The sequence below is a fragment of the Coregonus lavaretus genome (genome assembly GCF_964263955.1).
Source record: "Coregonus lavaretus genome assembly, chromosome: 15".
Classification (NCBI taxonomy): domain Eukaryota; kingdom Metazoa; phylum Chordata; class Actinopteri; order Salmoniformes; family Salmonidae; genus Coregonus; species Coregonus lavaretus.
The window spans coordinates 3,481,975-3,545,432 of record NC_140002.1 but is presented as its reverse complement, the minus strand read 5'-3'; the positions used below and the strand labels follow the sequence as shown (position 1 = coordinate 3,545,432).

Below are 63,458 nucleotides of genomic sequence, written 5' to 3'. Positions count from 1 at the left end.
ATCATGCACCTTGGTTGGAAAGGGAATTAGCTAGACATCAGACATTTTCCTCTGATAGGATCAGTGGGACCCGTCATTCAGGGCCCCACCTGTTTTGAGCCCCACCTGCTTAGCTAAAACAAAAACAAAAACAAAGCAAAAATATGCTATTTGGGCATTAATATGTGTCAAATATCAGTTTGCAAACAATGTAAAAAATAATAATAATATGTATTGAGTTAATAAAGCCGCATAGTCTCTTTTTTTCTTTCTTGAGTAAGGCAGCTCTGCCTAGCTGTTTCAGACTAGCTCAGTGCTTTCTGTTGTGGTGGCGCAGCCAGAGGGAGTGTAGGGGTTGGTCATCTTCTCTAGTTGCTCCGTGATTGGCTCAGTGTTCTGTCACTCATGGGGACACTACGTCACAGCAAACTCTACAGGGAGAGCTAGAAAGTTCAAGCCCCTTGGGTGCTGCCATAGATTTACATTAGAAGTGCCCATCCAAGAAGGCACAAGGTCATTGGCCACAGATAAAATGACATCAAATCGCGTTATATCTACCGTAGCTTTGATTGGACTGATCATGTCAACGTCATACTTTCAAAATCTTAGCTAGCAAGCTAGACAAGCAGTCATCATCATGAATCATGTCGACAATCTACATTTACATTTACATTTACATCATTTAGCAGACGCTCTTATCCAGAGCGACTTACAAATTGGTGCATTGAACTTATTAATTTTTTATGGGGGGGTGGGGGAGGGGGGGGGGGGGGGGTAGAAGGATTGCGTTATACTATTCCAGGTATTCCTTAAAGAGGTAGGGTTTCAAGTGTCTCCGGGAGGTGGTGAGTGACTCCGCTGTCCTGGCGTCGTGAGGGAGCTTGTTCCACCATTGGGGTGCCAGAGCAGCGAACAGTTTTGACTGGGCTGAGCGGGAACTGTGCTTCCGCAGAGGTAGGGGGGCCAGCAGGCCAGAGGTGGATGAACGCAATGCCCTCGTTTGGGTGTAGGGACTGATCAGAGCCTGAAGGTACGGAGGTGCCATTCCCCTCACAGCTCCGTAGGCAAGCACCATGGTCTTGTAGCAGATTTAAGCTTAAACTGGAAGCCAGTGGAGTGTGCGGAGGAGCGGGGTGACGTGAGAGAACTTGGGAAGGTTGAACACCAGACGGGCTGCGACGTTCTGGATGAGTTGTAGGGGTTTAATGACACAGGCAGGGAGCCCAGCCAACAGCGAGTTGCAGTAATCCAGATGGGAGATGACAAGTGCCTGGATTTGGACCTGTGCCGCTTCCTGTGTAAGGCAGGGTCGTACTCTGCGAATGTTGTAGAGCATGAACCTACAGGATCGGGTCACCGCCTTGATGTTAGCGGAGAATGACAGGGTGTTGTCCAGGGTCACGCCAAGGCTCTTCACACTCTAGGAGGAGGACACAATGGAGTTGTCAACCGTGATGGCGAGATCATGGAGCGGGCAGTCCTTCCCCGGGAGGAAGAGCAGCTCCGTCTTGCCGAGGTTCAGCTTGAGGTGGTGATCCGACATCCACACTGATATGTCTGCCAGACATGCAGAGATGTGATTCGCCACCTGGTTATCAGAAGGGGGAAAGGAGAAAATTAATTGTGTGTCGTCTGCGTAGCAATGATAGGAGAGACCATGTGAGGATATGACAGAGCCAAGTGACTTGGTGTATAGAGAGAATAGGAGAGGGCCTAGAACTGAGCCCTGGGGGACACCAGTGGTGAGAGCACGTGGTGCGGAGACAGATTCTCGCCACGCCACCTGGTAGGAGCGACCTGTCAGGTAGGACGCAATCCAAGAGTGAGCAGCGCCGGAGATGCCCAACTCGGAGAGGGTGGAGAGGAGGATCTGATGGTTCACAGTATCAAAGGCAGCAGATAGGTCAAGAAGGATAAGAGCAGAGGAGAGAGAGTTAGCTTTAGCAGTGCAGAGAGCCTCCGTGACACAGAGAAGAGCAGTCTCAGTTGAATGACCAGTCTTGAAATCTGACTGGTTTGGATCAAGAAGGTCATTCTGAGAGAGATAGTAGGAGAGTTGGCTAGAGACGGCACGCTCAAGAGTTTTGGAGAGAAAAGAAAGAAGGGATACTGGTCTGTAGTTGTTGACATCGGAGGGATCGAGTGTAGGTTTTTTGAGGTGGGGTGCAACTCTCGCTCTCTTGAAGACGGAAGGGACATGGCCAGCGGCCAAGGATGAGTTGATGAGCGAGGTGAGGTAAGGGAGAAGGTCTCTGGAAATGGTCTGGAGAAGAGAGGAGGGGATAGGGTCAAGCGGGCAGGTTGTTGGGCGGCAAGCCATCACAAGTCGCAAGATTTCATCTGGAGAGAGAGGGGAGAAAGAAGTCAAAGCATATGGTAGGGCAGTGTGAGCAGGTCATTTGACTTAATAAATGAGGATCGGATGTCGTCAACCTTCTTTTCAAAATGGTTGACGAAGTCATCCACAGAGAGGGAGGAGGGAGGGGGAGGAGGAGGAGGATTCAGCAGGGAGGAGAAGGTTGCAAAGAGCTTCCTAGGGTTAGAGGCAGAGGCTTGAAATTTAGAGTGGTAGAAAGTGGCTTTAGCAGCGGAAACAGAGGAAGAGAATGTAGAGAGGAGGGAGTGAAAAGATGACAGGTCCGCAGGGAGTCTAGTTTTCCTCCATTTCCGCTCGGCTGCCCGGAGCCCTCTTCTGTGAGCTCGCAATGAGTCGTCAAGCCACGGAGCAGGAGGGGAGGACCGAGCCGGCCGGGAGTATAGGGGACATAGAGAGTCAAAATATGCAGAAAGGGAGGAGAGGAGGGTTGAGGTCAAAAGCGGAAAGGAATGGAAAGAAGGAGGCAGAGAGAAATGAGTCAAAGGCAGACGTAGGGAGGTTAAAGTCACCCAGAACTGTGAGGGGTGAGCCATCCTCAGGAAAGGAACTCATCAAGGCGTCAAGCTCATTGATGAACTCTCCAAGGGAACCTGGAGGGCGATAAATGACAAGGATGTTAAGCTTGAATGGGCTAGTGACTGTGACAGCATGGAATTCAAATGAGGAGATAGACAGATGGGTCAAGGGGAAAAGAGAGAATGTCCACTTTGGAGAGATGAGGATTCCTGTGCCACCGCCGCGCTGACCAGATGCTCTCAGGGTATGCGAGGACACATGGTTAGACGAGAAAAGAGCAGTAGGAGTAGCAGTGTTTTCTGTGGTAATCCATGTTTCCGTCAGCACCAAGAAGTCGAGGGACTGGAGGGTAGCATAGGCTGAGATGAACTCTGCCTTGTTGGCCGCAGAACGGCAGTTCCAGAGGCTGCCAGAGACCTGGAACTCCACGTGGGTCGTGCGCGCAGGGACCACCAGATTAGAGTGGCAACAGCCACGTGGTGTGAATCGTTTGAATGGCCTGTGCAGAGAGGAGAGAACAGGGATAGACAGACACATAGTTGACAGGCTACAGAGAAAGGCTACAATAATGCAAAGGAGCTCGGAATGAAATGAACGAAACATCTGGGAAAGCGAGAGAGCGGGGCCTCCCTCACTTACGTTTCACTGAAACACTCAAATATAAAAACACTCTCCCAACTTCCACTTTAGAAATTATACTTGTTGTAAACCACAGCGGTTCAATGTTTCTAGGAATAGACTCTAACTTAGTTTATTCAGCTAGCTAACTTGGTACACCGAATCATATGACGTCAAAGCCAACTAGCATGCCAGCCTCCAATAACACAGTTTGCACCAATACTCGGTTACAACAAACCACCAGTGTGTTAACACGCCAAGCAGATCATTTGTGTCCGTGTCTAACGTTGTGTAAAGTTTTGGGGTAGTTTTGACAGTTTGAGTGAGTACGTCGTCAACTTATTCAGCCAGTTAGTTAGCTAGAATAGTTAGCATACTAGCTAGCCATTGCTCTCTGCCAACGAACTAACCCCTCCTCCCACGGCACGAACACACAGAGAGCCAAGCTAACGTTAGCTAGTCCCCCATGTCCCGAATTCCCTTGAACGACTCTGGTTACCAGTATGTAAAAACAAAAACTAAATAAATGTAGGTTATAGCTTACCCTTAGTAGCTACTGTTAGCCAGTTAAGTGCAAAGCTAGCCACTGAATCGATTCAGCCAGTTCGCGTCTGTCCCAACGGAGAGAAAGCGTCTCCAAATATTAACGCTAGGTCGTTCCAGCTATTGTTTAGTTAGCTATCCAGGTAGCTACATTTCGAGTACAGTAGCTACTAACTACCTAACGTTAACGCTTCAGATAATGAGGTTAGAAAAACAGCTGAATGGTAGGTAGCTAGCTGGCATAATTACAGGTACTCTTAAGCGTGGAATAACATTGGAAACAACTATCCACAGCTGCTAATAGTTACCAGTAGCTACCCGCTAGCTAGCTAGCTTTATTGGTCCAGGTAGTGAGTTAGCTAGCCTCGTACTTCACCGGGCTCAGTCGAATACCGAAAAATGAATACAATACTTACCTACAATAATTACCTACAATACCCTACAATAACTACCTAGATAAACTACCTACAATAACTAACTACAATACCTACCTACCTACAATCTAAATATATGGTTTAATCTTTACTCAACACCATATGAGCCAAGTGTCACGGTTTCGGCCGAGGCTGCCTCTCTTCCTTGCTCGGGCAGGCTTCGGCGTTTGTCGTCTCCGGAATACTAGCTGCCACCGTTGCATGTTTCTATGTTCGTTTGCTTTTGTCTGATTGTTGTTACACCTGTTAGCGTTTAGTGTAATTAGTGTCCTATAAGTTCTCGTTGTGTTTGTCTAGTGTTGTGTGTGATTGTTTTACTGTCGTGCCGGTAGGCTGTATTTCTACTGTTTGCTCGGTTGAGCTATATCTCCATATTGTTTGGAGTGTTTTTGTCGCACCTGTTAGTGCGCCCGTTATTTTCGCCTACGTGCGGAGTTTCGCCTCAGGGCGTTTGTTTGTGATTGTTTTTCGTGTGCATCAACTAAAGTCTGTTGGACTAACGTTCTGCGTCCTGCGCCTGATTCCACCACCACACCCACCTACATCTACCTTGACAGAATCACACACCTTTACTCGATGGAATCAGCAGGAGCCGCAGCAGCACCGGCGACGTTGGAGGACAGGGTCCGCGAACAAAATGACCAGATCCTGCGGATGGGGTCCGCACTACAGGAGGTGATCACCACCATCCGAGGCTGGGAGACCCGAGGGACTCCTCCACCGCCATCCTCCCTGCCCGCACCATCGGCAAGTCAGCCCATTCCCGCTCCGGAACCCAGAGGAGTTCGACTCTCGCTCCCGAGGGCCTACGATGGGACCGCGGCCGGGTGTCAGGGATTCATTCTCCAGGTGGAGCTTTACCTGGCCACCGTGCACCCGGCGCCCTCGGGACACGAGAGCGTGTCCGCCCTGATCTCCTGCCTTTCCGGGAAGGCGTTGGAATGGGCCAACGCAGAGTGGAGGAGAATCGACGCTAACACCATCACCTACGACGAGTTCTCCCGCCGCTTCAGGGCGGTGTTTGACCATCCCCCGGAGGGGAAAGCGGCGGGGGAGCGTCTGGTCTGCCTCCGGCAGGGGAAGAGGAGTGCCCAGGAGTTTGCCTTGGAATTCCGTACTCTAGCGGCGGATGCAGGGTGGCATGAGCGGGCTCTCATCGATCACTACCGATGTAGTCTACGCGAGGACGTCCGTAGGGAGCTGGCCTGTAGGGACACCAGCCTCTCGTTCGACCAGTTGGTCGACATGTCCATCAGGCTGGATACCCTGCTAGCTACTCGCGGACGTCCCGAGGGGGGTCCGTCCATTTCACCCTCCAGCGCCTCCGAGCCGTGCCCCATGGAGCTCGGGGGCGCTGGCGCTAGAGAGAGGAGGGGTCGGCTTACGAGGGGGTCCATCTCCTGCACCAACTGTGGTCGGGGAGGACACACCGCGGCTAGGTGCTGGGGATGGCCTCCTAGGGGAGAGGACGACAGGTCCCGCACTGGGGAGTCCTTCCAGGTGAGTAGGCGCCCCACTCACCCAGAGCTCTCTGTTGCACATTTCTGTATACCTGTGCATTTTCCACAGGTAGCACCTCATTCCCAGCATAAGGCGCTGGTAGATTCAGGCGCGGCTGGGAATTTTGTTGATAAGAAGTTTTGTTTAGCCTTAGGGATTCCCCTTCTCCCTGTTGACGTTCCCTTCCCCGTTCATGCCCTAGATAGCCGTCCGTTGGGTGCGGGCTTGATCAGGGAGGTCACTGCGCCACTTAGGATGTGTGCACAGGGGGGTCATCAGGAGATGATCCAGCTATTTCTGATCGACTCGCCTGCGTATCCGGTGGTGCTGGGCATGCCCTGGTTGAGTACCCATAACCCATCTATTTCGTGGCAGGAGAGGGCTCTGATGGAGTGGTCTGCCCAGTGTGTGGGTCGATGTTTAGGCGTTTCCGTAGGGGCTACCTCGGTGGAGAGTCCAAACCAGGTGCCCGCATTGCACGTTCCCCCTGAGTATGGGGATTTGGCGATTGTGTTCAGTAAGTCGAGAGCGATGCAGTTGCCTCCCCATAGGCAGGGAGATTGTGCGATAGACCTCCAGGCAGGAGCTGCGCTCCCACGGAGCCATGTGTATCCTCTGTCTCAGGAGGAGAAGAGAGCTATGGAGACGTACATAGACGAATCTCTGAGACAAGGATACATACGGCCCTCCACTTCCCCTGCGTCCTCGAGTTTCTTTTTTGTGAAGAAAAAGGATGGAGGATTACGCCCGTGCATTGATTACCGTGGTCTCAATCAGATCACGGTGAAGTACAGTTATCCACTCCCGCTGATTGCGACCATGACGGAGTCATTGCACGGGGCGCGTTTCTTCACTAAATTAGATCTCAGGAGCGCGTACAACTTGGTGCGCATTAGGGGGGGCGATGAATGGAAGACAGCCTTTAGTACCACCTCGGGCCATTACGAGTATCTTGTCATGCCATACGGGTTGATGAACGCTCCTTCAGTTTTCCAATAATTCGTGGATGAGATCTTCAGGGACATGCAGGGACAGGGGGTGGTCATGTACATCGATGACATTCTCGTGTACTCGCCTACCCGAGTCGAGCATGTGGCCCTGGTGCGCCGAGTGTTGCGGAGGCTGTTGGAGCACGACCTGTATGTCAAGGCAGAGAAGTGTCTGTTCTTCCAGGAGTCGGTCTCCTTTTTGGGTTATCAGTTGTCTGCGTCAGGGGTGAAGATGGAGGTAGACCGGGTGTCAGCCGTGCGTAATTGGCAAACGCCAACCACTGTGAAGGAGGTGCAGCAGTTTTTGGGGTTTGCGAATTATTACCGGAGGTTTATCCGGGGTTTTGGACAGGTAGCAGCTCCCATAACGTCTCTTTTGAAGGGGGGTCCGGTGCGTCTGCAGTGGTCAGCCGAGGCGGACAGGGCGTTTGGGAGGCTGAAGGACCTGTTTACCTCGGCTCCGGTGCTGGCGCATCCGGATCCCTCTTTGCCATTTCAGGAAGAGGTGGACGCGTCAGAGGCCGGTATAGGAGCCGTGCTGTCGCAACGGTCCGGCGCGCCACCTAAACTCCGCCCCTGTGCTTTTTATTCCAAGAAGCTCAGTCCGGCGGAGCGAAACTATGACGTGGGGGACAGGGAGCTGTTAGCCGTGGTACAGGCCCTAAAGGTGTGGAGGCACTGGCTTGAGGGGGCTCAACACCCTTTCCTCATTTTGACGGACCACCGTAACCTGGAGTACATCCGGGCAGCGAGGAGGCTGAACCCTCGCCAGGCGAGGTGGAATATGTTTTTGACCCGGTTCACATTTAAGATCACGTACATCCCTGGGTCACAGAACGGTAAGGCAGACGCACTGTCTCGGCGGTATGACACGGAGGAGAGGTCCGTGGAGCCCACTCCCATACTGCCGGAGTCGTGTCTGGTGGCACCGGTAGTGTGGGAGGTCGATGCTGAACTCGAGCGGGCATTACGCACCGACCCTAGTCCACCTCAATGCCCGGAGGGTCGGAAGTACGTTCCGCTCGAGGTTCGGGATCGATTGATCTATTGGGCTCACACGTCACCCTCCTCTGGACACCCTGGTATCGGCCGGACAGTGCACTGTCTTAGTGCCAAGTACTGGTGGCCCACGTTGGCGAGGGATGTGAGGGTTTATGTTTCCTCCTGCTCGGTGTGCGCCCAGTGTAAGGCGCCTAGACATCTGCCTAGGGGTAAGTTACTACCCCTGCCCGTTCCACAACGACCATGGTCTCACCTCTCGGTGGATTTCCTCACTGACCTTCCTCCTTCACAGGGGAATACCACTATACTGGTCGTTGTGGACCGGTTTTCTAAGGCCTGTCGTTTGCTCCCTATGCCGGGCCTTCCTACTGCCCTGCAAACCGCCGAAGCATTATTCACCCATGTGTTCCGGCACTACGGGGTACCCGAGGATATTGTGTCTGATCGAGGTCCCCAATTTACCTCCAGAGTCTGGAGAGCTTTTATGGAGCGGTTGGGGGTCTCGGTGAGCCTCACCTCGGGTTACCACCCGGAGAGTAATGGGCAGGTGGAACGCGTGAACCAGGATGTGGGTAGGTTTCTTAGAACATACTGCCAGGACCGGCCGGAGGAGTGGGCAAGGTACGTTCCCTGGGCCGAAATGGCCCAGAATTCCCTACGCCATTCCTCCACTAACCTAACCCCTTTCCAATGTGTGTTGGGTTACCAGCCGGTTCTGGCACCTTGGCAGCAGAGCCAGATCGAGGCTCCTGCGGTGAATGAGTGGGCGCGGCGCTCGGAGGAGACATGGAACGCTGCACACGTCCACCTGCAGTGGGCCCTCCGTCGTCATAAGGCGAGCGCCGATCTCCACCGCAGTGAGGGACCGGTGTACGCACCTGGTGATCGAGTCTGGCTCTCTACCAGAAACCTGCCCCTCCGCCTGCCCTGTCGGAAACTGGGTCGGCGGTTTGTAGGGCCATTTAAAGTCCTGAGAAGGTTGAACGAGGTGTGTTACAAATTACAACTACCTGGTGAGTATAAAAGTATTAACCCCTCGTTCCATGTGTCTCTTCTCAGGCCGGTGGTAGCTGGCCCACTCCAAGAAAGTGAGATCAGGGAGACTCCTCCGCCCCCATTGGACATCGAGGGGGCACCGGCGTACTCCGTGCGGTCCATCTTGGATTCGAGACGTCGGATGGGGGGTCTCCAATATCTAGTGGAGTGGGAGGGGTACGGTCCGGAGGAACGGTGCTGGGTGCCGAGGAGAGACATTTTGGACCCGTCTCTCCTGACGGAATTCCATCGTGGGCACCCGACGCACCCTGCTCCGCGTCCTCCTGGTCGTCCCCGAGGCCGGAGTCGGCGCACGTCTGGAGCCGCGCGTCAAGGGGGGGGTACTGTCACGGTTTCGGCCGAGGCTGCCTCTCTTCCTTGCTCGGGCAGGCTTCGGCGTTCGTCGTCTCCGGAATACTAGCTGCCACCGTTGCATGTTTCTATGTTCGTTTGCTTTTGTCTGATTGTTGTTACACCTGTTAGCGTTTAGTGTAATTAGTGTCCTATAAGTTCTCGTTGTGTTTGTCTAGTGTTGTGTGTGATTGTTTTACTGTCGTGCCGGTAGGCTGTATTTCTACTGTTATCTCGGTTGAGCTATATCTCCATATTGTTTGGAGTGTTTTTGTCGCACCTGTTAGTGCGCCCGTTATTTTCGCCTACGTGCGGAGTTTTGCCTCAGGGCGTTTGTTTGTGATTGTTTTTCGTGTGCATCAACTAAAGTCTGTTGGACTAACGTTCTGCGTCCTGCGCCTGATTCCACCACCACACCCACCTACATCTACCTTGACACCAAGCTTACCTCCCGCCAGAGAGTGACACAACCTCACCCGTCGCTTATCAGATGTAGACTGACTGGCAAACCCTATTCAATCCTTGTCATATGAAGAGAAATTATAGATAAAACGTATCGGTGCTCATCGGCCATGGGACATAAACATTACACAACAAGTTGGAAATCGCAAATTCAACAGTGAGTGGTTTGGAAGGAATCAAAACAAATCAAGACAATGCAAATAGTCCGGGTAGCCATGATTAGCTGTTCAGGAGTCTTATGGCTTGGGGGTAGATCCTGTAAAGAAGCCTTTTGGACCTAGACTTGGCGCTCCGGTACCACTTTCCGTGCGGTAGCAGAGAGAACAATCTATGACTAGGGTGGCTGGAGTCTTTGACAATTCTTAGGGCCTTCCTCTGACTCTGCCTGGTATAGAGGTCCTGGATTGCAGGAAGCTTGGCCCCAGTGATGTACTGGGCCGTACGCACTACCCTCTGTAGTGCCTTGCGGTCGGAGGCCGAGCAGTTGCCATACCATGCAGTGATGCAACCAGTCAGGATGCTCTCGATTGTGCAGCTGTAGAACTTTTTGAGGATCTGAGGACCCATGCCAAATCTTTTCAGTCTCCTGAGGGGGAATAGGCTTTGTCGTGCCCTCTTCATGACTGTCTTGGTGTGTTTGGACCATGATAGTTTGTTGGTGATGTGGACACCAAGGAACTTGAAGCTCTCAACCTGTTCCACTACAGCCCCATCGATGAGAATGGGGGCGTGCTCAGTCCTCTTTTTCTTCCTGTAGTCCACAATTATATTCTTTGTCTTGATCACGTTGAGGGAGAGGTTGTTATCCTGGCACCACATGGCCAGGTCTCTGACCTCCTCCCTATAGGCTGTCTCATAATTGTCGGTGATCAGAACTACCACTGTTGTGTCGTCGGAAAACTAAATGATGGTGTTGGAGTCGTGCCTGGCCATGCAGTCATGGGTGAACAGGGAGTACAGGGAGGGGACTGAGAACACACCCCTGAGGGGCCCCCGTGTTGAGGATCAGCGTGGCAGATGTGTTGTTACCTACCCTTACCACCTGTGGGGCGGCCCGTCAGGAAGTCCAGGATCCAGTTGCAGAGGGAGGTGTTTAGTCCCAGGGACCTTAGCTTAGTGATGAGCTTTGAGGGCACTATGGTGTTGAACGGTGAGAATCAGTGGCTAACTGCAATCACTTTTTTGCTTCCCCTGCTATTCAGTGGAGAGGGTGTGTGGTCCAAGTCTGGGATTAAGGGTCTCTTTTCCAAGCTTAAAAGCATAAACATTCACACACAACACCATGGGCCAGAAAAGGTTGAATACATTGGCCAGGCTGTCAATCCAGCATGACTTCTGCCGCGTTCAAAACAACTGGAAACTGGAAACTGGGAAATCTCAAACTTCAGGGAGTTCAAGACAACTGGGAACTCTGAAAAAAACTAGGTATGACTGGGAAAATACGTTTTGAACGGTCGTCCAACTCAAAATTCCAAGTCGGGAACTCGGGCCTCTTTCTGGAGCTCCGACCTTAAGATCATTGATGTCATGATTCAACCTTGTGATTTTCCGAGTTCCCAGTTGTCTTGGAAGCACCATAAATCCAGAGAAAATTTGCCCACAAGAAGGACCGCCACGCCACCTTCCTGTTCAAGTGAGCACAGCACAACGGTGATTCCAAAAATGTATTGTTTGCTGCTGCATAAATGATGTAATATGCCAGGGAGTATATGGATACTGTAGCTAAGAAAGTCATACTAAGTGTATGTTGTGTAGTAAGCTGTTAGTAGCCCATGTGCCTCGCCCTAATAATTTGGTCCCTTTCCCTCTCATAACTTAGCCTACTGTTCTGACTTGGTGGTGCACATGTAGCCTATAGCCTGTTTTAGAGAAATGTCATCATCAAATATTGTAAGAGCTTTCATTGTCTGCTTATATATATGCCCCCTTTATTTATCCTACAGTTCTGACTTGGTGTACAGGGAGAATGCTGTAAGAACGGCCCATGTTCTGAATGATGTCACTGTACATTTCAAAAGTGCTGAACAAATAGTTACATTGACTACGTCCGTCTTAGCTTGCTCATTAAAGTCTTAATCGAAATTACAGATTGCCTCTTATCCGCTCATCGTTCCCTTATACCATAGTTTGTACATCTCAATTGTCAATAGAAACCACATTTGTTTAAGCAAGTCAGCCATATCAGCTATGTTTTTTAAAAGGCAGTAAATGAGGCTGAATTAACTGTTTCACTGCCAGACAAGGCTCCGGTGATAGCTAGGTGTAGCGGTGGTAAGGATTCACTCCATGGTGCTGAAAGGTAAGCTCTGCTGTTGGCACAGCTTTATGTAGGCTCTAACAGTTTGTGGGCACCGTTATAGTGCAATTAATGTATTGTTTAGTGTTGTGTTCTGTAGTGTAGTGGCATTGCTGGCACGCATCAAAATAAAAAAAATGGAGTTTGCTACACCAAGATTTCCATGCTAAAATCGACACTGGATAGGAAGCACAAGCCAGCACGTTTTGAGGGTACAAGGTGAGGACGTTTTGAGGGTTAGAATTAGTGTTATGGTTAGAATTAGGTTTAGGGTTAGGGATAGGGATAGGAAATAGGGTTAGTTTTAGGGTTAGGGTTAGGAGCTAGGTTTAGGTTTAGGGTTAGGGTTAGGTTTTTGGAATAAGGTTAGGGTTAGGGTTAAGGTTAGGATTAGGTTTAGGGTAAGGGTACAGGTTAGGGTTAGGGGTAGGTTTATGGTTAGGGGTTAGGGAAAAATTATTTTGAATGGGACTGAATTGTATGAACATGGTTAGCTGTACAAGACTGTGTGTGTGTGTCTGTGTGCATGCGTGGGTGCATGGGTCACTCAGTGTTTTCCCCGAGCGACAGCAGCAGCAGCACAGTCACATGAGTACAGGGATGAAAGGAGAGACTGATAAAGGCCCACCCTGGGCCCACCCTGGGCCCACCCTGGGCCCACCCTTATCTATAACCCTCTCCCCTTCTCTCCCCTAACCAGAGAGCTTCTCCACATGAGCTCTGTCAATATGTTTTTAACACTACTTCTCTGACCTTGTGGTGAAAGTCTGATGTTATCATTCTACAGCACTGTATGTGGGGATACAGCTATTTGTTTCCTGCCTATAAGAATGCTAGCAAGCTAGCAAGCTAGTTAACTAGTGTGTTTTGATATTAATACAGCAACCTATTTTTTTGGTTGTTTCTTCGGTCTCCTGACCCATGAGGAGGACCGCAATGGATGGCAAGCTGGCAGTGATGAACTCATCACTCAATCTGAGGAATCCTCCGAAGTTTTGTGCCCGGGTTTTATAATTGAGTTAGTGAGAACATAACAACGAACTTAATCTCGTACAAGACCGAGTCAACGGCTACGGAAAGTTGCAGTCAGACGGAGGGGACAGCGAGACGCCGGTGATAGAGAGTGAACTGTGCTGCCTGCCATCTCCACCCTGTTGACAAACCCCTCTCTCTGCTCCAGCTATGTGGATCCTTGTCGACTGTCGCTCCATCTGTTGGAGGCTTGAAGCACTGATAGGAAAATGTGTATGTTTAGGGTAATGACAAAAATTGTTCCACCCCGAAACTGTGTATAACTGTGTTAGAGTTATAAAGACAATGAAACCACTAACAGGGAATATGGGTAGAAACTGTTGGAGGCCAACATACCATAGTAAGGGGGGACTTAGAAACTGCTGAAAACTATACTGTGGAAAGTCACAGGCCGCCTAAAGGTGGGCGGAGCAAAGTTCCTTTGTGTGAAGACATGTAAAAAGCCTGTGTGTGTTTTGAGCGCCAGAGCTCTCATGAATAAAAATGGCTGATTTCTTACACACTGGAGAAGCTGTTTAATTCTTAATTAACTAGAGTCTTACAACCTCTGGGAATTATTCAAAGCTTAGTATTAGAGATAGAAATTCTCATGACAAGCACCCAAAACGTTCAACTCTAGCTGGCAATTGTCATAGTCCAGGTGATGACTGGAGCGGTATTAAATACATCAAACACATGGTTTCCAGGTGTTTGATGCCATTCCATATGCTCTGTTCCGGACATTATTATGAGCCGTTCTCCCCTCAGAGCCTCCTATGGTCCAGACCTACTCTCTGTTATGTAGCTACATACACTGAGTGTACAAAACATTAGGAACACCTTCCTAATGTTGAGGTGCACCCCCATTTGCCCTCAGAACAGCCTCAATTCGTCAGGGCATGGACTCTACAAGGTGTCAAAAGCGTTCCACAGAGATGCTGGCCCATGTTGACTCCAATTCTTCCAACAGTTGTGTCATGTTGGATGGATGTTCTTTGGGTGGTGGACCATTCTTGATACACACAGGAAACTGTTGAGCGTGAAAAACCCAGCAGCGTTGCAGTTCTTGACACAAACCGGTGCGCCTGGCACCTAATGTACTACCATACCCCGTTCAAAGGCTCTTAAATATGTTCTCTTGCCCATTCACACTCTGAATGGCACACATACACAATCCATGTCTCAATTGTCTCAAGGCTTAAAATTCCTTCCTTAACCTGTCTCCACCCCTTCATCTACACGGTTGACAACTCCGTTGTGTCCTCCTCCCAGAGTGCGAAGAGCCTTGGCGTGACCCTGGACAACACCCTGTCGTTCTCCGCTAACATCAAGGCGGTGACCCGATCCTGTAGGTTCATGCTCTACAACATTCGGAGAGTACGACCCTGCTTTACACAGGAAGCGGCACAGGTCCTAATCCAGGCACTTGTCATCTCCCGTCTGGATTACTGCAACTCGCTGTTGGCTGGGCTCCCTGCCTGTGCCATTAAACCCCTACAACTCATCCAGAATGCCGCAGCCCGTCTGGTGTTCAACCTTCCCAAGTTCTCTCACGTCACCCCGCTCCTCCGCACACTACACTGGCTTCCAGTTGAAGCTTGCATCTGCTACAAGACCATGGTGCTTGCCTACGGAGCTGTGAGGGGAACGGCACCTCCGTACCTTCAGGCTCTGGTCAGTCCCTACACCCAAACGAGGGCATTGCGTTCATCCACCTCTGGCCTGCTGGCTCCCCTACCTCTGCTGAAGCACAGTTCCCGCTCAGCCCAGTCAAAACTGTTCGCTGCTCTGGCACCCCAATGGTGGAACAAGCTCCCTCACGATGCCAGGACAGCGGAGTCACTCACCACAATTTCCTGTCATTCTAAAATAAGAAATTCATGGTTTATGAAGTGCTCATATGCTATCTGGGAGGCCCGACCTCCGGGAGGACCCCAACCCCCGGGGTTAGGGGTCCCTAAAGCTCATGGGCTCCCACTTCTTGCGGGGGCCCCTAACCCTCGGTGGGATGTATGCTACACCAGTGAATACTGTGAGGATGAATGTGCATATACTGACCATGCATTTATATAATATATGTATTTTTAGAGGATATCCTTGAGTTCCACACAGTTTTCTGCACACCGTTTTTGGGCGCACGTGTCCTGCTTTCAGTAGGTTTGTGTGTAGGTTATAGGAGCCTGTGTGTTTGTACATCTTCAGTCAGTCAGTCAGTTTGGGTGTGCAGCCAGTTACAGTATGTACACAGCAGTGTTTGTGTTATTAGGACTAGGAGTGAGTGGGTTGTCTGCCTGCCTGCCTCCACCCTGTAAAGCAGGAAAACAGGTTATGTGCTGTGCGACTGACTGGAATCCCCTCCCTCCTTATAGCCTTTGGGATTGGTCAGAGCTGCGGTGGGAGTGGTTACACAGCTCTCCTTGTAAGACCTAATTGATTGAGACAGATAACTTCCAGTAATTCAGCTGATTAAGCCTTTCACTCTCAAGGCTGGCAAGAGATAAACGACCTAGCAGGGCGGGAGGAGCCTGTTCATTGGCCAGCCAGGGACAGCCTGAGGGGGAGAGATGCATACTGTTTTGTTTGAGCCCCTTTTTTCTAGAGCCGAGAAGCAAAGTGCTGATACTTGCTTTTCACATTCCATCGCAGAGCACGCGGTTCAGTGGAGCCATAAAACTATGTGTCAGTTCAGTTCCACACAACCCTCCAGCTGCTATGTATTCAATCTGCCAATGTTACCTTTGATAAAAGAGGTTTTACCATAAGTAGTTATAGAATAAGAGAGTCCATTAATGTACAGTACAATGCTACCTCACCAGGATTCACTTTGATCATAAACCTAAGTATCAAACATCCAGAAATTGCTTTTTGAATCAACAAAAGCAGACTACACATGATCTAGTTCAGAGGGTGTGTAAATGCACACTTTTACAGGAAAGTGCCAGCCAGGAAGCCTCCGTCTTAACGTATTCACACATACAGTAAGTAGTACAGGGACAGGGAGGGTCTGGAATAGGCTGCATGGATTATGCTGTGGAGTCTTTCAAGTGCATAAGGAGTGGTGCAGACCCCACCTCACCTAACACCACCCTACCTCACCCCACCTCACCTCACCCTACCTAACCCCATCCCATCCCACCCCACCTCACCCCATCCCACCATTTCCAAGCCCAGCCCCACCCTACCTAACCCCATCCCATCCCACCCTTTCCAAGCCCAGCCCAGCCCCACCTAACCCCACCCCACCTCACCCCAACCCACCCTTTCCAAGCCCAGCCCAGCCCCACCCCACCTAACCCCACCCCACCCCACCCCACATCACCCCATCCCATCCCACCCTACCTAACCCCACCCCACCTCACCCCATCCCACCCTTTCCAAGCCCAGCCCAGCCCAGCCCAGCCCCACCCTACCTAACTCCATCCCATCCCACCCTTTCCAAGCCCAGCCCACGATCTCACGATACATGGCCCCATTCATTCTTTCCTTTACACGGATCAGTCGTCCTGGTCCCTTTGCAGAAAAACAGCCCCAAAGCATGATGTTTCCACCCCCATGCTTCACAGTAGGTATGGTGTTCTTTGGATGCAACTCAGTATTCTTTGTCCTCCAAACACGACGAGTTGAGTTTTTACCAAAAAGTTATATTTTGGTTTCATCTGACCATATGACATTCTCCCAATCCTCTTCTGGATCATCCAAATGCACTCTAGCAAACTTCAGACAGGCCTGGACATGTACTGGCTTAAGCAGGGGGACACGTCTGGCACTGCAGGATTTGAATCCCTGGCGGCGTAGTGTGTTACTGATGGTAGGCTTTGTTACTTTGGTCCCAGCTCTCTGCAGGTCATTCACTAGGTCCCCCCGTGTGGTTCTGGGATTTTTGCTCACCGTTCTTGTGATCATTTTGACCCCACGGGGTGAGATCTTGCGTGGAGCCCCAGATCGAGGGAGATTATCAGTGGTCTTGTATGTCTTCCATTTCCTAATAATTGCTCCCACAGTTGATTTCTTCAAACCAAGCTGCTTACCTATTGCAGATTCAGTCTTCCCAGCCTGGTGCAGGTCTACAATTTTGTGAAGTTTGGAGTGTGACTGTTTGAGGTTGTGGACAGGTGTCTTTTATACTGATAACAAGTTCAAACAGGTGCCATTAATACAGGTAACGAGTGGAGGACAGAGGAGCCTCTTAAAGAAGAAGTTACAGGTCTGTGAGAGCCAGAAATCTTGTTTGTTTGTAGGTGACCAAATACTTATTTTCCACCATAATTTGCAAATAAATTCATTAAAAATCCTACAATGTGATTTTCTGGATTTTCTGGATTCTCTGTCATAGTTGAAGTGTACCTATGATGAAAATTACAGGCCTCTCTCATCTTTTTAAGTGGGAGAACTTGCACAATTGGTGGCTGACTAAATACTTTTTTTCCCCACTGTATATACTACCAGTCAAAAGTTTGGACACACCTACTCATTCAAGGGTTTTTCTTAATTTTTTACATTGTAGAATAATAGTGAAGACATCAAAACTATGACATAACACATATGGAATCATGTAGTAAACAAAAAACTGTTAAACAAATCAAAATATATTTTATATTTGAGATTCTTCAAATAGCCATCCTTTGCCTTGATGACAGCTTTGCACACTCTTGGCATTCTCTCAACCAGCTTCATGAGGTAGTCACCTGGAATGCATTTCAATTAACAAGTGTGCCTTCTTAAAAGTAAATTTGTGGAATTTATTTCCTTTTTAATGCGTTTGAACCAATCAGTTGTGTTGTGACAAGGTAGGGGGGTACACAGAAGATAGCCCTATTTGTTAAAAGACCAAGTCCATGTTATGGCAAGAACAGCTCAAATAAGCAAAGAGAAAGGAAAGTCCATCATTACTTTAAGACATGAAGGTCAGTCAACACGGAAAATGTCAAGAACTTTTCAAGTTTCTTCAAGTGCAGTCGCAAAAAACATTAAGCGCTATGATTAAACTAGCTCTCATGAGGAATGCCACAAGAATGGAAGACCCAGAGTTACCTCTGATACAGAGGATAAGTTCATTAGAGTTACCAGCCTCAGAAATTGCAGCCCAAATAAATGCTTCACAGAGTTCAAGTCACAGACACATCTCAACATCAACTGTTCAGAGGGGATTGTTTGAATCAGGCCTTAATGGTCGAATTGCTGCAAAGAAACCACTACTAAAGGACACCAATAATAAGAAGAGACCTGCTTGGGCCAAGAAACACGAGCAATGGACATTAAACCGGTGGAAATGTGTCCTTTGGTCTGGTCTCCAAATTGGAAATTTTTGGTTCAAACCGCCGTATCTTTGTGAGACGCGGTGTAGGTGAACGGATGATCTCTGCATGCGTAGTTCCCACCGTAAAGCATGGAGGAGGAGGTGTTATGTTGTGGGGGTGCTTTGCTGGTGACACTGTCTGTGATTTATTTAGAATTCAAGACACACTTAACCAGCATGGCTACCACAGCATTCTGCAGTGATGCGCCATCCCATCTGGTTTGGGCTTAGTGTGACTATCATTTGTTTTTCAACAGGACAATGACCCAACACACCTCCAGGCTGTGTAAAGGCTATTTGACCAAGAAGGAGAGTGATGGAGTGCTGCATCAGATGACCTGGCCTCCACAATCCCCCGACCTCAACCAAATTGAGATGGTTTGGGATGAGTCGGACCGCAGAGTGAAGGAAAAGCAGCCAACAAGTGCTCAACATATGTGGGAACTCCTTCAAGACTGTTGGAAAAGTCCAACAGTCTTGAAGGAGTTCCCACATATGCTGAGCATTTGTTGGCTGCTTTTCCTTCACTCTGCGGTCCTCTGTAGCTCAATTGGTAGAGCATGGCGCTTGTAACGCCAGGGTAGTGGGTTCGATCCCCGGGACCACCCATACGTAAAAATGTATGCACACATGACTGTAAGTCGTTTTGGATAAAAGCATCTGCTAAATGGCATATTATTATTATTAAAAGCTTTCCAGGTGAAGCCTGTTGAGAGAATGCCAAGAATGTGCAAAGCTGTCATCAAGGCAAAGCGTGGCTATTTGAAGAATCTCAGATATAAAATATATTTTGATTTGTTTAACACTTTTTCGGTTACTACATGATTCCATATGTGTTATTTCAAAGTTTTGATGTCTTCACTATTATTCTACAATGTAGAAAATAGTACAAACAAAGAAAAACCCTTGAATGAGTAGGTGTGTCCAAACTTTTGACTGGTACTGTAAAAAAAGTAAACAAGAAAACACAAAGCAATAATACTGATACATTTTCTTGACAGTCTGAAAAGATAGATTGGTTCAGTCATCTACCATAGTCATTTACGACATAACAAGTGCTCCTAAAGTATTGCTTGAATTTATTTATTGAAAGATTTCTGGTTTGCTCAGATAAATTATTTCATTTTTTTATTGATCTGAATCTAAATGTTATTTTGCCAAATTATCTTCTCTGCTGGGGTAAGACATCGATGGTGGAGATCCTATTCCTAGTATGGACTGAATGTCTATCTCTTACCAATTGAATCCTGTTGTGAATGGAGATGAGAGGAGAAGAGAGGAGAGATTTCTACCCTCTTCATAATAGTCTCTTCCCGTTTCTCTCTTGTGATTAGACCATTAGATCTGCCATATTGAGGATATCCTGTACTGGGTACAAACCACATCCTGATCTATAATGTTTCTGTTAGACATGGCAAGTTTAACATGTAATTTAGACCATCATCGTGGGTTTCTCCAGCTCCTCTCTGTGTGATAGAGTGATACTTCATCAGCGCTCTATCACACAGAGGAAAGATGAATGTGATATAGCATGAGAGTTTTATCCTGAGAAAGACGGCGATATTACAGGAACAAAGGAAATGAGAAAGAAAGATACGTCCTCTCTCTTTAACCTTTAGCCTTTAGCCATGTGTCGTTCGTTACACACACACACACACACACACACACACACACACACACACACACACACACACACACACACACACACACACACACACACACACACACACACACACACTGAAGGAAGTGCTTACTCACCAGCTGCATGACTGTAGAGATTAACGTAAAGCCATCTATCAGGGACAATGTGCCAACCCACTTCCTGAATGCCAGTCCACACACACACACACTCACACACACACACCGGTAAGGCACGACAACATAGCCGGGGATGAAATATCTCTATGCCTGCCTCTATCACAATCAAAGACCAGAAAGGAACAGGAGAACAGGGGAACAGGAGAACAGGGGAACAGGGGAACAGGGGAACAGGGGAACAGGGGAACAGGGGAACAGGAGAACAGAGGAACAGGAGAACAGGGGAACAGGAGAACAGGGGAACAGGGGGAGGAACAGGAAGTGTGTTTTTTTGGAGATTGGTTGCCATGGTCTGTGATGGTAATATTAAGTTATTTAAAGCCCTGCTCTCTATAACAGTGATGCAGACTACAGTCTAACTGCACACTGTCAATATGATGGGAGCCTGATAGTGACACAGTGCCATTCTACCAGCCATGACTGGAGGGGAAGGTGGAGACTGGGTGGAGTAGAGACTGGAGACTGGGTGGAGGGGAGAGTGGAGACTGGGTGGAGTAGAGAGTGGAGACTGGGTGGAGGGGAGAGTGGAGACTGGGTGGAGTAGAGACTGGAGACTGGGTGGAGGGGAGAGTGGAGACTTGGTGGAGTAGAGAGTGGAGACTGGGTGGAGTAGAGAGTGGAGACTGGGTGGAGGGGAGAGTGGAGACTGGGTGGAGGGGAGAGTGGAGACTGGGTGGAGGGGAGAGTGGAGACTGGGTGGAGGGGAGAGTGGAGACTGGGTGGAGTAGAGAGTGGAGACTGGGTGGAGAGAGTGGAGACTGGGTAGAGTAGAGAATTGAGACAGGGTGGAGGGGAGGGTGGAGATTTCGGGAGGTGAGAGTGGAGACTGGGTGGAGGGGAGGGTTGAGATTTTGGGAGGTGAGAGTGGAGACTGGGTGGAGGGGAGGGTGGAGACTGGGGGAGGGGTGAGTGGAGACTGGGTGGAGGGGAGGGTGGAGACTGGATGGAGGGGAGAGTGGAGACTGGGGGAGGGGAGAGTGGAGACTGGGTGGAGGGGAGGGTGGAGACTGGATGGAGGGGAGGGTGGCGACTGGGGGAGGGGAGAGTGGAGACTGGGTGGAGGGGAGAGTGGAGACTGGGTGGAGGGGAGAGTGGAGACTGGATGGAGGGGAGGGTGGCAACTGGGTGGAGGGGAGAGTGGAGACTGGGGGAGGGGAGAGTGGAGACTGGGTGGAGGGGAGGGTGGAGACTGGATGGAGGGGAGGGTGGCGACTGGGTGGAGGGGAGAGTGGAGACTGGGTGGAGGGGAGAGTGGAGACTGGGTGGAGGGGAGAGTGGAGACTGGGGGAGGGGAGAGTGGAGACTGGGTGGAGGGGAGGGTGGAGACTGGATGGAGGGGAGGGTGGCGACTGGGTGGAGGGGAGAGTGGAGACTGGGTGGAGGGGAGGGTGGAGACTGGATGGAGGGGAGGGTGGCGACTGGGTGGAGGGGAGAGTGGAGACTGGGTGGAGACTGCAGGAGGGGAGAGTGGAGACTGGGTGGTTTTGGTGGGGAATCGGATGTTTGTTTCCATTTGGCCTGGAGGAGGAAGAGGAGGAGGAGGAGGAGGAGGAGGAGGAGGAGGCGGAGGAGGAGGAGGACATGCCTCCAGTGTTGGAGAAAGCTGGGCCTGGCATTGGTAAGATTGGTGACCATTGACCCCCCCAGGTTGTATTGACATGTCATCTCTTCCTGCCTCCACAGGCCTCTCAATAATGAATCCCCTGCCCCTGATCATTTATTTATTGGACACAGAGGAAAGAGACAGTCTCAAGTTGCCCCTACTGAAGAAAACACAATCACATTTCACGGCCGGCCTGTAATGTCAACCCCCACACTAGCATAGAAACACACAAACACACAGTAACAAAGACAAACACACACACAGACACTACAAACACACCTGCCCGCACTTTGTAAATCCTATCGGCCTCGGCTCGCCGGCTGAATTGAATTACTGTTATGGTACACCACTAGCTGGGAGTGAGGCCTGCCTAACATTAACCACGCCCCATATGTCAGCCCTTCACTAGAGCACAACCACACAACCAAACACACACACACACACACAAGACCAAACACACACACAAGACCAAACACACACACAAGACCAAACACACACACAAGACCAAACACACGCACACAGACACACGCAGGACCAAACACACACACACTCACACACTCACCCATCGACACACAACCAAAACACAGACACACACACACGTGCATAAGCTCGTGCACACACACACACACACACACACACACACACCCACTGCCTCCCATTAAAGGCAAGCCTCCCATTATGGCAAACACTTACAGGCCGTATTGATTCCCCTCAGGCTCTGACTCATACTGTTTGGCTGGAGAGATGTTAGATCCCATGCTATTGATTTTCACTGTGGAGATTGCTGCCCTGCGTTATACTGTTCTTTTGCTCGTGTTGTGTTTGTGTGCTAGGTAAATAGAAGAGGAGGTGAATGGACCAGCCAGGCTCCTGTGTTGAAAACAGAAATGCCAGTCCACTGCATTACAGAGGCAGGCAGAGAGGGCTGGAAGCAGAGGAAAAGGCCAACTGAATAATGAATCAACACACATAGACGTACGAGGCTGAAGGAGACGAGAGCGTACTGAAATACTGTAGCTAGTTAAACACATCCTATTCTCCCAGACTCATAGGCCATTTTACATGACAACAACCTGATTCAAATTGGAACTAGTGACACGTTTCCGAACTCACAATTATGTAAATGTGGAGCCTGAGTCAGTTTAGCAGATTTATTGAGGCAGATGTGCACAGTGGTAGCAGCAGTTCTGAGAGGAGAGGAGAGGAGAGGAGAGGAGAGGAGAGGAGAGGAGAGGAGAGGAGAGGAGAGGAGAGGAGAGGAGAGGAGAGGAGAGGAGAGGAGAGGAGAGGAGAGGGAGGAGAGGAGAGGAGAGGAGAGGAGAGGAGAGGAGAGGAGAGGAGAGGAGAGGAGAGGAGAGGAGAGGAGAGGAGAGGAGAGGAGAGGAGACACTTGGTCTTTCCCCAGAGCCACTCTACTGTTCTGTTCTGATCCCAAGGTGAAGGGGTTTCCATGGTAGCTACATCCACTCCCTCTCACACTACATCCCACACCGCCCTCACCACGCTCCGCATGGGGGCACAGCCTTCACTACGTCAGCCTGGAGAACGCTGAACACATGCCCCCCATGACCATGCCAGCCACAGAGAGTTTACTCATAGAAACAATTTCACGCTCTTTCACACTTCACATACGCTGCTGCTATTCTGTTTATTATCTATCCTGATTGCCTAGACACCTTAATCACCTCAACTACCTCGTACCCCCACACATAGACTCGTTATTGTTATTTTACAGTGTTACTATTTCCATTTTTATATTTTTTGCTATTTTTTCTTACTTTTTAACTCTGCATTGTTGAGAAAGGGCTCGTAAGTAAGCATTTCACGGTAAAGTCTAGACCTGTTGTATTCGGTACATGTGACAAATAAAATTTGATTTGATTTGATACTAGCCGACGATGGTTAATTAATATCACCATGCAACTGAGATATATAATGTATGACTGCCTCTCTCTTCTATTGAAGGGTCTGCCTTGTGCCTCTCATTTTCCAGGGTCCTATCCACAAACTCTGCCATACGCTTCTTTACCTTTCCTCTCCTGTTGTTAGAGGATTCTGTAAATCATGAAGAGAGATGGGAGGGATTGGAGAGCCCATTCCCCCTCTGACTGGTTCTAATGTACGTATATCATGAATATTTTGTAATTTGATCTCCCCACCCTTTTTATGAGCTGCAAATTAGACAGTTGATGAGCTCTGCATGCTTGGTGACGTCTACCAGACAGAGATAGACTTCTGGCTGATAATGTTCACAATGCCAGGGCTTTTTTTCATAATGATGCATAACGCATGTCTTCTAATGTTCTACATTAAACAACTACTAAATGAGTCATTTGACAAATAGTCGCCTTATGTCAGAGCTAAATCCAAGAGGTATACATAATGAACAGGATTCAATCCATGTTGATACATACCAGTACTTGCAACCAGCTAATACTGTAGTGCACAGATGGTGATACTGAGTCACCATAAGCCTAAGATATGTCTACAAGTCGATGGCTGTTGATGTGACTGAGAATTCCTCAGCTGTTACCTACAACTAGAGCCACAGATCTAGAACACATACCTTGCTGCAGTGAAATGTTAGGAGTTGTCTCCACCCTCCTGTCTCCTGAGTGGCTGAAGCTGCATTAAGGGGGAAGGGCCACGAGACACCTAGAAGAAGGGATCATGGTTAGGGACCAATCACATTGGTCTGACAGACCGGTTGCACACACAAGCATGGAGTGTGGCCCTAGTGTTAAAGAGATAGACAAGCGACACCCTGATAGCTTCCCATTTCAATCTCCCATTTGAATATGAAAGCCTTTTCGCATGATACAATGCTAAAGCATTTATCATTCTCTCTCTCTTTCTCCCCCCTCTCTCTCTTTCTCTCTGCTCGCTCTCTCTCTTTCTCTCTGCTCTCTCTCTCTCTCTCTCTCTCTCTCTCTCTCTCTCTCTCTCTCTCTCTCTCTCTCTCTTCTCCTCTCTCTCTCTCTCTTTCTCCACTCTCTCGCTCCTCTCTCTCCCCCCTCTCTCTCTCTCTCCTCTCTCTCTCTCTCTCTCTCTCTCTCTTTCTCGCTCTCTCTTTCTCTCCTCTCTCTCTCTTTTTCCCCACTCTCTCTCTTTCTCTCCCCTCTCTCTCTTTCTCTCCCCTCTCTCTCTTTCTCTCCCCTCTCTCTCTTTCTCTCCCCTCTCTCTCTTTCTCTCCCCTCTCTCTCTTTCACTTACCCTCTATATCATCCATCTACCTTTCTTTCTCATTCTAAGAAAGTCAATGCATGCATGTTTAGTTGAACAAGACTCTGTTGTAGGTAATGCATCTGAGGAGTAGGAAGGTAGAACAGGCTTGCTAGAGAAAGCAGCAGGAGGAGGGAGGAGGAGGAGGAAGAGGAGAGGAGGAGGAAGAGGAGGAGGAGGAGGGGAGTGGAGGTCAACAGAAGGAGAGGCAGATGCTTGTGCCTAAAATGCCTCTGAGCTAATAATTATCTTGACGATATTTGCAGATAGCGGCACGACGCAAGGGGAGGGCATCAGGATTTGGAGAATACGTCACAGCAAAGAGAGAGATAGATCGAAAGAAGGAGAGAGAGAGACTTTTAATTGCAGAGGGATATGCTGCCTGCCTCCCACGCACTATCTCTCTCTCCCTCTTAATCTCTCCCCTGCTCTCTCTCTCTCTCTCCCTCGCTCTCCCTCTTCGTCATACATGGCGTGAGAAAGTGGAGCCTCCCTCCCATGGTTAAATATGCATGAGGCAAGAATCTATGCTGCTTCTAGTGCAACCATGTCCTCCATTTTTTTTTTTATCCATCGCATCACACTAACGCATTCTTTTTTGGTGTTTTTGTGTCAATACAATTTTCGGGGAAGCTAGCTAGCATGAACAGGGAAAGTGCATGAAATGCTGACAAGGAAACTGCTTGGGATTCTCCAGCTTGATTCCCCCTTCCTTTTATCTAGATTGGAAGTACAGTGGCAGAGGCTGTATGTGTGTCAGTGAGTATCAGGCTATTTATAGCCCATAGTGTGTGTGTCCCTGATCGTGAAGGGCTTATTCACCCCAGCCCCCATCTGCAGGCTTTACACACAGACTGGAGTGGACAGAGATGCTACACAGAGAAACAATAGAAGATGGGCAGCACAGAGAGAGAGACACCTCTTTTTAAATATTTCATACAGCGCTGAATTCACGTTAAAATAAGCCTCAAGATGCTAGCGTGCTGATGGCAGCAGATCAAACAACAAAAGCCAGCTCTTTGTTCGAGGGGGCTTGATCTCGCTCCAGAATATTGCAAGATGAAAAAAGATTTGGGAACTTTTGCTTTGGTACAAGAACCTTCCTGCCTCCTTTGTGTGTCATCCTGCACACCCATCTATGTCCTCAAATGGAACTGATTCTCATTACAGAGGACAAGACATGTCACATTGTCACAGTGCTCTAGTCTATCTATTGAGGTGTTATAAATGTAAGGAAGCTGACGATACTTTGGGAAGATCTGACCTGGTTTTCATGAATTCCTGAGATTTCATTATTGACTGAGAGCATCAAACTCCACAGGCATAATATTTACTACAATTATTTTGACTAACCTATTTCTATTAAGAGGCTATAGGTCATACCTCAGGAAGTCCCATTAGAACATGACTCTTTATACCTGAAAGAGATTTCTCTGTCCTCTCTGCATTATCTGAGCAGTGAGTGATGAGTAAAGTTGAGCAGGCAGTGAGACACATGCCCTCTAGTGGCCGATGGCCTCCAGCTCCTGTCAATGACGTTTCCTCCCTGCAGTGGCTCATCCTCTCATCCTGTCTCCTCAGCCTGCTCCAACCCCAGCAGCCAGCCCAGCCACATCACAAATACACACAATACTAAACTCACAAATTAGGCATCTGGTGAGGAGAGCAGCCTCAGGCAAGCATATGGCCCAGGCCAGCTAACCAGCCAGGCAGACCTGCACATCTGGGTTTTGGGTTTGGTTTTCTCAATGTCACACACAACCTCCATTTTAGTGAGATTCACCATTTTGTTTGGGTTTCACACTTTGCAAAGGGAAGAAGGAGCTCGAGTTAATTCCAGCTAGAAGGAGACTGGCAACCTGGTGGAATAAGACAATGACATGTTAGTATTATGAAGACACACCAGCCTATCAGGCCCCAGCGTTTCAGACTGACTGTCCCTCCTGTGACTGAGTGACAACTTTAATGTCTAATTGGATCAGCATGCATTTGCAAACATGGTAAGCAGATGTGAATCAAGGTTGGCAGCAGACAAATCTGGATCATCTCTGTCCCCATGATCATTAGCATAAATGGAGGCTAACGGGCATCTAATTAAATGACTTGGCTGCCAGGCAACAGAGGAACCCCTGCAGAAGTTTAAGAGACAGCTGTGCATTGTCTTGAGGAATACACACAGTCATGCATGCATGCACACACAAATACTGCATAAATAAACACACATGTTTAATGAATTCACAGAGGAGGGAAGATTCCATAGTTGGTTATTCACATTCAGTGAGAAAAGTCTAGTTAAAGTGACAGGATGCACCATCCCTGAGTAGAGAACAGAATTTCCTCAAAATAGCCTTTTTTGATGTTGGTTTCGTGTCACCTCCATTTTGTTGTTCGATTAGAACGGAAGGAGATCTCTGGCGTCTAAAGTACCAACGACGCAACTGATATAAAAGAAAGATGAGGGACATATTTCCTCTCTCTTCAGTGGCTTGCCTTGAGACGACAGTGACCTATTATTTCGCCGTCTCCTGTGTGCATGACACACACACACACCTTCTTTAAGCAGCGCATAACACACACACCCCTGCTTTAAGCAGCACACCTCGTCTGTGAGGAAAACAAATGGGAGCGATTCTCTGGAGGCGTGAATAAAACAACGCACAGAATTCAATCTAGCACTTCAGCGGGATGCAGCGCGCATTTTTCATATCAAACAACGCCATTCACAGCTGGGTCCAGGAGGGGTGGGCAGTCTGCAAATTAGATATTCATGAAAAACCCTTGATATTTACTTAATATCTCCATAATGTCTGACAGAAAGGCCATGACTAGATGATGTCCCACTCTCATCCACTGCGGTTGCCATGACAGAGAGCTGTTCTATCTGTGGTAGCCATTTACATTTTAGTCATTTTAGCAGACGCTCTTATCCGGAGCGACTTACAGTTAGTGAGTGCATACATTTTTTCATACTGGTCCCCCGTGGGAATTGACGAATCTACCAACTGAGCTACACAGGACATTTACCTCCAGTTGCTGTGTGTGTGTGTGTGTGTGTGTGTGTGTGTGTGTGTGTGTGTGTGTGTGTGTGTGTGTGTGTGTGTGTGTGTGTGTGTGTGTGTGTGTGTGTGTGTGTGTGTGTGTTGTCAGGGATAGAGACTGGAATCTGCTGCCATTCATTCCCCATTCACTCCTCCTCCTTCGCCTTGCCTTGCCTGTGGATCTGTGGGTGTCGACTCATTTCTAAAGGCAACAATTTTATACTTTAAGGCTGTTAGCCCTCATTATTGCCCATGGATCTGCTTTATAATGACAGACACACACTCATCCATCAAACTAAAAATGTAATTGTGCTTTTGTGAACTCACTGCTTAAAATATACCCCCCACCCCCACCCTTCCCAACCCCATTACAGTGTCAGTAAAGGAAAAAGGATGGACAGGACTATCATTGCAGTTACATCTTGCTCTTGGGATGGGATGGGACAGTAGCAGTCCTGGCTAAATTCCCAATCTGGCCCTCATACCATCATGGCCACCTAATCATCCCCAGCTTCCAATTGGCTCATTCATCCCCCCTCCTCTCCCCTGTAACTATTCCCCAGGTCGTTGCTGTAAATGAAAATGTGTTCTCAGTCAACTTACCTGGTAAAATAAAGGTAAAATAAAAGCAGGGTGTCTCTCAGGATGAATACTGTACAAGCCCTACCATGTTGACCTGCCATTTTCAGTTAGTAATGTACATGTGGTCACTGCACATAGTAGTATGTTTGGTGGTTTAGTAGAGACAGTCAGCAGGCCCCAATCAAGACCACACAGCTGGCTAGTGATGGGCCAGTGCTGTTAGTTGCTGGATGATACAGCTTTAAGACAGGGACATATTGAGTCAGCTACTACCCCCACCCCACCCCACCCCACCCCACCCCACCCCACCCCACCCCACCCCACCCCACCCCACCCCGCCCCACCCCACCCCACCCCACCCCACCCCACCCCACCCCACCCCACCCCACCCCACCCCGCCCCACCCCACCCCACCCCACCCCACCCCACCCCACCCCACCCCACCCCACCCCGCCCCACCCCACCCCACCCCGCCCCACCCCACCCCACCCCACCCCACCCCACCCCACCCCACCCCGCAACCACAAGATGGCTTCCCTCCAACTGTTTCCAACTGAGCAGAAAGAGAAGGAGCCCTAACTCATTTCTGTCCCGAAGCCTGCCTCATCCTATTAACCATGTGCCTCCGATCCGGCAGGAATCCTCTGTTACTCCAGGGCAATGCAAACAAAAAAGAAAATATATGAAAGGAAAGCTGTGGAGAATGTTGCATTTTGTGTGCTTTGGGCTGGCGTTGGTTAGGGAGGCTATGTGATTCAAGTTAATCTTTTGGTTGTCTGGTTGGAGAATCAACAAAATGAGGCTTCTCTGCTCAGCCCTGTAGTACCCAAACCTCACTTCACATCAAACCTCACTTTTCTTTTTTTAACAGCAAAATACTTACTTATGCTTTTACCTGTTTCCATGGAGATGGGACCTAGATGCAGCCTAACCTACATCTGCCATCTTCCCTCCCTGACGGCAGACAGCTCAGCAGTTGGTGCTCGCTCCTCTTGACCTGAGGATGGTGGGGGGGAGGTCGTTCACACCATGCACTAAAGACCAGCATTATGAAAGTTAATCATCTGTGAGGTGGAAATGGATACCGTGCCCCCATAGCACACACACACACACGTAAACACACACACACAATCTCCCGGAGCACTAGTCTATCTCCCACGAAGGCGTGATTACACACACACACGTACAGTCAAATATGCTGTGGAAGCTCAAATTTTGATTGCATACTTTACATAGGCCTACTTGAACTAAGTGGAATGCTAAGGAAAAAGCTGAAGAGAAGACCGTAACAACATTCTGAACAGAACTCAGCACCTACAGGCTCCTTGAACCAGGACTCTGCTCCACTGTTCCATTCCAGTAGCCAAGCCGACCACACAGATGGCCATACAATCCCATTCCAATCATACTGATTGCTGCCACAACAATAAATTATTAATAGCCCCTAGCCTAGCCACTGTAAAACCCGCATAAATCATGCATGGTATCCATCATCAACATCGCCATCATAATAATTTGCCTTGATGAAGACGACAATGGTGTGTACAAGGGAGATGACAGATCGGACACTGTGCCAACTTCACACAGTGAAACACAACCTCAATTTTGAGGTTGCTACTGAAAACCACAAGGAGCATTTGCTGGGCCATGTGAGGGTAGATGAGCACCACCAGCGGAGGGAAAATGGCCAGTGTATGAATGGGTGTTACAGGGGGACTGTGAAGCAACACAAACATAGACACATGCATACAAACACAGGGAGTGATAAAACACTAAATTAGGTTAGAGGTATTGGTAGCCAAGATAGAGCACTTATAATCAGGGGTTACATTTGTATTTTGTTGGGGTTGTACTGTCCCCATAATTCATGGCTTTTCTATCATACTTTTTTACTGTAGCATACAGTAACTCTGTTCCATTCCATTGTTGTCCCTATATCGTGGGTGGTGGAACTCTTCTCCATGCAGTTCCTCTCTATTTTACCCATGTAAAAGCCCATAAGAATATCCATTTATGAATACTCATTGAAATGTAACTATTGTACCACAGACTAAGACCTGATTATTGATGTCATTATACTGAAGTGTGTCGTTTGATCATAATCCTAAAGACGTAAGGTAAAGACAAATTAAGCTGTCAGTGCATAAGACGTCTCTTCAGTTGAAAATGTGAAATCTAGAGAAGGAGTTGCCTTGGCAACAAAGAGACTTGTATGATCAGACGATGGAGTAAATGGGTCTCTGTGGCCAACTGGTTTCATTTGTGTGCATTATACTACATTAAATATTTTCAGTGGTGGTAAGTGTCTATTTCTAAGTACTACAATGACAATACAGGTAAATACAAGCCCCATGAGATATCTCACCACAAATATAGTTTCAGAATTCACATTATACTGTCACAACTCAGCCTTACTTTGTGCCTTTGACCCCTCTATCTGAGTGTATACATACTATGAGGTAATTATCCAATGAATGGAATAGAAATCTGAAAAACCCTTGAAAGTTTATCTCAGCTTCAAGCTTGATGTTTTTCTGCTCTCGTATTGTAATTGCAGGCAGATCTTCTCCGCTTGTTGAGTTACACAAGCACATAATCCTAAAGTAAGTGCTCCAAAACACTCCTGATCCCTGTGCCAACCAGGAAGAACAGTTTCCTGATACATTTACATTTTAGCAGACACAGTTACCCAGAGTTCCTTACAGCAGCGAGTGCATACATTCTTATACTTTTTTTTCTCGTACTGGTCCCCCGTGGGAATTGAACCCACAACCATGGCGTTGCAAGCACTATGCTTTACACAAGACTCAGGACTGCAATCCCACTATAAAAGGATTACAGTACAGCAGGCCAGCCTGACTGCTAAATTGGCAGAGTTATGATTGGGACTAGTTCCATTAAGTATTGTGTGTGTGTGTGTGTGTGTGTGTGTGTGTGTGTGTGTGTGTGTGTGTGTGTGTGTGTGTGTGTGTGTGTGTGTGTGTGTGTTCATGCCAGGGTACTTTGTTTTTGTATTTGGTTGCAGTTACAGAATATCATATTGTAAAGATCAAAGATACATATGCTGCAGCACATGTCGAAAAACTGTCAACTACAGCTGGAGAATAAATTAGAGGGCGTTGCATAATTAAACCTCTCTGCTCAAGCTGCTTTAACTCTGACACATACTGATGTTATGTCACCATCTTGTGGCCCATTGGTGGTCTAAATCTGGAAGATTGAATTACTGTGCTCAAACCATCCCTGAGGCAACATGAAATGAATACAATCCATTAATAAGCATAACTGCCTTGTGAAAAAGACAATACCGTACAGAGGGCGTACCTCAACACTCCATGTCGGATATATGCATATGTTATACACACACAATGTGTATGAAAAAATTGGTTTGAGATCATCTAATTTGCCTCTACGGCTCTCTGTCATTTCCAAACACGTTGACAAATTGCAGAAGGGTTGTCAGTTCACAGTGGCCTATTTGCATGTTTTATCTGCCAATGAAAGCCAAACAAAACAGGCCTCCAGGTTTCAAGTTTATTTGTCACAAGTACAATGAAATGATTAATATGCAAACCCTATCCAACAGCGCAGTACTCAATATAAAAAAACTATAACTAATTTAAAAAAATTAAATTAAAAAACACGATAAATAATAAATAAGAGAGGAGGCTATATATAGGGTATACCCACAGTAGCCTACAATACAATTGTGTACTTAAATAGAAACAATGTTACAATACAGGTTAAACTATCCATAAAGACACTGCCCTCCTCGTCAGAGCACTCTTGTTTCTCCCTGTGTCACCATGGTTCCTCTCCCTAGTTGCCTGGAAACCAGCTCCTCCTGAAAATTGAGGAGACTACAGTTTTACATTTTAGTCATTTAGCAGACGCTCTTATCCAGAGCGACTTAAAGTTAGTGCATACATCATTTTTTCCCCACCCCCCGTGGGAATCAGACCCACAACCCTGGCGTTGCAAACGCCATGCTCTACCAACTGAGCTACATCCCTGCCGGCCATTCCCTCCCCTACCCTGGACGACGCTGGGTATGGATTCGAACCAGGATCTCTAGTGGCACAGCTAGCACTGCGATGCAGTGCCTTAGACTACTGCGCCACTCGGGAGAACATAATTAAAGACCACCCCCACACTTTACAATAACTACATTTATCTTAAATAGATCATATCGCCGTAGTAAATTTTTTGAAATATAGGCCTAAATTACAAAAACATTCACATTTAGGTTCTTTATAAATCATCCAAATGGACAATAGTCTAACACTTGAATTACCTCAATGGTTTTTAAAAGAGCCATGTGGTATTAATATTCAAATAAACAAAATATGCTGTCTGACAATGTGACTCAGATAACCATCATTAAGTGTGCAAATTGCAGCAATAGAGGTTTTTGTGTAACACTCACATGGTCATTTAAAAAAAACATCACAAATACAGTTGTCTTTTTTACAGTCACACCCACACTAGGCCTATAATCACCATCCCATCTTAGATGGGCCCTGTCTATTTCATCTGTCACACAGAAAATTTATGAATTAATTACACACAAACTGGTTTATTCATTATGCAAAACGAAGTCCTGTCAATCCATAGGCCTATATCTAATTTGTTATTAGGTGGTCTACATTTACCAGTAGGCCTATGCAATTTACAGGAAATATATACATACTTTGTGAGTATTGCTGACAAAATCAGAGACATTAATTTTTTCCTCAGTCAAGACAATGAAAATGATCTGGTCATTACTCCCACATTTGGTATCTTTTTAAAGCTGAACTGTGTGTAACCAAAGACTTCCCCCTGTAACCAAAAGCTAAGAGCCAATTTATGCTTGATCTGAAAATGTGTCTGAGGCGCCGTATGGATGGTGTGACACAATAGCGGAGCCTCCAGAGGCAGCAGAGGCCATATGGAGCTCTGTACCGCGTCGCCGTGCGCCTCTCAAATGTTGCAACAAAGCGGAGGGCTCCATATAGCTCCGCATTGACATGATTGATTGACGGTAGGTCCTGTATAAACACAAACTCACTTCCTTGACATCTTCTTTCACAACAGCTCTGCTCAGCGAAGCGCAAGAAGTATGAATGCCCTGACTTCTGCAGAGGCCATATCACCGTAAATACTGCACAGCCAATGCAGAAGTCGGAATGACCATGCAGCGTCTTTCAAGGTGAAGGGCCTAGTGTAGCAGTTTAGTACACATCCCAAGAAGCAACTGCAGAGCAATGTGGAGGGACTTCCGTATTGCAAAGCATTTTGGTACTTGTGTACACTTCCAAATAACTAGCTAGTTTGTAATTTAGCTCGATTTTAGAGGCACGAGCAGTTATTTTGTGTCGTTTCCTCAATTGATATCGATAGTGTTACACTTGTTTATGAACAAAACTAAAATTAAATAAACATCGGTATGGCGGAGGGTGCCAGCGGTAACGCGGTGAATCTTCCTCCCGGAGATCCTCAGCTAATTGGTCTCATCGTGGAACATCTCAAGAACCGAGGATTGTTCGACGAGTTCCGCAGAGACTGCCTGGCAGATGTGGATACAAAGGTATATAGCGTTGAAATGTTTCTGACTAACTAGCTATCAACATTCATTTTACTCAGCTAGCTAGCAAGTTTACGCTTTGTGTCCAACCCTGTTGTTAGCATAGCTAACTAATGTTAGCCTAACCTTAGCTAGCCAGTTGTGCTGGAAATTTTCTCAGCTAAATTGATCAATGCCGGTGTATTTCTGTCATTGTCGTCAGCCTGCCTACCAGAATCTGCGACAGAAAGTTGACAACTTTGTATCCACTCATTTGAGCACTCAAGAATGGAACCCATCAATCAACAAAAATCAAGTGCGAAATGGGCTAAGACAAAGCGTCGTGCAGTAAGTAGCTACAGTAATTCATATGCTCATAATTCTGCTTGTAAGTGACAAATGCATTGCTGACAGTACATATAAGTTACAGAGAGCCTTTTTCTCTCAAGCCAAGGATAGTGCAATCTGCACATTGGATGGCTAAATTCATGTCTCCAGTCTGGAATGCAGTAGGTGCCATCAGTTGTTCCTGCTGATGCTACAGTCATTAGTCATCTGTACTGTCTCTGTGGTGTGTCAGGTCAGGCATGCTGGAGTCTGGAGTAGACAGAATCATCACCCAGGTGGTGGATCCCAAATTGAACCACACATTCAGGCCCCACATTGAGGATGCCATTCATGACTTCCTGTCTGCGGAGAAGAAGGAGGAGGGTCCATCCAACACTCCATCAGAGACCGAGCAACAAGAGGCTCCAAGCCACACTGGACCCAAAACGCCATGAGGTCAGTGCGTCACGCACACCTTAACATAATGGACAAATCTACAGGCATTGAACTGTAGTATAATCTCCTCAAAGTTTCACGTTCTCACAGTTTGTCTTCTTCTCTCCTTTTACTTCAGCTGCAGAGAAACGTTTTCTGGTAAAGGTATAATTTAATAGAGCTCCACCAGGCTGGATGGACAAAGACCTACTGTGGAGTAATCATGGAGCAAGAGGTTTGCACAACTCTTAGTCGTTCTTCATGTGGAGAAACCAAGCCATGGTTTTTAGCTGTCAATGCTGGACATGCGTAACAACTACCAAATAATGCCCGTACCAAGTCAAAGGGGGAATCATGCAAATGACACTATGGTATAGCACTCTCAAACTCAACTCTGGACCTCGAAGCCAGTTCCACTGCATTATTTTCATTGTTCCTCTCTAATCAGGGACTGATTTTGACCTGAGACACCAGGTGTGTGTGCAATTAATTATCAGGTAGCAGAGAACCAGCAGGCAACAGACCTTGTAGGGTAAGAGTTGAGTACCCCGGTATAGCACAATAAACTGAATGTGCCATTTTATGGCTTGAAATGTAGTTTGTGGGTATTGAATTAAAGAGAATTGTAACAAGTAGCCATTGTAATGTTGGTTTACAGATTTTGTCCCTCTGTTTTTGACACTTTTGGTGAATATTGTAAATAAATGTTTTCACCAATAAATTAATGATTTGGTAGAAATGTGTACACTGCCCTGTCATTTGTTAAACTGGGTCAATAGAACATGTGCTGTACTGGCTGTGGTAAGACTACATTTCTAAGTTAGCCTAGAACAGCGTTTTCCAAACTCGGTCCTCAGGATTCCAAGTGGTGCATGTTTTGGATTTTGCCCTAGCACTACACAGCTGATTTCCTATATTTTTATTAGATTCATCCAGAGCACAATCAGTGAGATCTGTTCAGGGTAGGAATGTGCACTGTGTTCCTAAGAGGACACAGTTCTGGGCAAAACCATAAAAGGGAGTGCTGCAGTTTTTTGCCAGTTCTAGACTTAACATCTGGAGTACAACCCAGGTTATGAAACTAACTGCCGGGGGTGGAGGTAGGTAGAACAGGCAGCCTCTGACTGAGAGGCTTGTTGGCATTCCTCTGGGCAGGCAGGGTGCAAGTTGATTGGCAGTGCCTGGGAGCACGGCATGTTGCTGTCTCAACACATCCATGCTATATTTCTCTCGCTGCCCTCAGCCATGTAGGAGTGAGGCTTAGCTCCACGGCCCTAAGATGCAGCTCCAAGGCCCCCAGTAAAGGGAGGGGGACGAGGGGCTCTGGATGAGCTGTGCAGAGTGTTCCCGCCTGGCTGGGACAAAGGTTGAATTGTCAGAGCTGCCTGGATGGAGCTGCTTCTGTCATTCACCACCTCGCCTCTGAGGACGTGCAGACTAGCAGGCCCACTGTGCTGCACCACTGAGAACTGGCAAGCAGGCATTTCTGCTCTTTTTTCTTCTCTTTTTTTTTATCAGAGACCTCCGACACTACAGAATGACAGAAGGAAATTGTATGTAGTAGACGGATAAGCGTTTAGGGTAAGTGGATACTGAATGGACATTGAATGTAGCTAATTTGTTGGTTGCACACACACATACACACAAATTGAGTAAAGGTCCTGGTGGTGTCTAAGTGGTGTGTCAGGTTTTCAGAGACCAGCGGCATGGCTACGTGACTCCAGCCCCCACCCTGACGTCAGTGTCTGCTGCTCACGCTAATTAAGATGCTTTGCCACAGTTCCTCCATCTGGGGAAACCCAATCCTGTCCTGATTTTAACGCTACAATTGTCAGCTGTCTGGTGTGAGTAATCAGAATCCAGGGTGAGGAATTTAATGCCCTGGCTCCACTGCACTCTAGCTGGAAGTCTCTGGTCTTCACTTTGTCTTGTCAGTAGGGGAGAGTGGGGTATGTTGAGCCACCCTTGTTTCTAGGAAACCATACACAAAATTAATAATTTGACCAAATATTTAGGAAAAGGTCATAATTTCATGGAGTCTGAAGGAAGAAACCACGTTGAAAAAGTCAAATGAATTTGTGCTAGAGGTTTCATAATGATTGTATCTAAACCAAAGTAGATAATTTAAAGATTGTTTTATACATCAGTTGGGGTCTCTATAAGCTTCAATATGAGGTCCTAAACCTAACATGAAAGTGCATCCTTGTAGCTGTGTGGCCTAATTTAGTCAAACTGTTTGCCTTGGGGTAAGTTTAGCCAATGGTTGAGCAAATTGAAGCGTTTTCTTACCAGGTGTAATGCAAGGCATTATCGCTGGGATATGAGGAACAACAGGGCCTGTCCAATGTTAAACGTAAAAAAAAAAAAAAAAAAGTGTTTGTTAGGCATTAAGCCTTTGTTAAAATATGCTTAAAATGATTTTTTTTTTTTTAAGTGATTGTGTTGAATTGTGTTTGGGAAATAAAGTTAAACATTGTTTTAAAAAGTGAGTGCTAAAATTTCATTCAGTACAGAAATTTGTAGGCGGCTTATCTTACCCTGTCCTGTGGCTCAACTTACCCCATTCCAAGTGCCAAGAGACCTTTTTTTTCAGAATTTTCTAAACTGTATGTTTACATGAATTCTGATTATTTCCAGGGATACACAACATCCTGAAATATACAGTACCAGTCAAAAGTTTGGACACACCTATTCATTCAAGGGTTTTTCTTTATTTTTAATATTTCCTACATTGTAGAATAATAGTGAAGACATCAAAACTATGAAATAACACATATGGAATCTTCTATAAAGAATCATGTAGTAAACAAAAAAGTGTTAAACAAATCAAAATATATTTTATATTTGAGATTCTTCAAATAGCCATCCTTTGCCTTTATGACAGCTTTGCACACTCTCAACCAGCTTCACCTAGAATGCTTTTCCAACAGTCTTGAAGGAGTTCCCACATATGCTGAGCACTTGTTGGCTGCTTTTCCTTCACTCTGCCATCCGACTCATCCCAAACCATCTCAATTGGGTTGAGGTCGGGGGATTGTGGAGGCCAGGTCATCTAATGCAGCACTCCATCACTCTCCTTCTTGGTAAAATAGCCCTTACACAGCCTGGAGGTGTGTTGGGTCATTGTCCTGTTAAAAAACAAATGATAGTCCCACTAAGCCCAAACCAGATGTGATGGCGTATCACTGCAGAATGCTGTGGTAGCCATGCTGGTTAAGTGTGCCTTGAATTCTAAATAGCACCCTCACACTATAACACCTCCTCCTCCATGCTTTACGGTGGGAACTACACATGCAGAGATCATCCGTTCACCCACACCGTGTCTCACAAAGATACGGCGGTTGGAACCAAAAATCTCAAATTTGACTCCAGACCAAAGGAAACATTTCCATTGGTCTAATGTCCATTGCTTGTGTTTCTCGGCTCAAGCAGGTCCTTTCTTATTATTGGTGTCCTTTAGTAGTAGTTTCTTTGCAGCAATTCGACCATGAAGGCCTGATTCACACAGTCCCCTCTGAACAGTTGATGTTGTGATGTGTCTGTGACTTGAACTCTGTGAAGCATTTATTTGGCCTGCAATTACTGAGGCTGGTAACTCTAATGAATTTATCCTCTGCAGCAGAGGTACAGTGAGGGAAAAAAGTATTTGATCCCCTGCTGATTTTGTACCTTTACCCACTGACAAAGAAATGATCAGTCTATAATTTTAATGGTAGGTTTATTTGAACAGTGAGAGACAGAATTACAACAAAAAAATCCAGAAAAACGCATGTCAAAAATGTTATAAATTGATTTGCATTTTAATGAGAGAAATAAGTATTTGATCCCCTCTCAATCAGAAAGATTTCTGGCTCCCAGGTGTCTTTTATACAGGTCACGAGCTGAGATTAGGAGCACACTCTTAAAGGGAGTGCTCCTAATCTCAGCGTTTTACCTGTATTAAAGACACCTGTCCATAGAAGCAATCAATCAATCAGATCAAGGACAAGATTGTAGACCTACACAAGGCTGGAATGGGCTACAAGACTATCGCCAAGCAGCTTGGTGAGAAGGTGACAACAGTTGGTGTGATTATTCGCAAATGGAAGAAACACAAAAGAACTGTCAATCTCCCTCGACCTGGGGCTCCATGCAAGATCTCACCTCGTGGAGTTGCAATGATCATGAGAACGGTGAGGAATCAACCCAGAACTACACAGGAGAATCTTGTCAATGATCTCAAGGTAGCTGGGACCATAGTCACCAAGAAAACTATTGGTAACACACTACGCCGTGAAGGACTGAAATCCTGCAGTGCCCGCAAAGTCCCCCTGCTCAAGAAAGTGTTGTGAGATGAGACCAAAATGGAGCTCTTTGGCATCAACTCAACTCGCCATGTTTGGAGGAGGAGGAATGCTGCCTATGACCCCAAGAACACCATCCCCACCGTCAAACATGGAGGTGGAAACATTATGCTTTAGGGTTGTTTTTCTGCTAAGGGGACAGGACAACTCCACCGCATCTAAGGGGCGATGGATGGGGCCATGTACCGTCAAATATTGGATGAGAACCTCCTTCCCTCAGCCAGGACATTGAAAATGGGTCGTGGATGGGTATTCCAGCATGACAATGACCCAAAACACACGGCGAAGGCAACAAAGGAGTGGCACAAGAAGAAGCACATTAAGGTCCTGGATTGGCCTAGCCAGTCTCCAGACCTTAATCCCATAGAAAATCTGTGGAGGGAGCTGAAGGTTTGAGTTGCCAAACGTCAGCCTCGAAACCTTAATGACTTGAAGAAGATCTGCAAAGAGGAGTGGGACAAAATCCCTCCTGAGATGTGTGCAAACCTGGTGGCCAACTACAAGAAACATCTGACCTCTGTGATTGCCAACAAGGGTTTTGCCACCAAGTACTAAGTCATGTTTTGCAGTGGGGTCAAATACTTATTTCCCTCATTAAAATGCAAATCAATTCATAACATTATTGACATGTGTTTTTCTGGATTTTTTTATTGTTATTTTGTCTCTCACTGTTCAAATAAACCTACCATTAAAATTATAGACTGATAATTTCTTTGTCAGTGGGCAAACGTACAAAATCAGCAGGGGATCAAATACTTTTTTCCCTCACTGTAAATCTGGGTCTTCCTTTCCTGTGGCGGTCCTCATGAGAGCCAGTTTTATCATAGCGCTTGATGGTTTTTGCGACTGCACTTGAAGAAATGTTAAAAGTTCTTGAAATGTTCCGTATTGACTGACCTTCATGTCTTAAAGTAATGATGGACTGTCGTTTCTCTTTGCTTATCTGAGCTGTTCTTGCCATAATATGGACTTTTTCCTTGACCAAAAAGGGCTATCATCTGTATACCCCCCCTACCTTGTCACAACACAACTGATTGGCTCAAACGCATTAAGAAGGAAATAAATTCCACAAATTAACTTTTAAGAAGGCACACCTGTTAATTGAAATGCATTCCAGGTGACTACCTCATGAAGCTGGTTGAGAGAATGCCAAGAGTGTGCAAGCTGTCATCAAGGCAAAGGGTGGCTATTTGAAGAATCTCAAATATAAAATATATTTTGATTTGTTTAACACCTTTTTGGTTACTACATGATTCCATATGTGATATTTCATAGTTTTGATGTCTTCACTATCATTCACAGACCGGTAGACAGACTGACAGACCGGTAGACAGACTGACAGACCGGTAGACAGACTGACAGACCGGTAGACAGACTGACAGACAGGTAGACAGACTGACCAGTAGACAGACTGACAGGTAGACAGACTGCAAGACCAGTAGACAGACAGACGGACAGACAGGTAGACAGACTGACAGACAGGTAGACATACTGACCGGTAGACAGACTGACAGACAGGTAGACAGACAGACAGACAGACTGTATGTAACAGAGATATATCATCTACACATCGTGTATGACCAGTATGAAAATGTATGCACTCATAAACTGTAAGTCGCTCTGGATAAGAGCGTCTGCTAAATGACTAAAATGTAAATGTAAATTCTACAATGTAAAAAATGGTCAAAATAAAGAAAAACCCTTGAATGCGTATGTGTGTCCCAGAAATGTTCCATATTCACAAAAAGCGTATTTCTTTCAAATCTTGTGCACAAATTTGTTTACATCGCGGTTAGTGAATATTTCTCCTTTGCCAAGATAATCCATCCACCTGACAGGTGTGGCATATCAAGAAGTTGATTAAACAAGAAGCTGATTAAATAGCATGATCATTACACAGGTGCACCTTGTGCTGGGGACAATAAAAGGCCACTAAAAGGTGCAGTTTTGTCACACAACATAATGCTACAGATGTCTCAAGTTTTGAGGGAGGGTGCAATTAGCATGCTGACTGCAGGAATGTCCACCATAGCTGTTGCCAGAGAATTGAATGTTCATTTCACTACCATAAGCCGTCTCCCAACGTCGTTTTAGAGAATTTGGCAGTACGTCCAACCGACCTCACAACCACAGACCAGTTGTAACCACGCCAGCCCAGGACCTCCACATCCAGCTTCTTCACCTGCTGGATCGTCTGAGACCAGCCACCCGTACAGCTGATGAAACTGAGGAGTATTTCTGTCTGTAATAAAGCCCTTTTGTGGGGAAAAACTCATTCTGATTGGCTGGGCATTGCTCCCAAGTGGGTGGGCCTATTCCCACCCATGTGAAATCCGTAGGTTAGGGCCTAATTAATTTATTTGAATAGACTGATTTCCTTATATGAATTGTAACTCAGTGAAATTGTTGCATGATGCGTTTATATTTTTGTTCAGTATATATTTATATTGATGGAGTGATGCTGAATGTAAAAAATGGCTCAATTTACCCCACTCTCCCCTACCTGTTCTACAGGTCACAGTATGTGGTTAGGGATTGTCCATGAACCCTTATTGAATTTTGGTCACTTATTACGCATGCGTTATACCGGTAACTCAATTAAAAGCAATGCCAATTTACGACCAGATGGTCTCAACACAATCATATTATTCTGAACAGTAAAGGTCAAGTTGTGTTCCAGTCCAGAACTCTCACAGCAGCAGCAGCAGCAACATCTTCCTCCCACACAATGGAGGAGCAGAGTGTACAGGGCAACCCAGGGCTGTGCTGTAGCAGATGCTTCGGCAGTCTCTGAAATGTAAGACAAACCCCACTAGGGGGCAAAGTGATCCAAACAAGCTCAGGGACATCCACCTCTAGCTGTGGGTCTTGAGTCTGGCTTGACCCGGCTCACTGACAAAGTATAATGTATCGTTTCTTGAGAACAACAAAGTATGCGACCAATACAACAGGGAGGGGTATGCTTTTATTTGAATATAGCTGGACAAGCAATGACAGAGCGGCATGGACTAAAATCTAGTAGAATATTATAGAATAGAATACAGTATATACAGTGGGGGAAAAAAGTATTTAGTCAGCCACCAATTGTGCAAGTTCTCCCACTTAAAAAGATGAGAGAGGCCTGTAATTTTCATCATAGATACACGTCAACTATGACAGACAAAATTAGAATTGTTTTTCCAGAAAATCACATTGTAGGATTTTTATGAATTTATTTGCAAATTATGGTGGAAAATAAGTATTTGGTCAATAACAAAAGTTTATCAATACTTTGTTATATACCCTTTGTTGGCAATGACACAGGTCAAACGTTTTCTGTAAGTCTTCACAAGGTTTTCACACACTGTTGCTGGTATTTTGGCCCATTCCTCCATGCAGATCTCCTCTAGAGCAGTGATGTTTTGGGGCTGTCGCTGGGCAACATGGACTTTCAACTCCCTCCAAAGATTTTCTATGGGGTTGAGATCTGGAGACTGGCTAGGCCACTCCAGGACCTTGAAATGCTTCTTACGAAGCCACTCCTTCGTTGCCCGGGCGGTGTGTTTGGGATCATTGTCATGCTGAAAGACCCAGCCACGTTTCATCTTCAATGCCCTTGCTGATGGAAGGAGGTTTTCACTCAAAATCTCACGATACATGGCCCCATTCATTCTTTCCTTTACACGGATCAGTCGTCCTGGTCCCTTTGCAGAAAAACAGCCCCAAAGCATGATGTTTCCACCCCCATGCTTCACAGTAGGTATGGTGTTCTTTGGATGCAACTCAGCATTCTTTGTCCTCCAAACACGACGAGTTAAGTTTTTACCAAAAAGTTCTATTTTGGTTTCATCTGACCATATGACATTCTCCCAATCCTCTTCTGGATCATCCAAATGCACTCTAGCAAACTTCAGACGGGCCTGGACATGTACTGGCTTAAGCAGGGGGACACGTCTGCACTGCAGGATTTGAGTCCCTGGCGGCGTAGTGTGTTACTGATGGTAGGCTTTGTTACTTTGGTCCCAGCTCTCTGCAGGTCATTCACTAGGTCCCCCCGTGTGGTTCTGGGATTTTTGCTCACCGTTCTTGTGATCATTTTGACCCCACGGGGTGAGATCTTGCGTGGAGCCCCAGATCGAGGGAGATTATCAGTGGTCTTGTATGTCTTCCATTTCCTAATAATTGCTCCCACAGTTGATTTCTTCAAACCAAGCTGCTTACCTATTGCAGATTCAGTCTTCCCAGCCTGGTGCAGGTCTACAATTTTGTTTCTGGTGTCCTTTGACAGCTCTTTGGTCTTGGTCATAGTGGAGTTTGGAGTGTGACTGTTTGAGGTTGTGGACAGGTGTCTTTTATACTGATAACAAGTTCAAACAGGTGCCATTAATACAGGTAACGAGTGGAGGACAGAGGAGCCTCTTAAAGAAGAAGTTACAGGTCTGTGAGAGCCAGAAATCTTGCTTGTTTGTAGGTGACCAAATACTTATTTTCCACCATCATTTGCAAATAAATTCATTAAAAATCCTACAATGTCATTTTCAGGATTTTTTTCCTCAATTTGTCTGTCATAGTTGACGTGTACCTATGATGAAAATTACAGGCCTCTCTCATCTTTTGAAGTGGGAGAACTTGCACAATTGGTGGCTGACTAAATACTTTTTTTCCCCACTGGACATATGAGATGAGTAGTGCAAGATATATAAACATTATTAAAGTGACTAGTGTTCCATTTCTTAAAGTGGCCAATAATTTATCACCATCATCAAGTGTAAACAAACAAACAAAAAATCCCAAACTCTGCCCAGATGTACTGAATCCCTCAATGATGAGAGAGGACACAGGGTTGAACTGTGCATTGTGTAAGAAACCAAGTGACACCACTTTTGGCCTCAGATATGCAGCAATTAAGTTCAGGGTCCTTGGAGGGTATTGGTCATATAATGTGAAATTGTGTGTTGTGTTCACTGCACATCTTGGGGGCAAAAGTCTCAGCTGTCATTGCGTTGGTTTTCTGAACCAGAGTAATTATTGAAATGGGACAGAGGAGGGGTAAATTCACCCTCTCCCTTACCCCCATTAAAGCACAGCTGCACGTTGGACCCAGAGTTGTCCCTCAGAGGCCCAAGCCACAACAATTAAATCCCCATTCCTCTGCAAAGCCTTGGTGCATCTGTTCGTTTAATTACCCCTCAGATTTCTCACACGTTAGTGGGGGGATTCATTACATATAGTGGTACACTGAGGTTGCCCGATCCAGGACCTCTCTGCCCAGATGTGCATTAGGCAAGGTTATTTTCACCACTAGACACAAGCTCCTCAGTCTCCACTCTCTTCTTCAGCCAGGGACTACACAGACATAATGAGTATTAAAAGCTGTGGCGTGGTGATCTTGGCTGCCTACGGAAGCAATCCACTTTTAAAACTTTAATGGAGGACATATTGTATGTATGATGAAATGTGTTAGCGAATTTCTGTTTTAGAACATATTTGCAAAATTATATCTTGGAAGTAGATTAGTTGTGTAATAAGGACTCCATACGGACTGAGAGGATAGTGTCTGGCTACACTATATCTGTCTAAATACATTTAGGATCCATTAATTATTACATAGTGAGAATTATAAACAGGCTTATGTACTTACTAGACAATTGTATTTATTGTACATTGTCTTTACAAATATCGTGAATTGTGCCATTACATGCTTATTCATAGTGAGAAGGAAGAAAGCAAGTTAGCAACATGAGCACAGCTTGGCTATTCCTCTGCAGATGTCAGCGCTTGTGTAATTTCATTGATTTATCCACTTGTTTTTGGCATGAGTCTGAAACACACGTTCAATGTCAGGCAATGTGCAGAATGGAGCAGACGTTGTGTGTAGAGTGAGGCCCGTGGTATTTTCCCACGTGGTCAGGGGCCACTAGAAGGGGACAGGACAAGCACTCTCCCTACTCTCTCTGTATGCATTGTCTGAGCCTTCCTGACCTATCACAGCGGAGCACAAACCAGGTGCCTTCAACATTATCAGGAGGCTTTATAGAAGTATCTCACAGAGTCCATTCTCAACCCACGTCCTCCATCTTTTTTACTCCAATTTGAAGCAATTGGGGGTAATTATACAACCTTTACTCCCCATTCATGTGTACACTCCAATGAGTTGTTGTTTATGCTACAGGGTATCTACAGTACAGTCCCATGACACAACCTCAGTTCACTTAGCTGTCTAGACAACAAAGAGGATGTTTTGAGTTGATGATTTCCATAAAAACATGTAATTTAGTATTTCAATGAACTACGTCCGTCTCCCAACTATCTATTGATTGTAGATACTGTAGCTGTTATAGGTGTGCTACAGAGCAACTCTCCCTGCCTCAACTCAGTTACGCCATATCAAAATACAGCCTCTGGGAAGTGCGTACTATACCTGCATTACCTTTTCTTTCCTCTTTATACCATCTACATTAAAAAGCTACTCAAGTTGTGTTTATACAGCATGCAGACACAATGCTGCATTTTACAGCTCTGACAGTTAGGTAAAACAAAAACCGTGTTTACGTTTTGCATTTCTCATAACATGGTCATGTGAGGGACGGGCGGTACAAGAGTGCACGTTAACATTGTGTGTTTGAGACAATGTGTAGGGCTATGTTTTGCAGGTCAGAGGTCATTCAGTGGGAGATCAACACTGTTCTGTTTGGTTGTTTTGAAAGCTCTCTGCGAGGACAAAAGAGAGCGGGACAGTCACCAGTCCAAACACGGGGCGCACTATGTGTAAACCCACCCACACACGAGACCTCTTCACCCCCCCGCCCCCCTTTCTAAAACAAAATAACAGCCCCCCCCCCCCCCCTCCCACCTCCAATCATCCAGGGTCAGGGGGAGGAGACTGGGGACTGCCATGTCTGTGTGGCACTATTCCACTGCGGCCCTGTGATGTCATCATGGTGTGCTGCGCATGATCCTGCTGCCCTTGGGCTTACTGCACTGTCACAAGGTCCAGGAGGATCATTCACAAAAACAGGTAGTACACCTTGTGACTGTCAGGGGGCAGGGGGTCAGCCCTTTATGACCACACTGTCACTGTAAAGGGCTCATGCACATACGCTTGAGTTGGATGCCCTTCATGTTTGGCACGCCAGGCCCACGAGATGACATTTTCTAAACAGGGGATCTGGGTCAGAATTAAGCCCCTCCGGTGATTTATGGACACTAGCCCATTCAACAGGGCTATGAACATAGGACTAACTCAACAGGGCTATGAACATAGGGCTAACTCAACAGGGCTATGAACATAGGGCTAACTCAACAGGGCTATGAACATAGGGCTAACTCAACAGTGCTATGAACATAGGGCTAACTCAACAGTGCTATGAACATAGGGCTAACTCAACAGGGCTATGAACATGGGGCTAACTCAACAGGGCTATGAACATAGGGCTAACTCACATGTGCGGTCGTATTGGAAATAGCCACCTCGTCAGTCAATGCCAGTCACTATGTTTAAATCGACTATTTCTCTGAATACGCCCTTCTGCTGCCCCTCGCTGAACTAACCATAACATTGACTACCTCTTTACTTTACTTAGGAGGGCCAAATCAGCTGGAGTGGTCAAAGGGACTCTTGGGTGTTAGATACATCTAAGCTGACTGATACACTTGAGTTCTCCTGTACACTAAGCTCAACTAGCATTGGAAAATATGTCCCTCCACTTTCATGACAATTAGACCAACATCACCCATCATGACAATGTGTCTGTAGGTGATCACATTGAGAGTTTCTCTATAGCTAATATTTGGTAGTTGAGGCATACTGAAAGATGGCGAGTATAGGGGACAGGGTGAGGGAACAGAAAAGGTTTATTCCGTCATCAGGTAAGACTCAACCCACTGTGCAGCGACACTAAACAGGATATATTGGAGAGCCTTTAAGTGACTGGAATATGTAGGTGTGTCACCTGACTCTTACACTGGCTGGGTAAAGGATGTACACTGAGCGCTGCTAACAGCACATAGGATATCCAGCACTTCCAGGGAACATAACCCACTTCCTTGTATACATATAGACAAATACAACACAAAGCAAATTGACCGTGCTATGATAGCAATGAGAGAGTTCTGAAGGTACCTTTTTGGATTATGTGTGTGAATCTTTGGGGCCGGGACCTCTCCAGCTCTGCTGTTGCCAGCACGATGGCAGAACCTGGAGTCAGGCCAGTGTTGCACTTGGCCTGTCTGTAGTAGCCTCTTTTTTCAGAATGCTTGCAAATGACTGGAGCGCTGACACAAAGAGGGGTAATGATTTAAATCTCAAGTAAGGGTCAAAGCACAGTCAGAGCTCAAAAATGTTCTTTTCTACAAGGGTGTCAAAAGGGGTTACCTTCACCCCTGTTCAATACCTTGCTGTAGTGTGCATACACATTACACACACACACACACACACACACACACACACACACACACATACACACATACACACACACACACACACACACACACGTAGCCTTGAAACAGGTAGCTGTCCTGAAGGGTACGTCATGATACAGAAAATAAACTATAAATCAAGGAGAGCTCCTAGCTTTCTAAAAACATTGAAAGCACACCAAGTGTGCTTCTCTGCACAGGGGGACATGGTGTGCTGCATCCCACAGGCACTGAGGAGCAACTGTGCCAGGGGAAGGCCTGCCTGGCCTGCAGCCTGCGCTCTGTCTTTTCTCAGCCTGGTAAAGTGTGTTTATTTGAACAGCAGCAGCAACCCTCCTAAATCCAAACGTACTACCCTCCTGGGAAGCCTGCTCCTTTTCTTGGCAGGGTGCGGGGCGTGTTAAATGTGCCCTGACGTAGGAGGCCGAGACTATCGTTGCTTAACTCCGACGGTTAAGATTCACTCTGTAGAGTCAGCATCTGCTGCCACCAGCCCCTTAACCCCACTGTCAACACTAGACTTTACAACCACTTAACTGGCACCAAGTCATGGATCATATAGTAATTTGGGGTGTAAAATGAATTATAGCCTATCAGTTAATGGGTGTCACTAATGTTCATCCTGTGTCATTGTGTTGTCACAGCTAACGAGGATATGTGCGTGTATATCTAGAAAAACGTGCTATTCAATTCCTTGCATCAGTCAGCAATAGACACTTTTATTGATGACAACTGTTTTCATGAAGTCATTTTGTTTGATCTGACTCCAGAGGGACGTCCGCAGCCATGGAGGGAGCATCTAAGTCCCCGACGGAGCTGTTAAATGTTTGTTCCCTTGGACTGTCAGAATGCAGCAGTGAAAACTCATTTGAATCTGCTGGGGACTCGCAAGCTATTAAATGTATAATATGCGACATGTTCGTTATTGTCACGGGGAAAGGTCCGATGGATACCTTCATTTGTAAAAAATGTATTGAACTTGATGCAGCTAAAGAAAGGATTATTACTCTACATGAAGAAATAAAAACAATTGACCAAGCGCCTTGAACTGAATAAGGATTCTATGAGAATATCGGCATCTTTAAATGCTTCCTATCAAAACATCCAAGAGGATCATAATGGGACCTTCCTGGACTATGATCAATTTCCGCCACTGCACCCCTCTACTAGCTTGAACCAGAAAATAGCTGCTCACTGTTCGACTCCAGGTGAGCGTAAATGGATGCGTGTCGGAACCAGAAAGAAGGAGAAGAATCGTTCTCGGCACGCCTGCCTTCTTCCCCCGCGTCCGGACTTGAGACTTTCAAATTGCTTTGAGCCCCTGTACCAGCTGTCCTCTGTCGGGGGCTTGGGTGTTCCCTCCATGGCTGTGGATGACCGTCCAGCTACCTCTCCCTGTCCTAGTCAATCAACTGCCTGGGCATAGCCTGGACCACCGCGGCCCCCCTCCGCTGGGCCGTGCTCTCTGGATCAGAGCTCTGTCCCTTTGGCGGTTGTGGCCTGCACGCATCCGGTGTCTCAGCAGCCCTCTTCTCAGGTGAGTTCTGTGGCTCTGGCCTCACAATCTGCTTTGAGACACGGCAGAGTCCGGATCATTCCGGCGATTGTGATAGGGAGTTCCTTGGTGAGACATATATCTGTACCTGGGGCAAAGACTTTGTGTTTTCCTGGGGCAAAAGTTCAGGATATCACCAGGTTGCTTCCCGAGGCTGTGAGTCAGTCACCGGGGGCTGATACTGTCATGGTTCATGTGGGGTCAAATGACATTATGAAGGGCAGCTCAGAACAACTGAAGATGGATTTTAAAGAACTGATTGGGTCTCTACTTGACACCAACAAACGCCCCACAACATCTGGCCCTCTGCCCTCCCTAAATCGTGGCGTTGAATGGTTCAGCAGACTTTTAACCCTCCATAACTGGCTACGAGACTATTGCAGCTCTGTGGGTGTAACATTTATTGACAACTTTGATACCTTCTGAAACAAAGCTCATATTATAAGGAGGATGGGTTCCACCCAAATAATTTGGATTCCTGGATCCTTTCACAGCATTATAAGGCTGCATTGAGACAATGACTTATCAATGACCCAAGTCCAGCTAATTTAATCCCTACCATTGTGTCGCTGAATTGTCATAATGATTCAGCAAATGTACATTATCCTAGGGGCGTTGGAAGACACAATGTAAATAACCTAATTTGTGTCCTTTTTACTGCCCGGAATGCCTCTGCTGGTCCTACAGCTATTGTGTGCAGTAATCATATGCCTATGAACCAGAGTAATACTGTTAGCACTGAGGAGGTGTGCCCTAGTAGGAAGTCCACTGTGTGCAGCTCACCCTGCACTAATAAAAATAACCTGAGTATGTCTACCTCTGCTAAGCTTCCCAGTAAAGGAAGAAAAATAATCAAGCATCCCAGAAAAGTGTTAAAAATAGCCCACGTTAACATATGTAAGGTTCATGAAATCAATAATTTGCTAGTAAAAGATGGCATTCATATTCTGACAATCTCTGAAACTCACTTAGATAATACAGTTGAAGTCAGAAGTTTACATACACTTAGGTTGGAGTCATTCAAACTCATTTTTCAACCACTCCACAAATTTCTTGTTAACAAATTATCGTTTTGGCAAGTCGGTTAGGACATCTACTTTGTGCATGACACAAGTAATTTTTCCAACATTTGTTTACAGACAGATTATTTCACTTCTAATTCACTGTATCACAATTCCAGTGGGTCAGAAGTTTACATACACTAAGTTGACAGCTTGGAAAATTCCAGAAAATGATGTCAGGGCTTTAGAAGCTTCTGATAGGCTAATTGACATAATTTGAGTCAATTGGAGGTGTACCTGTGGATGTATTTCAAGGCCTACCTTCAAATTTAGTGCCTCTTTGCTTGACATCATTGGAAAATCAAAAGAAATCAGCCAAGACCTCAGTGTATGTAAACTTTTGACCCACTGGGAATGTGATGAAAGAAATAAAAGCTGAAATAAATCATTCTCTCTACTATTATTCTGACATTTCATATTCTTAAAATAAAGTGGTGATCCTAACTGACCTAAGACAGGGAATTTTTACTAGGAGTAAATGTCAGGAATTGTGAAAAACTGAGTTTAAATGTATTTGGCTAAGGTGTATGTAAACTTCAGACTTCAACTGTACCTTTGATTATACAGTGGTAGCAATACAAGGTTTATACAACATTTACAGAAAATACAGAAATGCCAATGGGGGCAGTGTTGCAGTCTATATTCAGAACCACAATCCTGTAAAGCTTAGAGAGGATCTCATGTTAAATACTGTTGAAGTAATGTGGCTACAGTTTCACCTGCCTCACCTAAATCAGATTCTGGTGGGAAGCTGCTATAGACCACCAAGTGCTAACAGTCAGTATCTGGAAAACATGTGTGAAATGCTTGATAATATATGTGAAATCATAGAGAGGTATACTTTCTGGGTGATTTAAATATTGACTGGCTTTCATCAGGCTACCCACTCTAGAGAAAGCGTAAAACTGTAACTAGTGCCTGCAACTTGGTTCAGGTTATCAATCAACCTACCAGGGTAGTTACAAACAGTACAGCAATGAAATCATCAACATGTATTGATCATATCTTTACTAATGCTGCAGAAATTTGTTTGAAAGCAGTATCCAAATCCATCGGATGTACTGAACACAATATAGTTGCCACATCTAGGAAAACCAAAGTTCCAAAGGCTGGGCCTAATATTGTGTATAAGAGGTCATACAGGAAGTTCTGTAGTGATTCCTATGTTATTGATGTGAAGAATATTTGTTGTTCTGTGGTGTGTAATGACGAGTAACCAGACGCTGCACTTGACACATTTATGAAATTGCTTATCCCAGTTACTAATAAGCATGCACCCATTAAGAAAATGACTGTAAAAACTGTTACATCTCTGTGGATTGATGAGGAATTGAAAATTGTATGGTTGAGAGGGATGAGGCAAATAGGTCTGGCTGTACAACCGATTGGCAAACATACTGCAAATTGAGAAATCATGTGACTAAACTGAATAAAAAGAAGAAGAAACAACACTATGAAACAAAGATAAATGACATAAAGAATGATAGTAAAAAGCTTTGGAGCACCTTAAATGAAATTTTGGGCAAAAAGGCAAACTCCACTCCATCATTCATTGAATCAGATGGCTCATTCATCACAACTACTTTAATGATTTCTTCATTGGCAAGATTAGCAAACTTAGGCATGACATGCCAGCAACAAACGCTGACACTACACATCCAAGTATATCTGACCAAGTTATGAAAGACAAGCATTGTAATTTTGAATCCCGTAAAGTAAGTGTGGAAGAGGTGAAAAAAGTATTATTGTCGATCAACAATGACAAGCCACTGGGGTCTGACAACTTGGATGGAAAATTACTGAGAACAATAGTGGACAATATTGCCACTCCTATTTGCCATATCTTCAATTTAAGCCTACTAGAAAGTGTGTGCCCTCAGGCCTGGAGGGAAGCAAAAGTTATTCCGCTACCTAAGAATAGTAAAGCTGTTACCAACCCTTAGCAAACTTTTGGAAATAATTGTGTTTGACCAGATAAAATGCTATTTCACAGTAAACAAATTGACAACAGACTTTCAGCACGCTTATAGGGAAGGACATTCAACAAGCACTTACACAAATGACTGATGATTGGCTGAGAGAAATTGATGATAAAAAGATTGTGGGGGCTGTTTTGTTAGACTTCAGTGCGGCTTTTGACATTATCGATCATAGTCTGCTGCTGGAAAAACGTATGTGTTATGGCTTTACATCCCCTGCTATATTGTGGATAAAGAGTTACCTGTCTAACAGAACAGAGGGTGTTTTTAATGGAAGCCTCTCCAACATAATCCAGGTGGAATCAGGAATTCCCCAGGGTAGCTGTCTAGGCACCTTAATATTTTCAATCTTTGTTAACAACATGCCACTGGCTTTGATTAAAGACAGTGTGTCTATGTATGCGGATGACTCAACACTATACATGTCAGCTACCACAGCGACTGAAATTACAGCAACACTTAACAAAGAGCTGCAGTTAGTTTCAGAATGGGTGGCAAGGAATAAATTAAAAAATAAAAGCATTGTATTTGGGACAAAACATTTACTAAACTTTAAACCTCAACTAAATCTTGTAATGAATAATGTGGAAGTTGAGCAAGTTGAGGAGACTAAATTGCTTGGAGTAACCCTGGATTGTAAACTGTCATGGTCAAAACATATTGATACAACAGTAGCTAGGATGGGGAGAAGTATGTCTTTAATAAAGCGCTACTCTGCATTCTTAATAGCACAATCAACAAGGCAGGTCCTACAGGCCCTAGTTTTGTCGCACCTGGATTACTGTTCAGTCTTGTGGTCAGGTGCCACAAAGAGGGACTTAGGAAAATTACAATTGGCTCAGAACAGGGCAGCACGGCTGGCCCTTGGATGTACACAGAGAGCTAACATTAATAATATGCATGTCAATCTCTCCTGGCTCAAAGTGGAGGAGAGATTGACTTCATCACTACTAATATTTGTGAGAGGTATTAACATGTTGAATGAAGCGAGCTGTCTGTTTGAACTACTGGCACACAGCTCGGACACCCATGCATACCCCACAAGACATGCCACCAGAGGTCTCTTCACAGTCCCCAAGTCAAGAACAGTCTATGGGAGGTGCACAGTACTACATAGAGCCATGACTACATGGAACTCTATTCCACATGAAGAAACTCAGAAGGCTAAACAGTATGGATGTACAACAGAGGATGCCCAGTACGCCTTTATTAGTTACCTGCATTGGAAAAATATAATCAGACTATTTCACATGCATTTTTGCACACAGAGAACTATTATTGGTGGAAAAACTGTGGGCGAGCAAAACCAGAGTTTGGGGATATTCTCTCTTCCAACATTTTGGATACAAATCCCCCTGATTTCAAGCAGAGATCTTGGAAAAACAGAACTCTAGGATAGTAATAAGCCCTCAACAATATAGGCTCCTCGCTTCAGTAGGTTACAGTTTTTTCTGGTTGATAAACCAAACATTGTATTCTTCCAGCTCATAACTCATCCATTGTAGGGTTCTATTGTCTCAATGTCAAAAACAACCAACCGCATTCCATGACACAACACATAGCTATAATGATGTGGTCCTTGTTGTGGTCACCTTCACTGTTGACTGCCATCACCCCTGCCTGACATGCAGTAGATAGGCCCCTATTTGACTGTTCTTCAATGTCGCTTATGCTCCTGGCGCCGTTTGGGCACTGAACACTTTCACGAAGGAGAGCAGTTTAGAGTGTAAACACTTGAGCTGTTGTTGATAAAGTAAATACCTGTATCTTCAACAGCCTAAACATTCAGCACCAGTGCTATAGAGGGAATTAATTAAACTGGGTTCAACTGGAGTTGCGTAATCAGCTTGCAAAAGTCTTACAACCCTCCCAAACCATCCGCTCCAACAAAAATCGTCCCGAGGCTGAATCTACACTGAACAAAAATATAAATGCAACATGCAACAATTTCAAAGATTTTACTGAGTTCCAGTTCATATAAGGAAATCAGTCAATGTAAATATATGCATTAGGCTCGAATCTATGGATTTCACATGACTGGGAATACAGATACAGTGGGGGAAAAAAGTATTTAGTCAGCCACCAATTGTGCAAGTTCTCCCACTTAAAAAGATGAGAGAGGCCTGTAATTTTCATCATAGGTACATGTCAACTATGACAGACAAATTGAGAACAAAAATCCAGAAAATCACATTGTAGGATTTTTAATGAATTTATTTGCAAATTATGGTGGAAAATAAGTATTTGGTCACCTACAAACAAGCAAGATTTCTGGCTCTCACAGACCTGTAACTTCTTCTTTAAGAGGCTCCTCTGTCCTCCACTCGTTACCTGTATTAATGGCACCTGTTTGAACTTGTTATCAGTATAAAAGACACCTGTCCACAACCTCAAACAGTCACACTCCAAACTCCACTATGACCAAGACCAAAGAGCTGTCAAAGGACACCAGAAACAAAATTGTAGACCTGCACCAGGCTGGGAAGACTGAATCTGCAATAGGTAAGCAGCTTGGTTTGAAGAAATCAACTGTGGGAGCAATTATTAGGAAATGAAAGACATACAAGACCACTGATAATCTCCCTCGATCTGGGGTATACGCAAGATCTCACCCCGTGGGGTCAAAATGATCACAAGAACGGTGAGCAAAAATCCCAGAACCACACGGGGGGACCTAGTGAATGACCTGCAGAGAGCTGGGACCAAAGTAACAAAGCCTACCATCAGTAACACACTACGCCACCAGGGACTCAAATCCTGCAGTGCAAGACATGTCCCCCTGCTTAAGCCAGTACATGTCCAGGCCCGTCTGAAGTTTGCTAGAGTGCATTTGGATGATCCAGAAGAGGATTGGGAGAATGTCATATGGTCAGATGAAACCAAAATATAACTTTTTGGTAAAAACTCAACTCGTCATGTTTGGAGGACAAAGAATGCTGAGTTGCATCCAAAGAACACCATACCTACTGTGAAGCATGGGGGTGGAAACATCATGCTTTGGGGCTGTTTTTCTGCAAAGGGACCAGGTCAACTGATCCGTGTAAAGGAAAGAATGAATGGGGCCATGTATCGTGAGATTTTGAGTGAAAACCTCCTTCCATCAGCAAGGGCATTGAAGATGAAACGTGGCTGGGTCTTTCAGCATGACAATGATCCCAAACACACCGCCCGGGCAACGAAGGAGTGGCTTCTTAAGAAGCAGTTCAAGGTCCTGGAGTGGCCTAGCCAGTCTCCAGATCTCAACCCCATAGAAAATCTTTGGAGGGAGTTGAAAGTCTGTGTTGCCCAGCGACAGCCCCAAAACATCACTGCTCTAGAGGAGATCTGCATGGAGGAATGGGCCAAAATACCAGCAACAGTGTGTGAAAACCTTGTGAAGACTTACAGAAAACGTTTGACCTATGTCATTGCCAACAAAGGTTATATAACAAAGTATTGAGAAACTTTTGTTATTGACCAAATACTTATTTTCCACCATAATTTGCAAATAAATTCATTAAAAATCCTACAATGTGATTTTCTGGATATTTTCTTCTCATTTTGTCTGTCATAGAAAATTACAGGCCTCTCTCATCTTTTTAAGTGAGAGAACTTGCACAATTGGTGGCTGACTAAATACTTTTTTTCCCCACTGTATGCATCGGTTGGTCACAGATACCTTAAAGAAAAGGTAAGAGCGTGGATCAGAAAACCATTCAGTATCTGGTGTGACCACCGTTTGCCTCATGCAGCGTGACACATCTCCTTCTCATAGAGTTCATAAGGCTGTTGATTGTGGCCTGTGGAATGTTGTGCCACTCCTCTTCAATTGCTGTGCGAAATTGCTGGATATTGGCGGAAACTGGAACACGCTGTTGTACATGTCGATCCAGAGCATCCCAAACATGCTCAATGGGTGACATGTCTGGTGAGTATGCAGGCCATGGAAGAACTTCCAGGAATTGTGTACCATGCATTATCATGCTGAAACATGAGGTGATGGTGACGGATTAATGGCACAACAATGGGCCTCAGGATATTGTCATGGTATCTCTGTGCATTCAAATTGTGTTTGTTGTCCGTAGCTTATGCCTGCCCATACCATAACTCCACCGCCACCATGGGGCACTCTGTTCACATCGTTGACATCAGCAAATTGCTCGCCCACACGGCGCCATACACGCTGTCTGCCATCTGCCCATTACATTTGAAACCGGGATTCATCCGTGAAGAGCACACTTCTCCAGCGTGCCAGTGGCCATCGAAGGTGAGCATTTGCCGACTGAAGTCAGTTACGATGCCGAACTGCAGTCAGGTCAAGACCCTGGTGAGGATGATGAGCACCCAGATGAGCTTCCCTGAGACGGTTTCTGAAAGTTTGTCCACAAATTCTTCTGTTGTGCAAACCCACAGTTTCATCAGCTGTCCAGGTGGCTGGTCTCAGATGATCCTGCAGGTGAAGAAGCTGGATGTGGAGGTCCTGGGCTGGCGTGGTTACAAGTGGTCTGCGATTCTGAGGCCGGTTGGACGCACTGCCAAATTCTCTAAAGCGATGTTGGAGGCGGCTCTGGTGGACATTCCTGCAGTCAGCATGCCAATTGCACCCTCCCTCAAAACTTGAGACATCTGTGGCCTTGTGTTTTGTGAAAAAACTGCACATTTTAGAGTGGCCTTTTATTGTCCCCAACACAAGGTGCACCTGTGCGATGATTATCATGTTTAATCGTCTTCTTGATATGCCACACCTGTCAGGTGGATGGATTATCTTGGCAAAGGAGAAATGCTCACTAACAGGGATGTAAACACATTTGTGCAAAACATTTTACAAAAATAAGCTTTTTTGTGCGTATAGAACATTTCTGGGATCTTTTATTTCAGCTCATGAAACATGGGACCAACACTTTACATGTTGTGTTTATATTTTTGTTCAGTATAGTTGCCCCTGCATTAGACCATATTTGGCCATGGAGGGACATACAGTACATCTTTGGACAGAGGGTGAAAGCCGTTGCTGAACTTGTCTTCTGCTGGCAGAGACTCTCGCTGAGAGATAGATAGCTTCTCATCTTGTCCCATTACCGGATCTCTCCCCTTCTGTAAATACATTAATATTAGCCTAACTAAACACTGGGGCCATTTCTAGAACCCTGTTATTACTGAGGAACGTATGCCATTATGCCCAGACCTCAGTACACAGCCGTGGATGATATATGCTTTCTAACCCTCAGATCCCCCCTCTCCTTACCAGGCCTCTGGGAGTAATACTAATGATATTATCTAAGCCAATGGGACTTCTCAAAAACAAACACAGTTGCTTTGTGTGTCACACGGGCCAACTACTGTAATATCTCTCCTACACAATTATATGATGACGGATGCTGGATGACGTGGAACCTGAAGTTATGCAATATTTTACAGAACACTTGATATATACCATTGATATTGGTTCTCTTGGTTCTTGGAATCCATCTCCCCTTCCATCTTCCAAGAAATATATTTGGATGAGGCCAGTGTTGTGAGGTTGTCCTAGTAGGACCAGCTTGTCCTACTCTGTTCTCTGTGTGACCTTCCCCTGACCTCCACCTTCTCTGACCAATAGGCCCATATTCCAGGTGCAGTTGACAGGAGCATCCTATACCACTTGAGTTATAGGAAACCTCTCCCCATTGCCTCAGGTAATTGATCATCCAAGATAGGACGGCTTGGGCCATGATTAGCTTTCTTCCTACGTAAGTTGAGGTGCCGGTGCCTATGAAAAGTTAATACATCTGGCGACGGACCAAAAGGATACATCACACCTGTTTGCTTACAGATGGGTGTACAGGTGTAGGATCATAATTTTAACTATATTCAGGGACGCAACTTTCACTGGGTATGGGGGGGACATGAACCCCCCCCCCCCAGTTTAAAAATTGCACTGTGATACTAAACGCGGCACCGGTGTGCTTTAGGACCATGTGGACGCCTTAGAGTGGTCGGGTAGGCTGTTTTCCGGTTTCAGCCGGCTGGATTTAGGACGGCATGGACACCACTAAGCGTATGGAAAGGCTGTGTGAAGACAAAGCTTCTGAAAGGCTGGCGTATAGGACCAGCACGGGAGAGATGATCAGAGGCAGCTGCTGTCTGTGTTGCACTTTTTCTCCAAGTTGTAAAAGCAAGCAGAGCAGAAACTGGCTACTCTTTAGTTGACTGATCTTGCTGGCAAAGTAACTGCTGTTTGACAGAAAAAAAATGTTTTATTCCCAGCTAGTAGTGTAACTGACATGTTACGTTAGCCAACGTTTCATCCTCTCTCGACTGAAGTGAATTAATTACAAGCAGCTAGTTAGCTAGCTAGTAGCTACCACAGCCAGTTCAGCTCTAGCTAGCCTCTAGCTATCTGTCAGGTCTAACAGCTGTTGTGTGTATGTAAATGTTTTATATCCTTTGTTTTGTCCTGTTTCAACAGAAGTAAATTTGATGATTTACCATTAGCTAGAGCTAGCCAAAAGTTGGCTAACGTTAGCTAGCTAGCTCACTAACTTTAGCCTCAATCACACTAGACCTGAATCAAATGATGAAACCAGCGGCCAAACGATTGAAGACCGATATATTCTGACGTTTCTTCAGCGTAATGTGAATTTCTGTTAGTCAGTATAGCAATGTAACGTTATTGATCTGTCAGTTTCCCTAGCTAATTCCCTACTTTTCACACTGACATGGTATAAACAGCTCTAAAGGCTTCAATGTCATGGTGCACAGTCAGTACACAACACTATGCTCATCATGTCTTAGGAGGATCAGATGGTGACAGGTGTCCCAGCATGGTCAGACAGCCAGGGAAGACCAGTCTACGGAGCTCAGGTGAATTTTGCAGTATATTATAACAATCAGTGAATGGATACAAAGTTCCATCTTGAGTTGATGGGTAGGCTACAGTCTGGGATCTGGGAATAATGGTCATTTCAATTATTGAACCATTGATTCTATTCTTCAAATCAAATCAAATTGTATTTGTCACATGCGCCGACTACAACAGGTGTAGACCTTACTGTGAAATGCTTACAAGCCCTTAACCAACAATGCAGTTTTTAAAAAATTGAGTTAAGAAAATATTTACCAAATAAACTAAAGTAAAAAATTTAAAATTAAAATAAAGTAACTCAATAAAATAACAATAAAGAGGCCATATACAGGGGGTACCGGTACCGAGTCAATGTGCGGGGGTACAGGTTAGTCGAGGTAATTGGGGCGGCAGGTAGCTTAGTAGTTAAGAGCGTTGTGCCAGTAACCGAAATGTCGCTGGTTCTAATCCCTGAGCCGACTAGGTGAAAAATCTGTCGATGTGCCCTTGAGCAAGGCACTTATCCCTAATTGCTCCTGTAAGTCGCTCTGGATAAGAGCGTCTGCTAAATGACTAAAATGTAAATGTCATTTGTACATAAAGTAAAGTGACTATGCATAGATAATAAACAGCGAGTAGCAGCAATGTAAATACAAAGGGGGGGATGTCAATGCAAATAGTTCGGGTGGCCATTTGATTAATTGTTCAGCAGTCTTATGGCTTGGGGGTAGAAGCTGTTAAGGAGCCTTTTGGACCTAGACTTGGCGCTCTGGTACCGCTTGCCGTGCAGTAGCAGAGAGAATAGTCTATGACTTCTTGGATGATATAATGTATAAATGCAAGGTCATTCTTTGTCATGCGGCATGCCTCATTTGAGCAGGAGCAGATGGTGATAGGGGTCTCATCAGGGTCAGGCAGCCAGGGAAGACCAGTTTGTGATGGCGCAGAGGTGAATTTTTGCAGACACAACAATTGTTATTTTTACATTTACATTTTAATCATTTAGCAGACGCTCTTATCCAGAGCGACTTACAGTTAGTGAGTGCATACATCAACACTTTATTCTCTCAGTGCAGCAAACACTGGACAAGCAAGAAGCTTCAAAGATTGAAACTATTTTAAGGCAGTCTGACAAACCTCTAAAGTTGATTTCCAAACTGTATCAAGGGTTGATAGAGGCTTTTCCCAATGACACAAAACATGTAAGATAAAAATGTGAGGAAGACCTGGGAGATGCTATTGATGACGATGAATGGATACAGATATGTTAGAATGCCCAGTCATGTTCATATAACCTCAGACATAAATGACTGCAGTTTAAGACTGCAGTAGAACGTACTATATGCCAGTTAAACTGAATATCATGCACTCAGAAACTGTATTATTCTGCTGGAGGTGTAAAGCACAAAAGGGGACTTATTTGCATATGTTATGGTCCTGTGAAGGCTGGCTAAATTCTGGCAAAGAGTATGTCCTTTTATCTCAGCATGTCTACAGATTCTCCCTGTTTTTATTTGCTTGGAGATGTTGATACTGGAGACTGTTATCAGAAGAAACTGTGTAATCTAGCATTTATAGCGGCTAAGAAATGCATTGTCATTAAATTGGAAGGTTGGTTATCCTCCCACTGTGTCACAATGGATGGCAGAAATGTCAAGTTATGTATCACTAGATGTATTACAAGATTAAGGGTATAGTGTGCAGCTTTCATAAGGTCTGGATGCCTTTATATGGAATACTGTACGACAAAAGGAGTCTGTATTGAAAACATGCCCACGTCAGGGGAGATCCCTGGGCTGCTCAGTCCTGGCCCTGGGGGTCTGCTGTACTCGTGTCACTCTGGCCTTGGCCTAACACACCTGAAACCAATAATGAATGTTTCACTAAGATCCTAAAGCTGAGTGGGGTGAGTTGGGTTGGGGCGCTACAGGGCCATGGACCCCTAGGGGCAGGACGGGGTGACCCAGCTATATTGTGTGCAAGTAAAAAGAGCTCTACAGTACTATTAGGCCTATGATATGAATTATATGGAGGATGTACTGTTTCTCTGTGTTAATGTAGGCAGTGAATGTGTGTTTTTATTAAACTTTTGATTTCCAAACATTTCCTTTGAGACTTAAAAATAAAAAGATTGGAAGGAAATTGTTTCAGGGAGAGAGTTGAGTTCTTGACTAGACTGGTGGGGTCGGGCGTGCAGGTGACTCGGGCTGATCTGGCTGAAATTTGATATAGAGGATGTCTTAATAAAGACAATCAGAAGTTAAGTCTTTGTACTTTATTTGTAAGAGTTGTTCATTTGTTAGGCTATTGATTAAAGATGCAACACTATTGATTATTGAATTATCATTGATCTAGTTCAGTCTTATCAATCACTTAAACATACAGTACCACTCAAAGGTTTGGACACACCTACTCATTCCCGGGTTTTTCTTTACTTTTACTATTTTCTACATTGTAGAATAAAACTATGAAATGACACATATGGACTCATGTAGTAACCAAAAAAGTATTAAACAAATCAAAATATATTTTATATTTGAGATTCTTCAAATTAGCCACCTTGATGATAGCTTTGCACACGCTTGGCATTCTCTCAACCAGCTTCATGAGGTAGTCACCTGGAATGCATTTCAATTAACAGGTGTGCCTTGTTAAAAGTTAATTTGTGGAATTTCTTTCCTTCTTAATGCGTTTGAGCCAATCAGTTGTGTTGTGACAAGGTAGGGGATATATACAGAAGATAGCCCTATTTGGTAAAAGACCAAGTCCATATTTTGGCAAGAACAGTTCAAATAAGCAAAGAGAAACGACAGTCCATCATTACTTTAAGACCTGAAGGTCAGTTAAGCTGGTTGTAAAAACCAAGGCAGTTGCAAAAACCATCAAGTGCTATGATGAAACTGGCTCTCATGAGGACCGCCACAGGAAAGGAAGACCCAGAGTTACCTCTGCTGCAGAGGATAAGTTCATTAGAGTTAACTGCACCTCAGATTGCAGCCAAAATAAATGCTTCACAAGAGTTCAAGTAACAGAAACATCTCAACATCAACTGTTCAGAGGAGAATGCGTGAATCAGGCCTTCATGGTCGAATTGCTGCAAAGAAACCACTACTAAAGGACACCAATAAGAAGGAGAGACTTGATTGGGCCAAGAAACACGAGCAATGGACATTAGACCGGTGGAAATCTGTCCTTTGGTCTGATGAGTCCAAATTTGAGATCTTTGGTTCCAACCACCGTGTCTTTGTGAAACGCAGAGTAGGTGAGCCGATGATCTCTGCATGCGTGGTTCCCACCATGAAGCATGGAGGAGGAGGTGTGATGGTGTGGGGTGCTTTGCTGGTGACACTGTCTTTGATTTATTTAGAATTCAAGGCACACTTAACCAGCATTTTGACCAAGAAGGAGAGTGATGGAGTGCTGCATCAGTTGACCTGGCCTCCAGAGTCACCCGACCTCAACCCAATTGAGATGGTTTGGGATGAGTTGGACCACAGAGTGAAGGAAAAGCAGCAAACTAATGCTCAGTACATGTGGGAACTCCTTCAAGACTGTTGGAAAAGCATTCCAGGTGAAGCTGTTTGAGAGAATGCCAAGAGTGTGCGAAGCTGTCATCAAGGCAAAGGGTGGCTACTTTGAAGAATCGAAAATATAAAATATATTTTGATTTGTTTAACACTTTTTGGGTTGCTACATGATTCCATATGTGTTATGTCATAGTTTTGATGTCTTTGCTATTACAATGTAGAAAATAGTAAAAATAAAGAAAAACCCTTGAATGGGTAGGTGTGTCCAAACTTTTGACTGGTACTGTATTTAGTAATGGTGTCTTACCTAGCTTGATGACTGGGGGCATGTTTGCTTACTTTTTGTTGTTCTAAATAGAGACGGATAGAAGGGCCATGTGTCATATTAGATTGTGTAGAAATTCAGGAAATGAGCTTTAGATGCCCCAAAAAGTGGGAGGACCCTCAGACCCCCGCCAAGTTATGTCCCCCACACTTTTAAAACCAAAGTTGCGCCCCTGCCTATATTGTCACAGCAAAATAATCCTGCAGCAACAGGATTTGAACATTTAGTCCATAATGTTGCTTGATCGGTGGTTAGGCTATTAGCTGGCCAAAAGTAGGCTACATGAAAAGTGCAATACTGTTAATATAACCGTGTGTTAGTGTGGGTTTTCAGTAAATTTATGTAAATCATAAATCTCATCTGCATTTCCTGAGGTGCAGGAAAATTCTCAGCAACAAATGAGTGATCAAATTAAGATGCTACGTACAGTGGGGAAAAAAAGTATTTAGTCAGCCACCAATTGTGCAAGTTCTCCCACTTAAAAAGATGA

General features: G+C 45.6%; 1 protein-coding gene across 1 annotated transcript; it reads left to right on the top strand.

Moving 5' to 3' along the window:
* Positions 1 to 33,562: 33,562 nt before the first annotated feature.
* Positions 33,563 to 35,722, top strand: LOC311142359 (biorientation of chromosomes in cell division protein 1-like). The gene is made up of 4 exons (XM_084177999.1): positions 33,563 to 34,241; positions 34,441 to 34,565; positions 34,798 to 35,000; positions 35,119 to 35,722. The coding sequence occupies exons 1-3, from the start codon at positions 34,101 to 34,103 to the stop codon at positions 34,997 to 34,999; spliced, it is 468 nt and encodes a 155-aa protein (XP_084034125.1). The 5' UTR covers positions 33,563 to 34,100; the 3' UTR covers position 35,000; positions 35,119 to 35,722.
* Positions 35,723 to 63,458: the final 27,736 nt, after the last annotated feature.

Excerpts from the sequence above, each read along its gene's own strand:
- LOC311142359 (XM_084177999.1), top strand. The coding sequence starts at position 34,101 with ATGGCGGAGGGTGCCAGCGGTAACGCGGTGAATCTTCCTCCCGGAGAT. Across the intron at positions 34,242-34,440 it reads TGGCAGATGTGGATACAAAG|CCTGCCTACCAGAATCTGCG; the intron begins GTATATAGCGTT and ends CATTGTCGTCAG. Across the intron at positions 34,566-34,797 it reads CTAAGACAAAGCGTCGTGCA|GTCAGGCATGCTGGAGTCTG; the intron begins GTAAGTAGCTAC and ends GTGGTGTGTCAG.